Genomic DNA, 72,089 nt, shown 5'->3' on the forward strand with positions numbered 1-72,089 from the left:
CCGGAGTGTCTGGATATGCTGTTTCGAGCCACTTACTGATTTAACGGAAGACCAGAACTTCCTAGGATTTTCTGTCAAGTCGGTACATAGAATTTTACTTTCGAATTCACTGAACGCTTCACGCATAGCCCTCCTTACGCTAACTTTGACATCGTTTAGCTTCTGTTTGTCTGAGAGGTTTTGGTTGCGTTTAAACTTGCAGTGAAGCTCTCTTTGCTTTCGCAGTAGTTTCCTAAGTTTGTTGTTGTACCACGGTGGGTTTTTCCCGTCCCTCACAGTTTTATTCGGCACGTACCTGTCTAAAACGCATTTTACGATTGCCTTGAACTTTTTCCATAAACATTCAACATTTTCAGTGTCAGAACAGAAATTTTCATTTTGATCTGTTAGGTAGTCTGAAATCTGCCTTCTATTACTCTTGCTAAACAGATAAACCTTCCGCCCTTTTTTTATATTCCTATTAACTTCCATATTCAGGGATGCTGCAACGGCCTTATGATCACTGATTCCCTGTTCTGCACTTACAGAGTCGAAAAGTTCGGGTCTGTTTGTTACCAGTAGGTCCAAGATGTTATCTCCACGAGTCGGTTCTCTGTTTAATTGCTCGAGGTAATTTTCGGATAGTGCACTCAGTATAATGTCACTCGATGCTCTGTCCCTACCACCCGTCCTAAACATCTGAGTGTCCCGGTCTATATCTGGTAAATTGAAATCTCCACCTAAGACTATAACATGCTGAGAAAATTTATGTGAAATGTATTCCAAATTTTCTCTCAGTTGTTCTGCCACTAATGCTGCTGAGTCGGGGGGTCGGTAAAAGGAGCCAATTATTAACCTAGCTCGGTTGTTGAGTGTAACCTCCACCCATAATAATTCACAGGAACTATCCACTTCTACTTCACTACAGGATAAACTACTACTAACAGCGACGAACACTCCACCACCGGTTGCATGCAATCTATCCTTTCTAAACACCGTCTGTACCTTTGTAAAAATTTCGGCAGAATTTATCTCTGGCTTCAGCCAGCTTTCTGTACCTATAACGATTTCAGCTTCAGTGCTTTCTATCAGCGCTTGAAGTTCTGGTACTTTACCAACGCAGCTTCGACAGTTTACAATTACAATACCGATTGCTGCTTGGTCCCCGCATGTTCTGACTTTGCCCCGCACCCGTTGAGGCTGTTGCCCTTTCTGTACTTGCCCGAGGCCATCTAACCTAAAAAACCGCCCAGCCCACGCCACACAACCTCTGCTACCCGTGTAGCCGCTTGTTGCGTGTAGTGGACTCCTGACCTATCCAGCGGAACCCGAAACCCCACCACCCTATGGCGCAAGTCGAGGAATCTGCAGCCCACACGGTCGCAGAACCGTCTCAGCCTCTGATTCAGACCCTCCACTCGGCTCTGTACCAAAGGTCCGCAGTCAGTCCTGTCGACGATGCTGCAGATGGTGAGCTCTGCTTTCATCCCGCTAGCGAGACTGGCAGTCTTCACCAAATCAGATAGCCGCCGGAAGCCAGAGAGGATTTCCTCCGATCCATAGCGACACACATCATTGGTGCCGACATGAGCGACCACCTGCAGATGGGTGCACCCTGTACCCTTCATGGCATCCGGAAGGACCCTTTCCACATCTGGAATGACTCCTCCCGGTATGCACACGGAGTGCACTTTGGTCTTCTTCCCCTCCCTTGCTGCCATATCCCTAAGGGGCCCCATTACGCGCCTGACGTTGGAGCTTCCAACTACCAGTAAGCCCACCCTCTGCGACCGCCCGGATCTTGCAGACTGAGGGGCAACCTCTGGAACAGGACAAGCAACCATGTCAGGCCGAAGATCAGTATCAGCCTGAGACAGAGCCTGAAACCGGTTCGTCAGACAAACTGGAAAGGCCTTCCGTTCAGCCCTCCGGAATGTCTTTCACCCCCTGCCACACCTTGAGACGACCTCCCACTCTACCACAGGTGAGGGATCAGCCTCAATGCGGGCAGTATCCCGGGCAACCACAGTTGTAGCCCGATCGGGGGATGCGTGGGACGAGCTGGCCGTCCCCGACAAACCCCCATCCGGACCCTCACAGTGATGCCCAATGGCAACAGCCTCAAGCTGTGTGACCGAAGCCAACACTGCCTGAAGCTGGGAGCGAAGGGATGCCAACTCAGCCTGCATCCGAACACAGCAGTTGCAGTCCCTATCCATGCCAAAAACTGTTGTGCAATGAACGTCTGAACTAATCTACAGAGAGCGCAAACAAATCGACACAAAATTTAAACGGTTATTAAAATACGAGATTGCCTAGTAAATGCAGTAATGCTGCCACTTGTGCACTGCTGACGCACTGCTCGGCGGCGGAAGGAGACTACGCGATTTTACGCTATTCAGGTACTAAAACGCGATGCTACAACTCTCAAATACTATAATACGCCCGAAATTTATGAATTAAACAATGCAAGTACCAAATACACGCAAAGAAATTAAGAATTAACCTATGTAACAAATAAGTGAGCTAGGAGTATACGACTTGCTGCTGCAGCTGCTTATCCAACGGCGGCAGGGAGCACACTGACTGTGACCAACCGACACTGGCCGTTCAAAACAAAAACAGAAGACAGACGACTACGCGAATTTACACTATTCAGGTACTAAAACGCGATGCTACAACTCTCAAATACTATAATATGCCCGAAATTTATGAATTAAACAATGCAAGTACCAAAAACACGCAAAGAAATTAAGAATTAAACTATGTAACAAATGAGTGAGCTAGGAGTATACGACTTGCTGCTGCAGCTGCTTATCCAACGGCGGCAGGGAGCACACTGACTGTGACCAACCGACACTGGCCGTTCAAAACAAAAACAGTTGACAGACGACTACGCGAATTTACACTATTCAGGTACTAAAACGCGATGCTACAACTCTCAAATACTATAATACGCCCGAAATTTATGAATTAAACAATGCAAGTACCAAAAACACGCAAAGAAATTAAGAATTAAACTATGTAACAAATGAGTGAGCTAGGAGTATACGACTTGCTGCTGCAGCTGCTTATCCAACGGCGGCAGGGAGCACATGTATTTGACTCCGGCCTCACTGTGTTCCCGCTTCAGGCGTCTAGTAGCTAGTACTGGAGGCCCAACTGCTGCCTTACTGTATCCCTCGCACCTTCAGATTGAAGATGGGACAAAGATACTGCTTCGAAATCGCACTATTACAGGTTTTCTGCAGGTGCCTCACCATTCCACTAATGCTGCCCGTCAGCAATTCCCTCTTTATCTCACGAGTGCAACCTCTTCCATCTGTCTCGATGACACTAATGCAGTCATTCTGCTAGCCTATATCCATAATACTTTCACTAGCTATTGACTCCAGTCTCACTAGGTACCCTCTTCTAGTGGCCAATAGCTTGTACCCGAGGTACAACTGCTTGCTTTCTGTATCCCGGGCACCCTCAGATTGAGGATGAGACACAAGTATCGCTTTGCTATCGAATTATTACGTTTTCTGTAGATAGCTCACCGTTTCACTAATCTGCCCTTGAGCAGTTCCCTCTGCATCTGACAGAGGCACCATGACGCATATGCCTCGAAGACACAGTCGGAGTCATTCTGGTTCCGTGTACCTATGAAACTGGCGCTGGCATTCGGCTACTCTTTCCGCATGTAACCTCTTCTGGATGTCCAGAAGCATGCAAACAACGCACAAGTGCTGTCTTACTGTATCTCCGGCAACCTCAGTGACAATAGGACATAGATATTGTTTCGCCATTGCACTATTAAAGGTTTTCTGCAGATGCCTCACCATTTGACTAAAGCTGCCCGTCAGCAAGTCACTCTCCATGTGACGGATGCACCATGTTGCATATGTTGGATGACACAGTGCTAGCATATATCTGTGTTACTGGCACTGGCAGTTGACTCGAGTCTCACCGTTTACCGTCTTCTGGGTGTCAAATAGCTTGTAACAAAGTAAAAACTGCTGGCTTGCTGTACCTCTCGCACCATCAAATTGACGATGGGGCACAGATATTGCTTCACCATCGCACTATTAAAGGTTTTCTGTAGGTATACACGGTGTTACAAAAAGGTACGGCCAAACTTTCAGGTAACATTCCTCATTCCTCACACACAAATAAAAAAAAGATGTTATGTGGACATGTGTCCGGAAACGCTTAATTTCCATGTTAGAGCTCATTTTAGTTTCGTCAGTATGTACTGTACTTCCTCGATTCACCGCCAGTTGGCCCAATTGAAGGAAGGTAATGTTGACTTCGGTGCTTGTGTTGACATGCGACTCATTGTTCTACAGTACTAGCATCAAGCACATCAGTACGTAGCATCAACAGGCTAGTGTTCATCACGAACGTAGTTTTGCAGTCAGTGCAATGTTTGCAAATGCGGAGTTGGCAGATGCCCATTTGATGTATGGATTAGCATGGGGCAATAGCCGTGGCGCGATACGTTTGTATCGAGACAGATTTCCGGAACAAAGGTGTCCCGACAGGAAGACGTTCGAAGCAATTGATCGGCGTCTTAGGGAGCACGGAACATTCCAGCCTATGACTCGCGACTGGGGAAGACCTAGAACGACGAGGACACCTGCAATGGACGAGGCAATTCTTCGTGCAGTTGACGATAACCTTAATGTCAGCGTCAGAGAAGTTGCTGCTGTACAAGGCAGCGTTGACCACGTCACTGTATGGAGTGTGCTACCGGAGAACCAGTTGTTTCCGTACCATGCACAGCGTGTGCAGGTTCTATCAGCAGCTGATTGGCCTCCACGGGTACACTTCTGCGAATGGTTCATCCAACAATGTGTCAATCGTCATTTCAGTGCAAATGTTCTCTTTACGGATGAGGCTTCATTCCAACGTGATCAAATTGTAAATTTTCACAATCAACATGTGTAGGCTGACGAGAATCCGCACGCAATTGTGCAATCACGTCATCAACACAGATTTTCTGTGAACGTTTGGGCAGGCACTGTTGGTGATGTCTCGATTGGGCCCAATGTTCTTCCACCTACGCTCAATGGAGCACGTTATCACGATTTCATACGGGATACTCTACCTGTGCTGCTAGAACATGTGCCTTTACAAGTACGACACAACATGTGGTTCATGCACGATGGAGCTCCTGCACATTTCAGTCAAAGTGTTCGTATGCTTCTCAACAACAGATTCGGTGACCGATGGATTGGTAGAGGCGGACCAATTCCATGGCCTCCACGATCTCCTGACTTCAACCCTCTTGACTTTCATTTATGGGGGCATTTGAAAGCTCTTGTCTACGCAACCCCGGTACCAATGCTCGTATTGTGGACGGGTGTGATACAATGTGCCATTCTACAGGGCTGCATCAGCTCGCATCAGGGACTCCATGCGACGGAGGGTGGATGCATGTACCCTCGCTAACGGAGGACATTTTGAACATTTACGGTAACAAAGTGTTTGAAGTCACGCTGGTACGTTCTGTTGCTGTGTGTTTCCATTCCATGATTAATGTGATTTGAAGAGAAGTAATAAAATGAGCTCTAACATGGAAAGTAAGCGTTTCCGGACACATTTCCACATAACATTTTTTCTTTCTTTGTGTGTGAGGAATGTTTCCTGAAAGTTTGGCCGTACCTGTTTGTAACACCCTGTATAACCATCTGACTAATGCTGCCGGTCAGCAACTCCTTCTCTCTCTGACGGAAGCACACTGCTGCATATGTCTCGATGACTGTTCGAGCCATTCTGGTAGCGTGCATCTATGATTTTGGCACTGGAAAATGACTCAAACCTTACCGTGTTCCCTCTTCTGGGTGTCCAGTAGCTTGTAACTGAGGCACAACTGCTGGCTCACTGTACCCCTCACAATCTCTGAATGACGATGGGAATCATATGTTTGCTCGCCATCGCAATATCACAGGTTTACTGCAGATGCCCAACCATTTCACTAATTCTGCCCGTCAGCAGTTCCCTCTCCATTTGAAAAATACACCCCGTTGCATATGTCTCAAAGGCACTGTTGAAGTCATTCTGCTGGAGTATATCTGTGATAATGGGTCTCGCCATGTACCCACTTCTGAGTGTCCTGTAGCTTGTAACCCAGGCACAACTGCTGCCAACAGCATCCCTCGCACCATCTGATAGACAAGATAGACAGCATTTTACTGACGCTGGCGATCAGCAATTCGCTCTCCATCTGACGGTTACACACTGTACCATATGCCCTTATTATACTGTTGCAGTTTTTCTGCTAGAGAATATCTGGGATACTGGCACTGCTCAAAGGGACACAGACGTTGCTTTCCCATTGCCCTATTACAGGTTTTCTGCATATGCCTTTTTTCTTTTTTTGGTCATCAGTCTACTGACTGGTTTGATGCGGCCCGCAACGAATTCCTTTCCTGTGCTAACCTATTCATCTCAGAGTAGCATTTGCAACCTACGTCCTCAATTATTTGCTTGACGTATTCCAATCTCTATCTTCCTCTACAGTTTTTGCCCTCTACAGCTCGCTCTAGTACCATGGAAGTCATTCCCTCATGTCTTAGCAGATGTCCTATCATCCTGTCCCTTCTCCTTATCAGTGTTTTCCACATATTCCTTTCCTCTCCGATTCTGCGTAGAACCTCCTCATTCCTTACCTTATCAGTCCACCTAATTTTCAACATTCGTCTATAGCACCACATCTCAAATGCTTCGATTCTCTTCTGTTCCGGTTTTCCCACAGTCCATGTTTCACTACCATACAATGCTGTACTCCAGACGTACATCCTCAGAAATTTCTTCCTCAAATTAAGGCCGGTATTTGATATTAGTAGACTTCTCTTGGCCAGAAATGCCTTTTTTGCCATAGCGAGTCTGCTTTTGATGTCCTCCTTGCCTTACCATTTCATTAATGCTGGTCGTCAGCAATTCCCTTCATATCTGAGGGATGCACCCTTCTGCATATGCCTCAATGACAGTGTTGGAGTCAATCAGCTAGCGTATATCTATGACACTGGCGCTCCCATTCATCTACAGTCTCGCCGTGTAACCTCTTCTGGGTGTCCAATACCTTGTAACTGAGGCACAACTGCTGGCTTACTGTATCCCTCGCACACTCAGATTGAGACTGGAAAACAGAAGTTGTTCACCATTGCACTATTAGTTTGTCTGCAGATGCCTCACCATGCCGCTAAAGCTGCCTGTCATGAATCTATTCTCCATCTGATGGGATGCACCTTGTTGCATATGTCTCGATGACAATGTTAGAGTCACTCTGCTAACATATATCTCTGATACTGGAAATGGCAATTGACACCAGTCTCATCGCATACTTACGTGTGGGTCTCCAGTAGCTTGTAACAGAGGCGCAACTGCTCGATTACTGGAACCTTCACACACAGAGATTGACGATGGTACATCGATATTGCTTTGCAATGGCATCATAACACGTTTATGGCTGATGACTCACGTTTTCACATGTATGATACAGATGCTTGGCAGTTGTCTCCGGGTTCACAATGTACCATTTCTGGGTGTCCAGTAGTTTGTAACCGAGGCACGACTGTTGCCATACTGAATCCGTCACACCATCAGATTAACGATGGAACGCAGATATTGCTTCGCCATCGCACTATTACAGGTGTCCTGCAGCTGCTTCTCCATTTCAGTAATGATTCACGTCAACAAATTCCTCTGCATCTGAAGTATGCATCCTGCTGTATATGTCTCGATGACACAGTATGAGTCATTTTGCTATTATATACCTATGATACTGGCGCTGGCATTTGGCTACAGTCTCACCGTATAACCTCTTCTGGGTGTCCAGTAGTTTGTTACCGAGGCATAACTGCTGCCTTACTGTATCGTAAGAACCCACAGATTGATGATGGGACACAGATTCATTCATGGCGTCGCAGCGGGATGATCGTCGTGGGGGCGATAGGACCGGTCTGCAGCATCCAGCGTAAAGGGTTCTTTGCTCAGTCTGGTAACTCTGAAGGGGTCTTTCCGTAATCCATCTACCTACAGGGAGTGGCTTAAAAAACATGAACTCTAAAAAAAGGATTTTAATAACAGAAAAGGTAATTATCTATTCCACATACAGCATGCAGTTCGACGGTAAATACGACCCTCTTAGCTATGTAACACTCTTTGATATTCTTCGTTTTCGGTTTCGTTCTCAGGCTTTTCTTTTTTTTTTTTTCTTTGCTACGCGTTGAGGCGGCATCGTGTGCCAAATGTTTTCGACAGATATTAGTTCCGGGGTAACTGCTGGCCATCCAAAGGTATTAGAGCTAGCGCACTGATATTTTAGCTGCAAATCAATAATTAAGATGTCTGATAGTGTGATGCAAAACCTTGGCTAAAATGCCGCCCCTTTAGGATCGAAGGTGGATTCAACGAAATTTAGGTCAGTCGCTACAATTTATGCAGTCACTGTATTTTGTGGTGGATTCCTTGATTAACGTTTGGGTCCTTCCCACAGGTTGGAGAAAACCTTGCGAAAGACCGAAGGTAGCGGGGGGGGGGGGGGCGGTTATCTGCTGGAACAGTGGAAATGCCGCAACCTCGTAATTTCCTTCTGGGGCTGATTGGGGGAACGTCCTGGCTTCTAAAATAGTCGGGTGGAGCATTTCGAAGTTTAAGAAAGCGAGGTGCTGAATTTCTTCCCTTGTGGTTGACATGTCCTGGTTATCGATGTTCATTAATGTGAGAAATGGTATGGCCACGAGAAAATTAACAGCAGTTTTTGAGACAACGCACAAGGTGTGGTGTCGGGCGAATGTGAGAAAGTGAGCCAGCGCTCCGTATGAAGTCAGACGTGTGTAACGGCTATGCGAGGGTAACACCCTCGGGTAGCAATGCGACTAGCTTTGAGGGATGAAGTAGTGAAGGCAGCAGAGGATCAAGTAGGTAAAAAGACGCGGGCTAACAGAAATCCTTGGGTAACAGAAGAAATATTGAATTTAATTGATGAAAGGAGAAAATATAAAAATGCAGTAAATGAAGCAGGCAAAAAGGAATACAAACGTCTCAAAAATGAAATTGACAGGAAGTGCAAAATGGCTAAGCGGGGATGGCTAGAGGACAAATGTAAGGATGTAGAGGCTTGTCTCACTAGGGGTAAGATAGATACCGCCTACAGGAAAATTAAAGAGACCTTTGGAGAGAAGAGAACCACTTGTATGAATATCAAGAGCTCAGATGGCAACCCAGTTCTAAGCAAAGAAGGGAAAGCAGAAAGGTGGAAGGAGTATATAGAGGGCTTATACAAGGGCGATGTACTTGAGGACAATATTATGGAAATGGAAGAGGATGTAGATGAAGATGAAATGGGAGATAAGATACTGCGTGAAGAGTTTGACAGAGCACTGAAAGACCTGAGTCAAAACAAGGCCCCGGGAGTAGACAACATTCCATTAGAACTACTGATGGCCTCAGGAGAGCCAGTCATGACAAAACTCTACCATCTGGTGAGCACGATGTATGAGACAGGCGAAATACCCTCAGACTTTTTAATAAGTCACAGCTGCAAAATACTAACGCGAATTCTTTACAGACGAATGGAAAAACTGGTAGAAGCCGACCTCGGGGAAGATCAGTTTGGATTCCGTAGAAATGTTGGAACACGTGAGGCAATACTGACCTTACGACTTATCTTGGAAGAAAGATTAAGGAAAGGCAAACCTACGTTTCTAGCATTTGTAGACTTAGAGAAAGCTTTTGACAATGTTGACTGGAATACTCTCTTTCAAATTCTGAAGGTGGCAGGGGTAAAATACAGGGAACGAAAGGCTATTTACAGTTTGTACAGAAACCAGATGGCAGTTATAAGAGTCGAGAGGCATGAAAGGGAAGCAGTGGTTGGGAAGGGAGTGAGACAGGGTTGTAGCCTCTCCCCGATGTTATTCAATCTGTATATTGAGCAAGCAGTAAAGGAAACAAAAGAAAAATTCGGAGTAGGTATTAAAATTCATGGAGAAGAAGTAAAAACTTTGAGGTTCGCCGATGACATTGTAATTCTATCAGAGACAGCAAAGGACCTGGAAGAGCAGTTGAACGCAATGGACAGTGTCTTGAAAGGAGGATATAAGATGAACATCAACAAAAGCAAAACGAGGATAATGGAATGTAGTCAAATTAAGTCGGGTGATGCTGAGGGAATTAGATTAGGAAACAAGACATTTAAAGTAGTAAAGGAGTTTTGCTATTTAGGGAGTAAAATAACCGATGATGGTCGAAGTAGAGAGGATATAAAATGTAGACTGGCAATGGCAAGGAAAGCGTTTCTCAAGAAGAGAAATTTGTTAACATCGAATATAGATTTAGGTGTCAGGAAGTCGTTTCTGAAAGTATTTGTATGGAGTGTAGCCATGTATGGAAGTGAGACATGGACGATAACTAGTTTGGACAAGAAGAGAATAGAAGCTTTCGAAATGTGGTGCTACAGAAGAATGCTGAAGATAAGGTGGGTAGATCACGTAACTAATGAGGAGGTATTGAATAGGATTGGGGAGAAGAGAAGTTTGTGGCACAACTTGACTAGAAGAAGGGATCGGTTGGTAGGACATGTTCTGAGGCATCGAGGGATCACAAATTTAGCATTGGAGGGCAGCGTGGAGGGTAAAAATCGTAGAGGGAGACCAAGAGATCAATACACTAAGCAGATTCAGAAGGATGTAGGTTGCAGTAGGTACTGGGAGATGAAGAAGCTTGCACAGGATAGAGTAGCATGGAGAGCTGCATCAAACCAGTCTCAGGACTGAAGACCACAACAACAACATCAGCCCACATTGTCCTCAACGTCGCGATTGCGCCCCGTACCGGGGCGCGACGATGGAAGACTGTTTGTGTGCCCTTTCAGATAGTGGTACAGTTTTAAAATGATTAGCGTTTCTGAAATTGGGAGATGGTGATCCTTCAAGATCAGTAAAATGACTTGTCGTATAAGGAGATCCTACAAGAGCCAGTAAGTGTGATCCTGTGACGGTACTCTGCTCAGCAGGCTTGTGATTTTGCAAGACCGCTCTCAACAGGAAGAGGCACCCCGTAACAGCGTGCAGGTACTAACTAGCTGCAGGTTGCGTCTAGCTGAAGCTAGTAAACTAAATTTATTCCTCCAGAAAGTGGAAGCCTGTGCTTCTTTGTCCCTGTTCACTTTGAACAATTGCCTTAATTTAAATTTGTGTAGATTGTCGGTGTAAATTGATAGGAATCACTTGGGGCCGGCCGCCGTGGTCTCGCGGTTCTAGGCGCGCAGTCCGAAACCGCGCGACTGCTACGGTCGCAGGTTCGAATCCTGCCTCGGGCATGGATGTGTGTAATATACTTAGGTTGGTTAAGTTTAAGTAGTTCTAAGTTCTAGGGGACTGATGACTACAGCTGTTAAGTCCCATAGTGCTCAGAGCCATTTGAACCATTTGAATCACTTGGAGCCTCTGTTTTATCTGTGTTCGTTCAGCGATCCAGTGGTCGTGTCTCGGTATCTTTCTGAATGCAATGAGATAGCTTGTTGTTGTTGTTGTTTCTGTTTTGGTCTTTATTTGGAAGCCGCTAGTCTATCTTCTGCAAGCCTTTCTGTCTCCGAGTAGCTACAGCCATCTCAAACCTTTTCATTTCTTGATGTCCCCCTCTATTATCGCCTCTGCCAAACTGACAATTCTTTATACCCCAGTATTTGTCCTAACAACCAATCTCTTATTTTGGTCAAGCTGTGTCTAACTTATATAGCCCCCCATCAGAGAGTGTGCGTTTTCACTAGTTACTAGTTCTACCCATGTGATCTTTATAGTTTTTCTGTAGCACTACACTTTAAATGTTTTTGCTACCTGAAATACTTTATGGAGGTGGTGCTGTGCAGCTTTAATGTTGTTAAGAATTGCATTATGCAGTACACAGGTGTATTAGCATGTTTTATTAGAGACGATCGATTTCGGTCTAGGAACAGACCATTATCGGGTCCCAATACATTCCAGCTATGGATATAGTTAGTATTAGTATTGGAACAAGATACATATAATAACTGTTATTCCACATACAGAAATGGATAACGAAGATGTTTTTGTATCCAACGATGCCATTATCCTAGACCAAATTCTATCGTCAGTAATAAAATATACTGATACAGCTGTGTGTTGCATAATGCACTTATTAACGGTTCTGTTACCTTCTGCTCTGAACTGTTCATTGTCCACGTTTCACTTCTGGACAAGGCTACAGACAAATTCCTTGAGAAAACACTTCCTAACAGTGAAATTTACATTCTGTGTCAACAAATTCCTCTTCTTCAGGAATTATTTTGGAGCTGTAGCGTTTTAATCCTCTATGCTTCGATCATTCTACTTCTTTTTTGTGACACTGAATTCATATGACTCGCCTATACATACTAGCATAGTAATGAGCGAATCTTGATAAAACCATAGTATCGGAGAAACGAATTTTGCGGTTCCCTGGGCCTAGTGCGTGAATATTTGAACACTACAAAGGACATACGCCCTCCTTTTGCTAAGGCAGGACTATACAAAATATTTTGCACGTGCGGTCAAGCGTACACAGGAGCTACAAAAAGAAGCATTAACGCTCAGCTTAAGGAACACAACAGCTATTGTCGTCTAGGAAACTTCTACACTGAAGAGCCCAAGAAACTCGTGCACCTGCCTAATATCGTATAGGGTCCCCGCGAGCACGCGGAAGTGCTGCAACACGACGTGGCGTGGACTCGACTAATGTCTGAAGTAGTGCTGGGAGGAAACTGAAACCATGAGTCCTGCAGGGCTGTCCGTAAATCCGTAAGAATACGAGAGGTGTGGATCTCTATTGAACACGACGTTGCAAGGCATCCCCGCTACGCTCAGTAACATTTACGTCTCGGGTGTTTGGTGGCCATCGGAAGAAGAGTATTCCTGGAGCCACTCTGTAGAAACTATGGACGTGTGGAGTGTCGCATTGTCCTACTGGAATTACCCAAGACTGTCGGAATGCACAACTGACATGAATGGATACAGCGGATCAGACAGGAATGCTTACGTACGTGTCACTTCTCAGAGTCGTATCTAGACGTATCAGGGGTCCCATATCGCTCCAACTGCATACGCCCAACATTACAGAGCCTCCACCAGCTTGAACAGTCCTCTGCTGACTACAGGCTACATGGATTCATGAGGTTGTCTCCATACCCGTACATGTCCATCCTCTCGATACAATCTGAAACGAGACTCGTCCGACCAGGCAACATGTTTCCAGTCAATGTCGTTATTGAAGGGCGCAGTCATGAAAGGTACAAGAGTGGGCTTTCAGCTCCGAAAGCCCATATGGATGATGTTTCGTTGAATGGCTCGCAAGCTGACACTTGTTAATGGTCCTGCGTTGAAATCTGCAGCTATTTGTGGAATGGTTGCACTTCTATCACGTTAAATGATTCTCTTCAGTCGTCGCCGGTCATGTTCTTGCAATATCATTTTTCGGCGGCAGCGGCGTCGGAGATTTCATGTTTTACTGGATTCCTGATTCTGACGGTATTATCGTGAAATGGTCGTACGGGAAAGTCCCCGCTTTATCGCTACCTCGGAGATGCTGTCCCCCATCACCCGCGTGCCGATTATGACACCACGTTCAAACTCACTTAAATGTTGATAACCTGTCATCGCGGCACCAGTAGTCGATTTAACAGCAGTTGTCTTATATAGACGTTGCCGAACGCAACGCCGTATTCCACCTGCTTACATATCTCTATATTTAATAAGCATGACCATACGAGTTTGTTTGGCGCTTCAGTGTAAATCCTCAGTAGCAGATAATGCGCTGGGACCAAGGAACCACGAAATTCGTTTCACCGATACTGTGGTGTTGATTGATTGATGATGTCCCATACTCCGTGACGGAGCGTAGGGGAACGATGCGGGAGACCCGCACCGCCATACTAGGCAAGGGCCTAGTGGAGGTGGTTTGCCATTGCCTTCCTCCGACCGTAGAGGGGATGAATGATGATGATCAAGACGACACAACAACACCCAGTCATCTCGAGGCAGGGAAAATCCCTGCCCCCGCCGGGAATCGAACCCGGGACCCCGTGCACGGGAAGCGAGAACGCTACCGCGAGACCACAAGCAGCGGACACGTTGGTGTTATCAAGATCCAATCATTGCTATGCCAGAATGTGCAGAGAGGCCACAGAAATTCGAAAACTCAAAAACATTTTCAAAAGAAGAGAGGAGCGATTTAGATCCGACAGGTGGTGAGTCTTGCTGCTAAATAAAGGAAACGACGCCAACGTTTCCCCCACTACAAGCTCCACAGCACAAGAGGTCGTGACTGCGCGATCTTACGTACTGACGGTCCGATGACGTCACAACCCGACCGTTGCGCCGATACGTAGAAACAGTTCCGCTTACGGAGGTCGTATAAATTTCAAGTGATGTCTGTTCATTTAATAGCCAGCTGCTTCTTTTTAGCAGTCATATTTAACTGGACCATTTTCTGACGTTGACCATCGTCAACGGTATCTGCGTTACAAAGGACACATTTTTCTTATAATGTGTCACTTATAGGATACATATTAGCGCTTTATGCGTAGCGTAAAATATAACAACATACAGAAAGGCCAAATCACATAACAGCTTCTTTTAAAATTCGGTGGCTGACAGGATCACAGTTTACCTGATTACTTCTGCTGACTTAACTTTGCCCATAAGCCATTAATCTTTACCAGCTACCATCTGACGACCTGAGACGCGGGAAACAATTTTCCAGATCAACGAAACCAATATTTGCATTAATAAACTCTTAAAATTTTCCAGTGTTGAATATTTGAATGAAAGACTCACTATCAGGGGGAGATCTTACAAAGATATGTCTCTAACCTGTAGCAATATTTTGCTGGTTGTCTGGGTAATGAGTAAAGATTACGCTTGTAGTGAAGAGGACAAAGTGGCACAGGACTGCACTGTTCCAGCACTTACTTACGAATTGCCGAAGTGCAGTGTGTCTATTTATAAAAAAAACTATTAGAAATTAAAACAATAACTAGCGACAAGATGGTTCAAATGGCTCTGAGCACTATGGGACTTAACATCTGTGATCATCAGTCCCCTAGAACTTAGAACTACTTAAACCTAACTATCCTAAGGACATAACACACATCCATGCCCGAGGCAGGATTCGAACCTGCGACCGTAGCAGTCGCGCGGTTCCGGTCTGAGCGCCTAAAACCGCTAGACCACCGCGGCCGGCTAACTAGCGACAGCAAATAACATTTTTTATAACTCTTAGAAATATTTTTTTTTCGTACAATGGTGAATTCACAATGTTAATTTGTTAGGACTTAAGTTCTAACACTTAATTCAGGTACAATATATGTTTATGCTGTAATTTGTGGTTTCGCTAACATTTTTATGGTAAGAATAAAGGGATAACTCTGCTAAGAGGAAAGGTATGTCGTTTCTGCCGCACCGGATAACCCAGAATGACACGCTGATAATAGTTCTGGAATTGTGAATTCATAGCAAAACTAATTGTTTTATAATAGATCATTTATGGATATACTGTTGAAGAAACCTCAGTCTCATACAAAATTTCGTTTATATAATTTTAACTGTACTAATTGTGAAACACAGTTTCCATTTTGGGCCACTATCTCCTACGTATAATACAAAGATATATGGGGTGATTCAGCAGTCCCTAGTAATTCGTTCTACGTAACAATCACTACGCCTGTATCAGGCATGCAGATAGCCTCGTTATCAATATGGGTTCCCTCTCAGTACTTTGAGTGACTGTTAGCAAACGGAAAAACACTGGAAAAAATACAATGGAACATTGGCCATGAGTTAGCTATATGACATTTTTAGACAAATACGTGCCTTACTTCTGCTATTCTTATCCAAATGTCTCCACTCTTTCTTTTGAGTAAACAGCGGTGTAGTTATGCAGGTTTTGGATGTACCTGTAAGTTTACTGTACTTGTAGTACCTTTCGCAAAGGATTCAGAGGTTACGCACTGGAAAGTTGTAACGTCCACACTTCCCATTTTGATAAATCCCATTAATTTCATTGTTTCCGGTAGTGAAACGTACTTTATAACGCAACATTTCTGAGCTGTTTACGAAAGATTAAGTGCTATAAACGGAATAAGGTTACCTGTATGAGTACACATCTAATTATGCAAAGAAAAATTGGAGACACTTGCCTAAGTATGGCAGAAAGAAAGTATATCTTGGTGCAAAAAGTACCGTGTGAAGCATGGCCGACCGACACTTGTAGTTTGTACAGTATGATTCCGTTCGTTAACAGTCAACCAAAGCTGTGAGGAGGAACTTATGTCGATTATGTGACTCTTGGCTGTTTGGAAACCGTTCCTGATGCAAGGTGCGAGAAACGGACCTGTAGGGGCACCCCAGTTACCCTGTATATCACATACACTCCTGGAAATTGAAATAAGAACACCGTGAATTCATTGTCCCAGGAAGGGGAAACTTTATTGACACATTCCTGGGGTCAGATACATCACATGATCACACTGACAGAACCACAGGCACATAGACACAGGCAGCAGAGCATGCACAATGTCGGCACTAGTACAGTGTATATCCACCTTTCGCAGCAATGCAGGCTGCTATTCTCCCATGGAGACGATCGTAGAGATGCTGGATGTAGTCCTGTGGAACGGCTTGCCATGCCATTTCCACCTGGCGCCTCAGTTGGACCAGCGTTCGTGCTGGACGTGCAGACCGCGTGAGACGACGCTTCATCCAGTCGCAAACATGCTCAATGGGGGACAGATCCGGAGATCTTGCTGGCCAGGGTAGTTGACTTACACCTTCTAGAGCACGTTGGGTGGCACGGGATACATGCGGACGTGCATTGTCCTGTTGGAACAGCAAGTTCCCTTGCCGGTATAGGAATGGTAGAACGATGGGTTCGATGACGGTTTGGATGTACCGTGCACTATTCAGTGTCCCCTCGACGATCACCAGTGGTGTACGGCCAGTGTAGGAGATCGCTCCCCACACCATGATGCCGGGTGTTGGTCCTGTGTGCCTCGGTCGTATGCAGTCCTGATTGCGGCGCTCACCTGCACGGCGCCAAACACGCATACGACCATCATTGGCACCAAGGCAGAAGCGACTCTCATCGCTGAAGACGACACGTCTCCATTCATTCACGCCTGTCGCGACACCACTGGAGGCGGGCTGCACGATGTTGGGGCGTGAGCGGAAGACGGCCTAACGGTGTGCGGGACCGTAGCCCAGCTTCATGGAGACGGTTGCGAATGGTCCTCGCCGATACCCCCAGGAGCAACAGTGTCCCTAATTTGCTGGGAAGTGGCGGTGCGGTCCCCTACGGTACTGCGTAGGATCCTACGGTCTTGGCGTGCATCCGTGCGTCGCTGCGGTCCGGTCCCAGGTCGACGGGTACGTGCACCTTCCGCCGACCACTGGCGACAACATCGATGTACTGTGGAGACATCACGCCCCACGTGTTGAGCAATTCGGCGGTACGTCCACCCGGTCTCCCGCATGCCCACTATACGCCCTCGCTCAAAGTCCGTCAACTGCACATACGGTTCACGTCCACGCTGTCGCGGCATGCTACCAGTGTTAAAGACTGCGATGGAGCTCCGTATGCCACGGCAAACTGGCTGACACTGACGGCGGCGGTGCACAAATGCTGCGCAGCTAGCGCCATTCGACGGCCAACACCGCGGTTCCTGGTGTGTCCGCTGTGCCGTGCGTGTGATCATTGCTTGTACAGCCCTCTCGCAGTGTCCGGAGCAAGTATGGTGGGTCTGACACACCGGTGTCAATGTGTTCTTTTTTCCATTTCCAGGAGTATATATATATATATATATATATATATATATATATATATATATATATATAACATATGAAAAATATGTGTCTTTTGTAATGCAGGTATCACTGGAGACCGGCAACGCCCGAAACCCGAAACTAGTCCAGTAAAATAAAACTGCAACCAACAAGCGGCTTCTGCCAAAAACAATTCTTTATGCGAGATATCTGCTGTTGCTACGAGCTGCAGCGCATGACTTGTACAAGACGTACTTACAGTGTCTGGTGATTGCTGCAGCTTAGGAGGCGACCTAATGCCAACAAAATAAAATTCACAAAGTACGTAATAATACGTCGCTAGCATATCGACTCGACGGCCATTCGAACTTTCTGTGAGAGCACAAAAGGCGACTGTGGTACTAGTTACGAGCGACCTCGAACTAGGGTAACCGTAGTATTTAATGCCTCGCCTCCCAGACGCCACTTCCGTTCAACGGGGTCGTATAGTTGGCGATTACGGAGACATTTACGGAGCAGTTGAGGAGCGTCCAGAGCCGCAATGGGCCGCCATGCTGGAGTGCGCCCCTGTCATCAGGAGACGCCAGCGCCGTAACTGCCCTCTGTGCTGCAGGTCGTTAAGCGCTGATGAAGCCGGGATTGTTAACGTGTGTTGTGTAAACCGACGTTACAGCGGCGGCGCGGCGTCTCGGCGTTTACACGTAATTTCCCGGAAGGGCGCTCCACCCACACATATTTCCGAAATGAGTCCGTAATGACAGTGCGGGCAGACGTGAGACCGCGTGTCACAGCGCGGCCTGCCCGGCTGGCCATTATCCTACCTGCGCGCCGCTCTACGCGCATGTGCAGTAGGCCGATAAGCACCTTAGCCCACAGAGCGACGACAGAAAGACGAGGCCCGCTACAATAGCGTTTGGTCTGTCCCCAACTTGTCAGACACGACAAAATACTCAGGGGCGCCCAACGGCAAATACCTTAACTGGAAAACACAAGTACGGGTGTCATCATGCCATTAGATCAAGTAAGAAAAGGTTAAGACTAATTCGAACTGTACAGGGCCACTTTCGAGGGTGTGGTGCAAGCGGTGTAGTCAACGCCTACGTTGTTGTTGTTGTGGTCCTCAGTCCTGAGACTGGTTTGATGCAGCTCTCCATGCTACTCTATCCTGTGCAAGTTTCCTCATCTCCCAGTACTTACTGCAACCTGCATCCTTCTGAATCTGCTTAATGTATTCATCTCTTGGTCCCGCTCTACGATTTTACTCTCCACGCTGCCCTCCAATGTTAAATTTGTGATCCCTTCATGCCACAGAACATGTCCTACCCACCGGTCCCTTCTTCGTGTCAAGTTGTGCCACACACTCCTCTCCTCCACAATTCTATTCAATACCTCATCATTAGGTATCTTATCGACACATCTAATCTTCAGCATTCTTCATTAGACCACATTTCGAAATCTTCTATTCTCTTCTTGTCCAAACTATTTATCGTCCATGTTTCACTTCCATACATGGCTACAATCCACACAAATACTTTCAGAAACGACTTCCTGGCACTTAAATCTGTACTCGATGTTAACAAATTTCTCTTCTTCAGAAACGCTTTCCTTGCCATTGTCAGTCTTCATTTTATATCTCCTCTACTTCAACCATCATCAGTTATTTTGCTTCCCAAATAGCTAAACTCCTTTACTACTTTAAGTTTCTCATTTCCTAATCTAATTCCCACAGCATCATCCGACTTAATTCGACTGCATTCCATTATCCTCCTTTTTCTTTTGTTGATGTTCATCTTAGTCCGCAGCTCGTGGTCGTGCGGTAGCGTTCTCGCTTCCCACGCCCGGGTTCCCGGGTTCGATTCCCGGCGGGGTCAGGGATTTTCTCTGCCTCGTGATGACTGGGTGTTGTGTGATGTCCTTAGGTTAGTTAGGTTTAAGTAGTTCTAAGTTCTAGGGGACTGATGACCATGGATGTTAAGTCCCATAGTGCTCAGAGCCGATGTTCACCTTATATCCTCCTTTCAAGACACTGTCCATTCCGTTCAACTGCTCTTCCAAGTCCTTTGCTGTCTCTTGACAGAATTAGAATGTCATCGGCGAACCTAACAGTTTTTATTTCTTCCCCATGGATTTTAATGCCTACTTCGAATTTTTCTTTTGTTTGCTTCACAGCTTGCTCAATATACAAATTGAACAACATCGGGGAGAGGCTACAACCCTGTCCCCTGTCTCACTCCCTTCCCAACCACTCCTTCCCTTTCATGACCCTCGACTCTTATAACTGCCATCTGGTTTCTGTACAAATTGTAAATAGCCTTTCGTTCCCTCTGCTTTATCCCTGGCTTCTTTAGAATTTGAAAGAGAGTATTCCAGTCAAGATTGTCAAAAGCTTTCTCTAAGTCTTTTTTCTAAGATAAGCCGTAAGGTCAGCATTGCCTCACGTGTTCCAATATTTCTACGGAATCCAAACTGATCTTCCCCGAGGTCAGCTTCTACCAGTTTTTCCATTCGTCCTACGTATAAGATACATTTAGGAAAGGAACTAAATTCAAAGTGAATGGATATCAATGACACGATTCGCTGATGATATTGCTATCCTCAGTGAAAGTGAAGAAGAACTACATTATCTGCTGAAAGGAACGAAGAATCTAATGCCTACAGAATATGGATTGAGAATAAATCAAAGAAAAACGAAAATAATGAGAAGTAGCAGAAATGAGAACAGCGAGTAGCTTAACATCAGGACTGATAGAGACGAAGTAGATGAAGTTAAGGAACTCCACTACTTATGCAGCAAAATAACCAATGATGGATGGAGCAGGGACGACATCAAAAGCAGACCAGCAAAGGCAAAAAAGGGCATTTCTAGCCAAGAGAAGTGTACTAGTATCAAATATAGGCCTTGATTTGAGGAAGAAATTTCTTAGAATGTACGTCTGGAGCACAGCATTGTATGCTGTGAAACATGGACTGTGGGAAAACCGGGACAGAAGAGCATGGAATCATTTGAGATTTGGTGCTACAGACGAATCTTGAAAATTAGGTGGACTGACAATGTAAGGAATGAGGTGGTTCTGCGCAGAATCGGAGAGGAAAGGAATGTATGAAAAACAATTACAAGGAGAAGGGACAGGATGATTGGACATCTGTTCAGACGTCAGGCAATAACTTCCATGGTACTGGAGGGAGCTGTAGAGGGCAAAATCTGTAGAGGAAGGCAGATATTGGAATACATCCAGCAAATGATTGAGGATTTAGATTGCACGTACTACTCGGAGACGAAGAGAAACAACTCGTGGCGGGCTGCATCAAACCAGTCAGAAGACGAAAGCGAAACCAGTCACTGAATATGGCGCTACCACACTAGCAGAAATCACACAACCGTAACACAACAAAAAGGCAACAAGTCTGCAGCATAGTACCGGTACAATGGACCACTTACAGGACAAAAGATTACAATAAACCAAAAGGCGTTTCCCTAGAACCCAGCCTGACCAAACCTCGTACCATATTTGGGCATCATTTACTAAGAAATACACCAGACATGAAACACGTACTGACGAAGAGATCACGCCACATGACCACATCCAAACATAATTAGCCTTCCTTAGTATACAATACAAAAGGCGAATACGAAGACACACCTAACGATACTGATGAACTAATAAGAGACGCCACCGTCTCGCCACACTTGAATCCAATAAAGATGCACGTGTACACCTAAGACGACTGAAACAATAAGTACACATCACTGCCTAGAGTGCAGTGTAAACTAAGCCATCCAACAGGGTAGGAATCAGATAAGAAATAACCCATGGATAGTAATTATAAGCGAAACAGTTTTGAAATAACCCAACTCCTACGTAACGGCGGGACAGACAGGTAGTTTAAATTGTGGAAAGGGCCAAAAATAAGGGGCTGTCAGTTACACTCGAACATACAACTTTATTATCTGATCAAACACTACAAGATCGTCCAAAAAACATTTTTTTTAAACACACAAATTTAATCTTTGGGACTTAATTACCAGCTGAAAGCCACTTTAATTTAAAAACGGCTGAAGACCAATAACTTAAAACGCAAGCATAATCTGAAATTTAAAAGGCAAGCCTTATCTTACGACAGTTCTTTATTTAGGCTGAAGGCCCAAAGAATCTGAGATTTTCAGAGCAAACCATTTGGATTCAAAATAGGCTGAAAGCCCAACACTTAAGGCTAAACAACATTAATTAAAAAAAAAACAAGGCCTTACGTAAAACAGTTCTGAATTTGGCAAAACTGAACCAAAACAGAAATTTAAAAGGCAAAGCCTTATCTTACAACAGTTCTTTAGGTAGCCTGAAGGCCCAAAGAATCAGAGCAAGCAAGTTAAATTCAAATCGGTCGAAGGCCTAACACTTAAAACTCCATAACATTAATTATTTTTAAATACCAAAGGCCTTACGTGGAACAGTTCTTCAATTTCGGCTTAAAACAAAACAAGTCAAACACAAAATAGACTGAAGTCCCAACACTTAAAATTCAACAACATTACAACCTTTAAAATGCCAAAGGTCTTACGTGAAATAGTTCTTTAAATTAGGCTGAAGGTCTAAAGAATCTTACGCCTTAAGGGCAAAACAACGTTAATTTAAATTAAATCAGCTCGAAGCCATACAAGAACAAACAACAAAAATAAATTTAAAAAAAGACAGTACACACGCAAGGGCGCTAAGATGTTCGAGGGTCGGCCTGGAATTCAGACACTAACGCTCGCTTCGGTGAGACAGGCAGTCGGGCCAACCATTCACGATCCGATGATAACCCAACCGACTGACGGTCAACGGACGCACCGACAACATAACTTCCACTTCACCCGACCAGGACACAACAGGGAGTTCAACGGAACAACGTAGAAGATATTGGCACCCACAACCAATCATACATGGAGCTGTCAAACTACACACTGTGCTGGACAGCAACAACACGATGAGGAAACTACACTGCCTGAAATTTACTTCAACAGCCAGGGCAGGTAACCGGAACGTTAACGGCCACAAAGGAGAACATTCCGCTGGTGCACTCGAATTCAAAATAACCAAATATAGTGAAACACCACCGGAGTGTGGCCAGAATTTTCCAACTCGAAAACTACGTTGTTGCTCGTGGGAATATCGCAACAGCCGACAACGAACTCCACAATGTGAACAGTCTTGACTTGCTGGTAGATCAAATCAAAACTCACCTTTCGAGTCCAGGGTCGGTGAGTGACGGACCTCGTAACAATGGGAACAGCCCCACACACTCCGACACTGTGTAGAGACCGCCAGCGGGCCCTGGCCAACTACGTCCCGCGGAGAATTCCTCGCTGCTCCACGCTTACCGACCGACTTCCAGGCCAGGAAACGGTGAAAGGACCAGATACACGTCGGCCGATAAGAAGACCAACCAACGGTCGTGCCGCTCCAATCTCGCTCCGTCGGGCAGTTGACGAGGGTCGCCAGCGGTCGGCGAGCACTGGCTGTCCGCGCCTCACCGGCGCTCCGCCCCCGACTTCACTGCTGCTGCGTCCCGACTGCACTGCTGGTTCATCCCGAACTGTCTGCCAGACACACGACGATCCGAAATGCTATCGGTCCCTCCAGAGATGGTACGACAGTGCACTTGTCGATACGCGCTGCTGTTGCCGCTCACGGGTAAGTCAGGAAGTTAGTGACGCCCGTAAATGGAATAAGAAAATGAGGCTGCAGTACCGTAATAGAAGATGACAATGACTAAATAGCACGAACACGAGCCTTGCACGAAAACAGGAACAATCAAAAATGTGCTTGGAATTAAATTTAGATTTTAAAAAAGCGGATGGTAAGAAACAATGTGAAAAATGTAAGTCGCCAAATTTGTATCGTGTACAAATTACCTGGAAGACAAATATTTTTATTGATTTGAAATCAGCTGTTACGACACTGAGCCAAGAAGGACTTTGAGTCATTACTATATATCATGTACAGTTTAAATGTAACTCAAAACTATCGTTATTTTAATGTAATCAAAGGGTAAGAGACGAATGAAAGAAAAATAAAAATAAAAAAAATATCTAAATACGTTAGCCGCAAATAACGTGGAAGCGATCAGCTGTCCCACCCAACCCCTTCACGGTTAGGAATAAAATATTAAGAAATATGAAGAAAAATCTCCTTGCCTCAGTGGTCCAAACTCACGCTGGCCGATTAGCAACGTGTCTCTGGCTCTGGAAAAGAAGATCGTGACTGCAAATCAGATTCTGTACCAGTTTCTCGGTACTCTTTGTGTCGTTGGTACGGTACTGACCAAAACGCAGTCGACCCACAAACTAGATAACTTACAAAACACTCGTCCGAAATGTCGAACATTTATTTATTCTTACTGCCATTTCGTATACCCACCTTTATCAAGTAAAAGCAAATTTTGATTTTTCTAAGTCATTTTCCAGCCATGAGAATATAGCATACTACTCGAGTTCTCACCTACAATATAGCCATGGTATTCTCAGCCAAATGCCAGGCGCGCTGTCAATGTGGCAGGAAGTGTTCTACTGGAGAAGACACAGTGGAGCAGAGAGTGTCCTACTGGAAAACACGTCACATTTTATCAGTGGGGCAGGGTCGTGCCCTACAGGAGAGTGCGTGTTGTGGTGTCAGTGGGCAAAGAGTTCCCTGCTGGGAATTGGTGGTGCAGAGAATGTCACTGGAACGGATGTAATGTTATCAGTCGGGCAAGGAATGTCCTACTGGAGAACACAGTTGTCGCAGAGTCTTGCTGGAGAATATGTGTGAGGTGATCCGACATTTCCCTTATAACCAGTACAAATCTCACAAGAACCTTGGTCAGAACTCATAGACGGGAACAAGATGTAATTCACATCTAATTCGTCTCAGATAAAAGTGTCACATCCCAGTATGCGTCCAGTCCATCAATACAGAGTTGGTGCAGTCAGTCTGGTGCAAGCAGAAAGTTGACAACAGTATTGTTCTGTAGTGGTGAGGCATTTCCTTTAGCTAACCTTTATAGTGGAGTTTACAGGGAATAGCGTTTCCATGACTGGCATGATGTTGGGAAGGACTAAGCTGACGACTGGTAAAATTGTTGTTTATAAAACATGACCGATTTCGTGGCTTTAAGCAGCACCATCGGGTGGACCTACTTGGTAGAAAGCAAAGTACTGCGTGGATATTAAAATTAGTAAAGGAATATCTAAAATGTAATCACAACGGTGAAAGATCATAGGAATAGCCATCGCTCCTGGTCAAAATTTACCATTCAGAAAATATCGTCAAATTAAAATATTTCATAAGGAGCGGACAGTAATTTTTTTTTAAAGAAGTGGTCAGATTGGCGGTAAAGAATTGTCACTGCTAGCACGATTAGTCGTGGAAAACGAAACTTACTGTGTGGAAAGTGTCAGATGCGAGACAGCAGGGCAGCTCAGTGCTGGGCAAGGTATACAAACAACTGTAAGATGGCAAGAACTATGCCCCTTACATGAAGTCATTAAAGGTCACCGAACTCACGTTGAGTGAACAGTAGGGCTGAACAAAAATAACTGACAAGGCACAATGCATCTTGTAGAGGGTGTAGTGTGGACATATTGGAATGATTAATGTTGGGTGATGGTTTTAAAGTAATTCACGCGACATGAAAACTTTGGGGAAATGCGTCGATTTAGTGGAGGCTGGTTTATCCCAAGGAAGTATTCAGAGTTGACCAGGAAGTATTCAGAGTTGACTGTGGCCGGACTGGGGAGCAGCAAAGGAAAGCGACAAGAGGCAGCTTAGGGTGGCTTGAGCTCTGAGAAAGCCGTAACGGAGCACGGCCTCCAGCTGCATTAAGATGAGTGACAGTGAGGGGGTGGCTGACCCCATGTTGGTGTACCGGGAAGCAGACGGACAACTTGTATGCCTGTTGATAAACGTCCGTCCTCCCATTTTCAGTGAAACATGTGTGAAAGCCGCGCGAAGCTATGGTGGAGTGGTCAACAGAGGCCAAAAATGCGTGTTCGTGACTGTAGCAACTTCACGCTGAATTCACGGTCTGCAGAGTCTGAAGTAAATCAGGTGAAGAGCGACAGAGTGAAATACGCCGACCTCCAATAGGAACGTACGACCAAGGAATTTGAAGTACTCTCCTTGGAGTCCGAATTCCGGAAAAATTGGTGTTTTGTGCAGACGCTAACCTTGATGGGTGGCCTTGGAGGAGCTAAATAGCAGAAGTTGAGAGGAAGGGAAATTTTGTGGAAATTTGTTCACTTCCCAGAGCAGGCATTGGTCGGCGCTGGGAAGCGACGCATAATTAACGCGTCTTGTGCTGCAATTGGCGTAAGTGATTTTGCTGGAGGGGAAACCGAGGCGAAGAGCGGACTGGCAAAAGTCTCGGTAGAGGTCTTCCATTCCTAGCTTGCCCAGAATGTGGACGTGGCGTTCTTTACTCAGCTTGCCTGAGAGAGAGTGAGCATCTCTGGAGTTTAGGACTTAGCAAATGGAACAATTGAGCTTGGAGATAGAAAGTTTTTGTTCAGCTGTGTACTGAGCAAGATAGCTGTGAGTGAATAGACGAGTGCAGCCTTGCAGCACCACGAGGCCGGCTGACGTCTGCAAAACAATGACGCCCCACCACGCTGAATTCGGTGATATTGCACCCACTCCGGCTTGAATTAGGCCACTGATTAATTCGTTGGTTCACGTCGGCAAAGTTTTCATGAGGGTTTCATGGGCCGCGTATTGTGGAATTCTTCTCGCCTGGGTCAGTCGATAGGAATTAATTTTGATTTATCGAACTTTTTTCCACGTAAACGCAATTTATTACCACTGCTTGTTAGGAGAGTGATGTAATGTGATGATTGAAGGTCGGGAGTTATAATAAATTTGTGCTAATCGACTGCATCTGTTTTCAATCAAGTAGTTGAAATCCCAAGTCACTTTCTTAATAAATTTTATGTTCAACATTTGCATCTGGTGTTCCATAGCTGAATATAACATCAATGTGCACCCCTTTTTAATTAAAAGTGATCAATTCTGAATCAATTAATGTCAACACTGCCACCGCAGTTCAATCTGGAGTCACAAGGCCTTATTACTTTCTTTGCGTTATCTGATATTGCGGCATCTTTGCACTCTCTTTTGACCTGTTAGTCAATTAGCTGGGGTTAACACACGCCAAAACCAGATAAGTGACGGGTGGGGTGTCACACGACAAAGAGTGACTATCTGGGTGACGGAAGAGAACTATCCATGTGGACTTATGACTGTTTCCATGATTGCTTAGGGTTGGTTCTGGCGAACAGAGAAGAGTATCTGGTGCAGATTACGATCTGCCGAAGCATCGAGATTACAACACACTCCTAGTTACCTTTGAACATCTGTATTTGCCATCAAACACATTTATATGTGAGACGACTGACCAACAATCCCACTAACACATATCAGCCGGCAACAATTCCACTATTCGTCAGTCTTCTACACCATGTGCATCACTCTTCCAGGAGACAAGAACCACCTAGCATCTGGCTCTAATAACTCTCAGATCCGCTAAGTTACGTTCATAGCTCAGAAATGGGTGCAGTTACTGCCAACCGTTCTGTACTGAAACAAAGGCCACATTGCCTCCTTCTGTTATTTGCTATCTCAGTGACCGCTTGACATGCTCAACAAGAGACAAGTACTTCGAACCTACCTGTCCCTACTAACTAATGAATACTGATTGTGAGCACTAATTACTTGAGACGAGGATCGGCTATCCTTGTTCGACAGTAGCCCTGAAACTATATCAGATACTCGAATAAACGTCCTACGTCACTATCAACTGTGTCTCCGGCGCCAAACTGTTATGGCTTCTCGTAGATAGAGTTATGCTGCCCACCAATGCCTGGCTCCTCCAGATTCATCAAACGATTCCTTATACAAATATTTACAACAAATACTCATTTGTTTATACCAGGATCATCACCTAAAGGAACAGAAAAGGAAAGTGAACTGACCATGCAGACATTTATCACTAGAATAATGAGAAAATACCTAGACGAATGGGACAGGAAAAGAGAAAACAGGAGTAAGCAAGGGCTAAAGAACTGGAGAAGCATTTAGCGCAATGTGTTGAACCGGCTTCTGAAGGTAAATCAAAAGGCTAATTCAATAGAAGGAAGGCAGAAGGAGCATAATAATACGACAAGGGCTGTGGAAAAGTGTTTAACTATGTTTAAAAATCGCATTGACAACACTAAACGGAATATTGAGCTGTGGTTGTCTAAGGAAACGGATAATTTGCGAGCAGAGGATAGTTACATTATCAGGAAAAAAATACAGGAAGAGTGTGAAGAATTGAATGGCACGCCGGCCTGTGTGGCCGAGCGGTTCTAGGCGCGTCAGTCTGGAACCGCGCGACCGCTACGGTCGCAGGTCCGAATCCTGCCTCGGGTATGGATGTGTGTTATGTACTTAGGTTTAAGTAGTTCTAAGTTCTAGGGGACTGATGAGCTCAGATGTTAAGTCCCATAGTGTTCAGAGCCATTTAAACTTAAAAAAAAAAAGCTGAATGGTTCGGTCCCATCCCCAACAGGTGAGGTTCTGGAGGTACAGCTGCTACTACAATTAAAGCCAAAACAAGAAAATGTTAGAAAATATTGACTATAAACAGTATCAAAAAGTAGAGCTGTTAGGGGAAAATTATGGCGGCCTTCTAGGATCAGTCATAGGTGACCTGGGTGTAAGCAGTAGTTGGGAGCGTATCAACAACTTTGTGCTACTTCTGAGAGTTACTGAATATGAAGACATCCGACGTAGTGGAAGGGAAGGTGCTGAAAGATTGATCGGATGAGGGTCGTCAAGGATCAGTAAAGTGCGCTTAGTGGAGCTGCACTTACAGTAGGAGAGATTTTGGCATGAGCCATTCGACTACAATCATTACACGTCATAGTGGGAAGTACCATGTGTTCTGCGAGAACTGTAATACGTTCAACCCAAAAGCTTGGCTTGAACGGGTCAACAATTTAAATCCACCGTCATGGACGTTGTTGCATAACCTTAAATATATTTCTAGTTTAGTCGAGGGAGAAGCTGATGTGAAAATGCGGCTGCTACGCTAAGATGTACGACATGTCGCGAGGTGTTTTTGGCCATCTACTGCTCCAGACAGAAACAGGCAAGAGTAAAGAATGAAGTTATTGTGGGAGGTGATTCTGTTTCCAAAGATTACCCAGGCATTGCCAGCATATCCTTATCGGACTCCGCAGTGATGTAAAAGATGAATTTAAGGATCTACAGCAAGAAACAGAATTTGTGCATCTGGAGATTGCTGAGTGAGTCACCCAATGGATCAGGGACGTAATTTTACTGGAGCACAGCATGAGAGGAGAGATAACTGAACATTTCACAATGGTGGATGACAATTTAGGTATCATCAGCAGCACATGGAGGATGGAGGAATACAGATGAACAAAGAAGGAACAGTCACAATGACCAAATAATTTTTTTGGATGACCCACATGCAGAATGCATGCAGCACATTTTTCTTATATAATGTAGAAGGGATGGGTGACGTTGTTTGAATATTTGTTGAGAATTAGGTCAAATGGTTCAAATGGCTCCGAGCACTATGAGATTTACCTTCTGAGGTCATCAGCCCCTAGAACTTAGAACTACTTAAACCTAACTAACCTAAGGACATCACACACATCCATGCCCGAGGCAGGATTCGAACTTGCGACCGTAGCGGTCGCGAGGTTCCAGACTGTAGCGCCTAGAACCAATCGGCAACTCCGGCCGGCGAGAATTAGGCAGCAAGCGTTTAGTCGAGGGAGCTGCAAGACGAAGTGATAAGCGGACTAGTAGTTAAGCGTTTGAATGAGTATCTCACCCAAAGATATATATGTATACATATACAGGGTAGTCCATTGATCGTGACCGGGCCAAACATCTCACGAAATAAGCGTCAAACGAAAAAAACTACAAAGAACGAAAGTTGTCTAGCTTGAAGGGGAAACCAGATGCAGATATGGTTGGCCGCTAGATGGCGCCCCCATAGGTCAAACGGATATCAACTGCGTTTTTCTAAAATAGGAACCCCCATTTTTTTTTTACATATTCTGTAGAACGTACAGAAATATGAATGTTTTAGTTGGACCACTTTTTTCGCTTTGGGATAGATGGCGCTGTAATAGACACAAACATATGGCTCACAATTTTAGAAGAACAGTTGGTAATAGGTAGGTTTTTTAAATTAAAATACAGAACTTAGGTACGTTTGAACATTTTATTTCGATTGTTCCAATGTGATACATGTACCTTTGTGAACTTATCACTTCTGAGAACGCATTCTGTTACAGCGTGATTATCTGTAAATCCCACATTAATGCAATAAATGCTCAGAATGATGTCCGTCAACCTCAATGCATTTGGCAAAACGTGTAACGACATTCCTCTCAACAGCGAATAGTTCGCCTTCCGTCATCTTCGCACATGCATTGAGAATGCGCTGACGCATGTTGTCAGGCGTAGTCCACGGTGGATCACGATGGCAAATATCCTTCAACTTTTCCCACAGAAAGAAATCCGGGGACGTCAGATCCGGTGAACGTAGGGGCCATGGCATGGTGCTTCGAGGACCAATCCACCTGTCATGAATTATGCTATTCAGTATCGCTTCAACCGCACGCAAGCTATATGCCGGACATCCATCATGTTGGAAGTACATCGCCATTCTGTCATGCAGCGAAACATCTTGTAGTAACATCGGTAGAACATTACGTAGGAGATCAGCATACATTGCACCATTTAGATTGCCATCGATAAAATGGGGGCCAATTATCTTTCCTCCCATAATGCTTCACCATACATCAACCCGTCAAGGTCGCTGATGTTCCACTTGTCGCAGCCACCGTGGATTTTCCGTTGTCCAATAATGCATATTATCTCGATTTACGCCACTGCTGTTGACGAATGACGCTACGTCGCTAAATAGAACGCGTGCAAAATATCTGTCACCGTTCCTTAATTTCTCTTGTTCCCAGTGGCAGAACTGTACACGACGTTCAAAGTCGTCGCCATGCAATTCCTCGTGCATAGAAATATGGTACGGGTGCAATCGATGTTGATGTAGCATTCTCAACACCGACTTTTTTGAGATTCCCGATTCTCCCGCAATTTGTCGGATTAGCCGCGACAGCAGCTAAAACACCTACTTGGGCATCATCATTTGTTGCAGGTCGTGGTTGACGTTTCGTATGTGGCTAAACACTTCCTGTTTCCTTAAATAACGTAACTATCCGGCGAATGGTCCGGACACTTTGGATGACGTCGTCCAGGGTATCGAACAGCATACATAGCGCGCGCACGTTGGGCATTTTGATCACAATAGCCATACATCAACACGATATCGACCTCTTCCGCAATTGGTAAACGGTCCATTTTAAAACGTGCAATGTATCACGAAGCATATACCGTCGGTACTGGCGGAATGTTACGTGATACCACGTACTTACACGTTTGTGATTATTACAGTGCCATCTATCACAAAGCGAAAAAAGTGATCCAACTAAGACATTCATAGCCGGCCGGAGTGGCAATGCGGTTCTAGGCGCTACAGTTTGGAACCGCGTGACCGCTACGCTCGCAGGTTCGAATCCTGCCTCGGGCATGGATGTGTGTGATGTCGTTAGGTTAGTTAGGTTTAAGTAGTTCTAAGTTCTAGGGGACTGATGGCCACAGCAGTTAAGTCCCATAGTGCTCAGAGCAAATATATGCTGCAAATTAGAGAAAAAATTAAGACATTCATATTTCTTTACGTACTACCGAATATGTAATAAAAAATGGGGGTTCCTTTTTAAAAAAACGCAGTTGATATCCGTTTGACCTATGACAGCGCCATCTAGCGGGCCAACCATAGCTCCATCTGGTTTCCCCCTTCAAGCTAGGCGAGTTTCGTTCTTTGTAGTTTTTTCGTTTCATTCTTAATTCGTGAGATACGAGTATTTGGCCTCGTCACTATCAATGGACCATCCTGTATATACATACACTTGTTTTTCTTTCTCTTGTTCCATCTAATTAGAAAGTGGAAGCATCTACAGGGGATGGGGTGCAGGACAGAGAGAGTGAACTGAAAGCCAATAAATATTGAAGAAGCACACACACCGTAGACAACTATACAAATGACCATGAGGGAACGTAAGGAAAACAATAATAACCGATAACCGATCCTGCCCATTTGAAACAGTCAAGGGAAAAAGGTGGCGTCCCATCAATTTACACGCTACAAAAGTAAGACATAATAAGACTGATTAAAACTTTACGTTGTGTTGTTTTGTTTTGAAAGACGTTCACATGAACTAGGTAGTTACATCAGAGTAACAATGGCGACATGCAGTGCATGGTACCCCTGATAGTATGAGAATTACGAAATAATGAACGGAAAGAAAACACATAAAGAAGATGTGAAAGTAAGGGGACAATCGTGTAGAATAGAAAGGCCAAACATGGAAATGAAGGGTAGCTCACAATGAATGATGGCATCTTCTCTTCTCTTTTGGAAGAGGCAATGATTAACTGGAATGTAAATGAAGAAATAGAGGTTCCATGAATATAAAGCATGAACTGGAGGATGTATGTGTATAGAGAATAGGCTGCCTGATGGTATGTTCTACTAACCAAAAATAATGGCACTGGCCACTAAACGAATACAACTAAATCATGCTCAATTATAAGTGGACTAATAAGTTGTAACTCAATGAATTTTGTAGAAACAAACAAGTCACTCTCGAAAAATTTAATTGATAGGAAAAAAGCAAACAGAGATGCCTACATGGATGTTGGACTGCGTCATACTCCTCGTACTGGGGCTGCATAGCTTGCAGAGAGCAGGACACTTCAGCCGCTACTGTGGAGGCAGAGGAGCAGTTAGGCTCACACCCTGCAGAGAGAAGACCACTTAGCAAGCTCCATACTGTGGGGAGAGAGAGTGGAACACTTAGCCTCCGTACCTGCACAGACAAAGACACTTAAACTGCAGAGCCTTGAGAGATTAGAACATTTACGCTGCATACACTGTAGAGAGCAGAACACTTAACCTGCATATGCAGCAGGTAGCGAAAACTAAAGTTTCATTCTCTGGACAGAGAAGAATTCTTAGGTTGCATAACCTACAGAGAGAAGAACACTTAATCGGCATACTACGGACGGAGAAGAAAGGTTGCCTACTATCGAGAGAGCAGAACGCTTAAAATGCTCACTCGGGAGAAAGGAAAACACTTAGGTTGTAAACTTTACAGCGAACACAACACTTATATTTCATAACCTGGTGAGAGAGAAACAACTAGGCTTCATACTCTACGGAGAGCAGAACCCTTAACCTGCATATTCTGGAGAGAGAGGAACAGTTAGGCTGCGAGCTGTACAGGGAGTGCATACACTGCAGAGGGAGAAACAATTAGGCTACATACTCTCCATTTACGCTGAGGATTGTTGGCAGAGAGGAACACTTAACCATTACACTCACACTGTCTAATTGAGGAGACTTAGGATGATGCTCTCCAAAGAGTTGAAAAGCTGGATACTCTGCAGAGGTAGGCGCATTTAGGCTGCCCTATGCTGTCTACAGTGGAGAGTGAGGAACACTTAATCTGGAGACTATGGTAGGAGAGTAAACTTTGGCTGCATACTCTGCAGAGTGCGGATAATTTAAACTGGATATTCTGGAGAGAATGCTGGAACTGAAGCTGCGTGTACTGCTGAGGTCCAAAGACTCGAGGTGGATGCTCTGGAGGGAGAGGAACACTTAGATTCCATACTATGGAGAGAGCAGAAAAATTGAGCCGCATACTGTAGAGAGAGAGAGGGCATTTAAGCTGTATACTCTGTAGAGAGAGGAACGATTGGGAAGGCGTATTCTGCAGAGAGCAGAAAACTGAAACTGCCTACTCTTGGGAGAGGAACACTTAGACTGCATACTCTGCAGAAGGCAGAACTCTTAACATATACACTCCGGAGAAAGAAGAACACTTAATCTGCATACACTGAAAAGAGAGGAGTACTTAGACTGCATAGTCGGCACGGAGCAAATCACTTCAGGTGCATACTCCAGAGATAGAGGAATACTTCTACATACCATGCATAGAGTAGAACACTTAAGCTGCATACTGTGGAGAGAAGGGACAGTTAGGTTGCATGCTCTGCAGAGACCTGAACATTTAGGTTGCAAATTCTGGAGAGAGCAGAACACTTAAACTGCATACTCTGGTAAAATTGAATTTTGTAGGCTGCATACTCCGCAGAAAGCAGAACCCTTGCGCAGCATTCTGTTCAGGAAGAGGAAAATTTACGTTATATGTTCTGGAGAGATTATACTGAAGAGCTTCAGTGCCTTTACAATAATCGGTGTGGCTGTAGCCTGGATGACGGTGTGATATTGTCTTGAACCGTCAACCAAAACGGCTTTTCTGTGCTTCTACAGTGAACTGCTGAAAGCAAGGGCAAACTACAGCCGTGCTTCTTCCCGACGCCGTGCAGCTCAACTGTGTGGTTAATAATGATGGCATTCTCTTGAGTAAAATATTCCTGAAGTAAAATAATCTCCCATATGGACCCCTGGGCGTGTACTACTCAGGAGGCTGTGTTCATCTGGGAAAACAAACCTGCCGTTGTACGGACTGGGGCATGGGGATTAGATCCATTAATCACGCAGTAGTTTTAGCAAATTTATAAAGGGAAATGATTACGTTGAACTTGGACACAGTAGAAATTACTGAAGTTCGGTGGAAGCAGAAATAGGACTTCTAGACAGACGAATACAGAGTTATAAATACAATATCAAATAGGGGCAATGTAGAAGAAGCTTTAATAATGATAAGAAAGAAGGACTGCGGGTAGCTATTATGAACATCATAGTAAAAGCGTTGTCATAGCCAAGGTAAACAGAAAGCCAAGAATCACGACAGTAGTGCAAGTATATATGCCAACTACCTCCGCAGATGATGGAGAGATTGAAGAATTATATGAGGAATAAAAGAAATTATTCACGTAGTTAAGGGCAACGAAAATTTAATTGTGATGGGGGACAGGAATTTGCCAGCAGGAAGAGAAAGAGGAGGACAAATGGCAGGTTAAAATCGACTGGGAGAAAGGAAAAATGGTTCAAATGGCTCTGAGCACTATGGGACTTAACTTCTGAGGTCATCAGTCCCCTAGAACTTAGAACTACTTAAACCTAAGTAACCTAAGAATATCACACACATCCATGCCCGAGGCAGGATTTGAACCTGCGACCGTAGCGGTCGCGCGGCTCCAAACCCTAGAACCGCTCGGCCACCTCGGCCGACTGGGAGAAAGGAATGAAAGAGGTGGCTGATTGGTAGAACTGTGTACAGAGCATAATTTAATCATCGCAAACACTTTAAGAGTCATGAAAGAAAGTCTTACATATGAAAGAGACCTGGAGACACCTGTATGTTCCGGAGTGATTATATAACGGTAAGACGGGGATTTCGGAATCATATTTTAAACTGTAAGACATTTCCAGGAACAGATGTGAACCATGATCACATTGTATTGGTTATGAACTGTAGACTGAAGCTGAAGAAATTGCAGAAATATAGGAATTAAGGAGATGGGGACCTGGATAAGTTGAAAGCACCAGAGGTTGTTGAAAGTTTCACAGGGAACATTAGACAACGAATGACTAGAACAGGGGAAAGTAACACAGATATGAGACAACGAAAGCAGCAGAGGATCAAATAGGTAAAAAGACCAGACCTAATAGAAATTCTTGGATAACGCAGCAGATATTTAATTTAATTGATGAAAGGGGAATTTTAAAAAAATGCAGCAAATGAAGCAGGTGAAAGGGAATACCAACATCTAAAATATGAAATTGAGAAGAAGTGCCAAATGCCTAAGCAGTAATGGCTAGAGGAGAAACGGTAAGATTTAGAAGCGTATTTCACTAGGGGAGAGATAGATACCGGCTACAGAAAAATTAAAGAGGCCATCGGGGAAAAGAGAAGCAGCTGTATGAATGTCAAGAACCAGTCCCAAGCAAATATGGGAAAGCAGAAAAGTTTAAGGAGTATATAGACGGTCTACATAAGGGGCATATTGTAGACAGGGAAGATTACGTAGATGAAGATGAGATGGGAGATATGATATGGTGAGAGAAATTTGCAGAGCACTGAAAGTCATAATTCGAAACAAAGCCACGGGAGTAGATTGCATTCCGTCGGAATTACTGATACCCTTGGGAGAGCCGGCAATGACAAAATTATTCCATCTGGTAAGCAAGATGTATGAGAGAGGCGAAATACACTCAGACTTCAAGAAGAACGCAGTAATTCCAATTCTGAAGAAAGCAGGAGCTGTCAGGTGTGAAAATTACCAAACTATCACTTTAGTAAGTCATAGTTGCAAAATACTAACACGAATTCTTTATAGAAGAATGAAAAGCTGGTAGAAGCCGACCTCAGTAAAGATCCATTTGGACTGCAGAGAAATATAACATACAAAGCGATACTGACACTACGACTTACCTTATAGGATAGGTTAAAGAACGGCAATCATACGTTTATTGCATTTGTAGGCCTAAAAACAACTTTTGACAACGTTGACTGGATGACCCTCTTTGAAATTCTGAAAGTAGAAGGGGTAAAATAGAGGGAGCGAAAGGCTATTTACAACTTGTACAAAATCAAGATGGGAGCTATAAGGTTCCGGTGTTACTCTGCTGCTGCCGGCCGCGGTGGCCGAGCGGTTCTAGGCGCAGTAGGCTCTCAGCCGTGGTACCGTGCGGACGGGCTCGGCGCGCCGGCCAGTGCTCCGCAGGTGTTGTTGTTTACCCGCTAGCGTGCGGTCGCGTCGTTGTATTGCCTTGTAGTACCGGTACCGACCCGCCAGGGCGTTCTCATATCGACAAGCTACAATCACACTAACGTTCAACGCATCGTACACGAGACCGAAGGCCCATGAAATTGAACGGTTTCTTCGAGACATCGTGCACATAGAACCGCAAGAACTGATAGGCATTCATTTGTCTGTTGTATCCAGCACAGTGTACCTCAAACTGATTGACGAAGCGGCCTTCGACAGACTACTCCAACGATCTGCTTAACGGCTTTCGCTTCTGTCATACAGACGGTAATGTGAGCGTGGTAGGAGTTGACCATGCTGATCTGGGGGTGCGTGCCATGAGCGTCTTTGAACTACCGTTCGAAGTTCCTGCCAACCTTGTCGCTGATGCGCTGCGGCCATACGGCACTGTTCTGAGCCACACAGAGGAGAAGTGTAACACATTCGAAACGTACCCTGTCCTTAACGGGGTACGACAAGTGCGCATAGAACTTAAGAAGCACGTTCCATCATATGTTTTCGTTGGTGGCTGCCGCGCAATTGTTATATATGATGGCCAACCGAGGACCTGCTCGGGCTGCGGCCAGGAGGTCCATGTTGGATCTGAGTGTCTGCAGCGACGCCTCGTTCAGGTCCCCCGCAATGAACTTCACCAACGATCCACGATGACCTCTCTCCCGCTAACGTATGTGGAGGCAGCGCGACATGATGTGACGAATGCTCAAAATCTGCTACCTCCTCAAGCCGCTGCGAGCTCAGATGGAGAGTCGGCGCCGTCGACGACGCCACAGCCAAACGATGCAGAGGTTCTTACAGCCTCTGCCCACCGCAGCGTCGTGGGCACCCAGCCGCCGTCACTGTCAGGATCGGACTCAAGGATTCTTGGTGACCGAGACCGTGTCGAGCCCCGCCCTCCAGTGGATGTCGAATCTCGGACCCGCAAGCAAAAATCACCCAAGCGACACAAGAAGAGGCGATTGTCAGTTGAAGAACGGGGCAGGGATGTGAAGCCGGCGGAAGACATCGACTTCGTTGACCCGTCCACAGTTGCAACGGACTCCAGTGGCATCATTCCCCAGAAAGCGCCTGAAGACAAGGACCACTCCCCTACATCTGGTGGCCCAGAAAACGAGGCGCATTGCGTCAACTCCCAACATGTGGGCTCCTGTGACCTGGGACTCATACGCTCTTCAAACCATCCAAGTGCCAATGATATGTACCAAGAGGCTGACTGGTTTAAGAATCTGGATAACCGCACAAGGTTCTACAAAGCAGGGTGCCAGTTTATACAAGTTGGGGCCTTAGATCGACCCCCTGAGCAAGGTTTCGGGTGGAAACCTTATCACCAGCCCACACCTTAAACTCACTTCGACCCTGATTGTAACAGCGTGTGTGCCTCTGATGTGCGACACTAGTACTTCGTTGCGCTCATCTCCATTCTCCAGAATTAGGCCAGGTGCCACTTTATTAGAGAGCAGGTCATTAACTAACCACAAGCTGGCCAAGGATGAGTTGAGACGGTGATCAAACATCAGGGAACTTGGAAAAGGAGTGTGTGTGTTTAAGGGCTTCATATGAGGCGGAATTAAAAGCCAAATTTAACGTATGGTTCTGCAAAACCCCATTAGTGGCATGAATGAGAATGAAAAGTAATAGAGGCTGCGTTCAGATTGTGGTTTACTCTCATTTCAAATGAAGGTTGAAGATAATGTGGTACATACGTGAAGTGAGCTATCGTGTTGCCGAAGTAGAATCTTTTAAGCTGTTGTAAAAGGAAGGCAGGAGCATTATCACTGACAATTGTACGCGGAAGGGCAGATATCGAAAGTATCCCCGACAAATGACAAATAGTTAACCCAGCGGTCACCCCACTACTGGTTATTAACTAGACAAACCAGGAGAAGGCATCAGTCATGATCAAATGTACCAGTTTCTATTATGACTATGTGGCAGAGGACTGGCATGATCGACAAAGAGCTTTTCCATGGAAAAGTGCTGTCTTGAAGATTGTAAAAATCCCATACGGGTACCAAATTTGGGTTCAGCAATTTTACATTTATGCCACTCCAATATGAAACTATACATATCTTTGTACTGGGTAGGACAAGTAAGAAATTCCCTAACCTTGCTGAGAGTCCGACTGATTCCTAAATGCCCTCCAACCACAGACTTATGTAAGTAATGGAAAACGGCGGGAACTAAATCTCCCAGAACACAGACCTTGGCCTGATTATGCCACTTGACATGATAAAACAGTATTTCCTTCTGCACGTTAGATCCAGTCAGTGATTTTCCATTTAATTTATCTTACTTAATTTTACACAGAGCAGGTTCTTGGTCTTGTTTGTGCTCCACGTTATTAAATAACTGTGGGACCTCTGGTTACACCCCAGAAACCCAACTTGTTTCCCCTATTTCCTGTTCCTCGCTGTGGTAACTACAGTCGTGCTCAAACATTCGACTCAGTGCACCATCCATGGTGTTCTCGGTTCCGCTAGTATGCTAAATTAATTTTGGAAGGCTTCACAGTAAAAGCAGCTGCTGAAAGGAATTCAAAGTTTCCTTCAGATCTTGAAACCGTTCGAAAGCGGCATCACAATCGAACATGTCATTTAAGTAATGAATAACTGATTTAAATTTTAGATCTCCCTGAACATAATCCAAAAGTCTGGAGAGAAAAAAAGCTCCGGTTGATAAGCCAAATGTTACGTGGTTAAATTCCAATAAATTCCAATATGTACAAACCGCTCTCACCTGCCAGAATCTTCGACCAGTGAGATCTCGTGGTAGCCCTTATTAAGTTCGGGAATAACTGCTAAAAGTAGCACCAGAAAACCAATGGTACAAAATCTAAAGACAACCTTCTACAAACAACCACCAGTCGATATCTAGATTCCTGGCCCTTCAGAAGTAAAAAGATGGGAGAAGCTTAAGGAGAGGTAGAAGGTTCAGTAACCCTATTGCACACCATGTGCTCCTCCAGGTGGTGACGACTTTTAATAGGTCTGACGCACCGCGACATCGACGTCAAGGTGGATCCTACATTGTATCCTACTGATAACACCTAATTTGGCGGTTGGGACATTCGGGAAATCGCTCAGAGCCACCAAGATGACCTATCATAAATTTACAACCATACACAGTAACGGCGTCGGTCCCTGTGACCGGAATACATTGCCACACTTCGAATTTTTTTTCGTGGTAAAACTAAAAAGGAAACTTCCTATCCATATAACACAAAACCAATCACAGCCCAAAATAATCTAAACGCAAAGCTGCAAAGCTGCTTGACTACAGCGTATTGAACGATCCAACAGTATTAACAGTATTCGCCAAACAGCGACCAATCAGAGGCAAAGCCTGCTAATTGGCAGTACGGTTGTAGACCAAGAGCTTAGAAATGCTGCAATTGCGAATATTTCAATCGCTGTCAACCAATGAAAGGCTACTGCCTACATCAGTTAAGGCACACATGGGTTCATGTTTCACTCCAATACCAACAAGGGGTAAAAATGAATTGACAGAAGCTCTAATGCGGTTACAGCGTTTGATAGAAGATTTAAATTTCAATGAGACCGCACGCTTCTGGCGTCAGCTGGCTGGACGCGCGTTTCGCCGCGCAGGGCAGCAAAATGTCCAGGATCACCAACCTTGCATTCCAATTATTCTTTCCTCCCTGCCTAACGGTGGGTTGTTCTACAGAAAGCCGTCGCCCCGACCTCGCTTAGTATCGGCAAACCGTGTACAATCAATCTTAAGCACTAACCGGTCTAGTTCCGCGAAAGTCACCGGCTTATTACAAAATATCAGCCGCTCGACCAACGGGCCTACTCCTTCCAGAATATTTTCGATGGCCTTCACACTCACATCAAGCTCTATAGCCATAATCGTGATACTTGTCCCTTCTATATACTTCTATTCGTGCAAGGTTTCACTCTGTCCATGAACGTCAATATAATACCTGTTGGTCAATTCATTTTTGATGTGGGGAGACATTCTATTCCTAACCATGTTCTTCTTCAAATCCAGCAGTGTCTGTGCAAGATCAGAGCTTAACTGCTCTTTGCCCAGAGGACATAATACCTGAAGAAAAACTCAGTGTGTTATGCCTAGGACTTCAACCTGCATCTCTAAATGAACTAAAAGCTACATCGAAGCGCGAAAGAAACTGGTATACGCATGCGTATTCATATACAGGTGTATGTAAACAAGTAGCACACGGTGCTGCGGTTGGGAACGCCTATATACGACGACAAGTCTCTGGCGTAGTTGTTAGATCGGTTACTGCTGCTACAATGGCGCGTTATCAACAGTTAAGTGAGTTTGAACGTTGTGTTATAGTCGGCGCACGAGGTATGGGACATACTACCATGGAGGTACGATGAAGTGCGGATTTTCCCGTACGACCATTTGACGAGTCTACCTTAAATATCAGGAATCCGGTAAAACACCAAATTTACGTCATCGCTGCGGCTGGAAAAAGATCCTGCAAGAACGGGACCAACGATGACTGAAGAGAATCGTTGAACGTTACAGAAGGGCAGTCCCTCCGCAAATTTCTGCAGATTTTAGTGCTGGGCCATCAACAAGTGTCAGCGTGCGAACCATTTAACGAAACACCATCGACATTTGCTTTCAGAGCCGAAGGCCCACTCGCGTATTCTTGATGACTGTACAACACAAAGCTTTACGTCACGCCTGGACCCGTTAACAGCGACATTCGGTTGCTGATGATTGGAAACATGTTGCCTGTCTCGTTTCAAACCGTATCGAGTGGATGGACGTGTACCTCATGAATCCATGGACCTTGCATGTCAGCAGGGGACTGTTCAAGGTGTGGAGGCTCTGTAATGGTGTGAGAAGTGTGCAGTTGGAGTGATATGGGATTCCTGATACGTATACATACGACTGTTGACAGGTGACACGTACGTAAAGATCGTGTCTGATCACATGCTTCCATTCATATCCATTGTGTATTCCGTCAGGCTTGGACAATTCCAGCAGGACAATGTAGCACACCACACGTGCGGAATTGCTACAGAGTGGCTGCAGGAACACCCTTCTGAATTTAAACACTTCCGCTGGCGACCAAACTCTCCAGACAAGAAGAGTATTGAGCATATCTGGAATGCCTTGCAACGTGCTGTTCAGAAGAGGTCTCCACCCCGTCGTACTCTTACGGATTTATGGACAGACCTGGATGACTCATTGTGTCAGTTCCCTCCAGCACTACTTCAGACATTAATGCAGTCCATGGCACATCGTGCTGCGGCATTTCTGCGTCTAGCTGGGACCCTACGCTATATTATTCAGGTGTACCAGTTTCTATGCTCAATACTGTTCAGTGTACAATACTTTCATGACCTTTGTAACTCTTCAGTGTGTACGAGCACTCTTCAGTGTGCTGTTCAGAAGAGGTCTCCACCCCGTCGTACTCTTACGGATTTATGGACAGACCTGGATGACTCATTGTGTCAGTTCCCTCCAGCACTACTTCAGACATTAATGCAGTCCATGGCACATCGTGCTGCGACATTTCTGCGTCTAGCTGGGACCCTACGCTATATTATTCAGGTGTACCAGTTTCTATGCTCAATACTGTTCAGTGTACAATACTTTCATGACCTTTGTAACTCTTCAGTGTGTACGATACTCAAGTCCAGGAGTAACCAGAGACTGCGATTGGGCAATTTAGCAAAAGGTTCTGATACTGCTTACTCTTTGTGAATTCCTTTATAATCACTTTTTTCAGCAGCTGGGTTAGGTTGTTGAACCATAATAACTCCTTCCTGCGACCCCAAGTAATTAAAATTCAGTTGTAACTCTGTGGCCTAAGTGAGGAGCTTCCCGAGAGAGAGTCTGTGTTCCTTACTGATTTCTAGTTGTTTGAGATCACGAAGTCAATAAGACAAATGTTTAATACGGGCCTGAATGCTATAACTCTAGGTACGTGAAGGTCTCCTATCTTGCTAAGTTTCGATACTATTATGCATACCAGAAAGAGATGCAGCACAATAGGATAAGGTTGGACTTACCTCCCCAATGCACTCCGGAGTCGACTGTAAAGGACTGTCCGACACACTGCATAACCTCGCAGCAAGCCCCACCACCGACCCAGAGTTGGCTGCCGTATTATTTTTAGTTGATAGAGTAGCTGCTCCTTCTCAAAAGAATTTACTTCCGAACAGCCTTGGTATGGGTCCAATTCCAGATTACAGTAGCAGTTGGCAACAAACGTAAATATATGTACTTGGCAATAACACGCTAGTAAAACTATGAATAACGCTGAACGACCGGAGAACAAAGAGCCATGCTCTGAATTACCATTGGAATGGCCGTTGAAGGAGACGTCACAAGGTCAGCACACAAGGCTGTGGAGTGAGATCCCAATAAACTTTAGATTCAAGAAAACATGTGCGCCTCGTGCTTGCAAACGATCTGTTAATAACAATTTCTCCCTTCAAAACAATGTAAAAGAAATGTGATGCTCTAGAAAAATCCACACCTGACGCTTACTAAACCATCTGTCAATAACTATTTATCTTTTCAACATAATTTGAATAATATATGTGATTTTAGAAGAATGAGCGCCTTACACCTACCAAGCTATGTTAATAACCTTCCAGTTAAGTACTGTAATTAAGAAACATGCGTCGCTACAATCACTAAGACTTTAACTAATAGCGATTTTGGTTACAAGATACTTAACATGAAAATGCGTCACTGGGCTGATCAAATGACTCATTAAATATCAACAGATCAGTAAGCTGCGAACGTAAATGTTAACAGCCGTTAGAATAAAGTAAGTAAGGTACATACAGTAAGGTGGTTATTGTTTCACAGCCCCGGCAGACCGACCTGGAATGGCTCCGTCCTTTCTGACACCGCCTCCTCAGTCTGTGGGTAGCTGGGAGACCGGCTCCAGACTCGTGGGTGACCAGGCAAGCGGGAGCCTTCCCTGAGCTCTGGGGAGATGACGCAGGCTCACGGAAATGATTGAACTAAAATTCGAAACAAACAAAGTGTTAAATACGAGGATGAACAATTAAAAGTGAGGAACGAACTTGTTCCACTTAAGGGAAGTGACAGTGACATTCCTACATTGGTTCGCACAGACAGTGTCTATGGCTTTGAATGTAACCTACAAGAGGCTGGGAACTCAACCACAAGTCAGGCAATTAATATTGTTCTCAGAACATCAATATCGGCCATCAAACTAAATGTGGAAAACTAGGCTTATAAGGGTACAGTGATCTGTCTTAACATTCACTGCTGGATAACGTTTTGACCGTCACATGTCACACCTCAGCAACTTCAAAACTGCACAAGTCATTGTCGTTTACATGCCAACATGCAAGTAACAGACGAAATGTGGTACGGCGTTCCATTCCTCAGCCAACTGCACGTGGACACACTACAATACCTCTTCCCAGCGCATCCCTCGGAACTCAAGTCGGGGAAAGGGGGAGGCCAGTAATTCGCCGATTATCCTCTTGCGCCAAGAGCTCGTCCACCAGCACAGTTCGGTGCTGCCGTGCATTGTCATCCATGAAATTGAAGTGAGTGGCGAATGCAACCCTGAAAAACTGTCCATTGGGAAGGAGTGCAGTGTCGCGACGACTTTGAGCAGTGAATGTGCGCCACCAAGACGGTAATGTTAGACAAAGCTGGACGTATGCTCGTATGAAGAGATGTGCACTCAGGAACACTGTCGAACGTGATCGGTTCAGCTGTTCTGGTTTTACGGCTTGGGGAAGCGTGAGCGTGCTGACAGCCAACTCTCTGAGTACTGTACACTCACCAATCAACGTTATTCTGACGTACTTCTTCGCCATGTTCGTCGTCTCAGGGATGAATTCGGTCATAACTTCGTATTTCTGGATGACAATGTGCCACCGCATGGAACAGCGCCGGTTAAGGAGCTTTTAGAGCTACAGGATATTCGGCGAATGAACTGGCTTTCCCCTTTCCTGCTACCGGAATCACATCGAACACGTGTGTGATTTGTCGGAGAGGCGTACTGCAGCATTTCCACATGCATCGTCCAAGTCGTTGTCACCCGCGCTGGCTGAGGAATGGAGCGCCGTACCTCGGGAACTTATCGCCCTGCACCAGCAACGTAGTCAAAAATCAGATTCCGCTCTGCGAACTGTCTGAAAACAGCCTCTGCAGCTTGCGATGCACTTTCACTTGGGCCAGGATGATGTGAAGTAGTGATTCGTGAGGGACCAACGTGGCGCAGATCGCATGTTGCGGCTGTGGCCACGTTCCTAGTGGTACCATGCCAGGGTTTGCGATCTGCTGACTGTCTGGAATTACTCTCTCCAGAGACACAGAGCACGACTCTTTTGTATCCTGCGACCCAATAGTGGCACCTTACGAGCCTTCTGTTTGCCAGTTAGAACCGCTATCTCTACAGTACTCTTAGCACAGAAATGTCTACCTGATAACTCCTGAGTCGCCTCCTCCCATTCTTGCCACCCTCCCTTCGTCTCACCGTTTGTTTGTCCTCGTTGGAAGACTACAAATCGTAAACAGGTATTTTGTCCTCGTTGGAAGACTAAAAATCGTAAATAGGTATTTTGTCCTCGTTGGAAGACTAAAAATCGTAAATAGGTATTTTGTCTTCGTTGGAAGACTAAAAATCGTAAACAGGTATTTTGTCCTCGTTGGAAGACTAAAAATCGTAAATAGGTATTTTGTCCTCGTTGGAAGACTAAAAATCGTAAATAGGTATTTTGTCCTTGTTGGAAGACTAAAAATCGTAAATAGGTATTCTTCAATACGCCACTACCCAACAAAAATCGTAGATTTTTAGAGTAGATACACCAAACAGGTGATTCTAATAGATAATCTTTATTTACGACAGACTGTTTCGACTCAATCGTCATTTTCAAGTGTGAGTCTGGATTGATGTGACGTCCATATTGCGTCCTTAGTGGAATCTTCAGAAACATATAACGTCGTAAGAGTGTAACTGTCAAGCTGCTGTCACGTCGTAATTAACATTTTATTTCAACATCTTGACAGCATTTATGATCTTATTAAAGAAGTGACAGTTAGAAAACAGTCCACTAACGACGAAACATGGACGTCACGTCAATCTAGACGTACTTGAAAATGGCGATGAAGCCGAAACAGTCCGTCATAAATAAAGATTACTTAATATAAACAGGTACTTGGTGTATATACTCTAACAGTCACGTTGTTATCAGACATATATTACGCTGCTGGCCCTTAAGAAGAAAAGAAAAGAATCGTAGAATCAATGGAGGCTCAACGAGGGAAAAAAACTGCCGATGCAGTTATTGTTATTGTGTGACTGAACCAACTACTCTACATGTGAACGTGCGACCTCAGTAAAATGTTTTTACATGTGAACGTATGACTTCAGTAAAATGCCCTGAATATGTGACGGCTTTTATGGACAACTGTGACCCAAGAAGTAATCTACAACGCTAACTGACCGAGGTTTCATAAACATATTCAAGAGTAGGGAATGCTTACGTTGCGGAACGGGAATAAATGGAGGCCTGGATGAATAATCGAATGAATTTAAGGTCACAATTACTTTTCGAATTTCCGAGAACACGTAACTTATCTTACTTGCTGCTGGCAAAAGTATTGTGAGGATGTGAGCCACAGTCTGGTAGCTTGTCATTTATCCGCACAAGGTCATAAATTATCATAATTCTGTGGAGCATAATTTGATAAATTGCAAATACTTTCGGAGCCTGTAACACCGAAAATGTAGATAAAATACCTTCTGCACCACCCAAAATTTTCGACGTTTATTTTCCGTTGGTAACTTGTACTGTACTTTTAATTCTGAAGCTGTAAGCTGTTTTAAAGAAACGATACTTAATAAGTAATCGTCGTAATAGTGTATTTATTTCTAATTGTATATAATTGACTGTGGTTGTAATGAAAATATTGTAAATTGCTGGCTAGTAGCCGAGGGAACTTTATTTTATGTATCGATAGCAATGACGAAATGGTAGTAGCTGAGCCATTATTTATCTTTGCGTACGGAGATTTTATTAAAGAAGTGACAGTTACAAAACAGTCCACTAACGACACAAAATAATAATAACTTGCAATAGTTAAAACTTGCAGGGAACCCGTGTTGTCATTGTCCTCAGACATTATTACCGAGCAAACCCGAGTGTCGTAAGAAAAAGAAAATTGATTAACTATTTACCGCCCGTTTTATGTGTCTGCTAATGACCAGTTTCAGTCTAAATTTTCTGCATCCGTAATTGTTCATTCTCGTATTGCATAACAGAGGCTACTTAAAGTAAAGATACTGCGCAAATTTTGAGTGCTCAATTTCATTTATTCTGTATTTGTCTTAGAGAGTGACTTCTGTCAGCTTGGTATGAATTTTATTGTTATTTTAAAAGTAAAATCAATTGCTCGTTTGCTTAAAGTAAATTCAATTCAATCTTTCAATAATCAAAAGTAAGTTTCTTGTCTTTTTATAAATTTTGCATTACATTGCACTGAGGTTATTGAAAGTCATATTTTGCATAAGAAAGTTTTGGCTAAGCTAGTAATTTATTTAACCAGTAACGCCATTTAATTTCACTTTCAAAATTTAGTATTTCAGAATAAGTAACTGCAAACTCATTGATTTCTGCTTAATTTCATTTATGCGAAGTGTTGTGTTGTGGAAAAGCGTGACAACATTCTGTTGCCACGCCAGTGACTCTCTGCTAAAATTTCTTTGCCTTTGTCAAGATTCTGGAGATTCATTGCCCTAGCCAGCTGACGACCGTTTAATTATCCTCTTTTTAGCTAATCAGTATCTGCTTTGTGTTATCAGCTATTTTTGTAGTAAATATTACATGGTACCCTACCACCCCCTCCCCACCCCACTATATTCCACCATTTAAATATTTAGCTTAAGTTTAGAATAAGCATTATTTTCTTTCGGTAACGATGACCTTACCCGCTTTAAAATTTCATTAGGCATATGCGAAAAGGCTTCTGATTGCAACTTGGCTTCACATTGATTAATATTTCTACTTAACGTAGTTTTCTCAATAACGTTCGTGCTCAAATTAAGTACAGAGTAGAGACTGAATAAACAAACAGCATCAAAGCTTTTATAATAGATATCATTAAGTGAATAGTAGCCGGCCTTGGTGGCCATGCGGTTAAAGGCGCTACAGTCTGGAACCGCGCGGCCGCTACGGTCGCAGGTTCGAATCCTGCCTCGGGCATGGATGTGTGTGATGTCCTTAGGTTAGTTAGGTTTAAGTAGTTCTAAGTTCTAGGGGACTGATGACCTTAGAAGTTAAGTCCCATAGTGCTCAGAGCCATTTGAACCATTTTTTTGAATAGTGAGGGAAAATAAATAGTAGATTTTAAGACTCAGTTCAAAATAAATAACACAAGGAAGATTACTTGTCCTATGATGAACCACATTGTATGCACGGAGCGTCGCGTCGTTTTGAACGAAACAAACGAAAATTATAGAGACATAAGCAAATCGACAGACAAACCGATACAGTACGACGTGCACGAACCACGATCAAGGTCTTTGAACGTGCAAGATAAGTTTGTACACAAGTGGAGAAGTCGTTCCAAAGACGCTGGAAGCAAAACATTACACTCAGCTGCAAGATGAAGCCGCCACCTCTCCATGATTCTCGTAGCTCGTCGCATGACAACGGCCGTCAGAAAGTAACCTTAAAGCATACACCCAGCACCCATAAGGAAACTGCCACGCCAGTCGTTCGTAGCAAAAGGCGGAAGCATCAAAAGTCGACAGCAAAATTAGAACGCTCTGTCCTCCATTCACCTAGGCTGGCAAGCAGGCTACGCGGCCCATGTTTGGTCCGTGTACACTCCCTCCAGAGTACGCAATGGCGATCGTGCCTTCACTCGACTTGTTGAACGCAGTAAAACATTTAGAACGTGAATTCTGAATCGCAAGTCTGTTGCAAGAATATTCTGCACCAGGTTAGTTCTTAGAAGCGATGACGGCGACATTACTGAATCGCTGCAATTGCCCGTCCGTTCTGTCAGTGTAGGGAAGGCAGTCGCGTTTAAAATACAGCAGGACACGATTCGCGGTACGTCCCCAGTGGCTGCCAGCTTGACTGACACGGCCCTAATTGCTCGGCACGCCCTGTGCGGCTGTAGCTGTCCGTCAACTGCAGCGCTTCCCGAATGTGAGGTAGCCCAACGTCCAAAAGAAACCGTCACTAAAGGCAGAGAATTGGAACCATTAAATATCTACTTGTTGACCTCCATTTTAGTGATTCGTTTGCTTTCATGTGTTGATTACACAGGAGTCTCGGTACTGCAGACTTTTGACAAAAGCCTAAAGCTTCTTGTTCAACTTTATCAGTTAACGGCCCCCTTATAGCCGAGCATGGCCTAGCACATTAAAAATGTTTCTGTTCGAATTTAATCGAATAATGATAATAATTGTAATACTATTAATAACCACTTTATTCTTATTTTGTATTTATTTATTCAGGCTGATTGGATTAGACTACATCTGTCTTAAATTGGACCAGGTCTTTACACTTAAAACATTTCTTACATTCTGGTTGCTTAGGAACGGACAATAATTTTGGTAGGATAAACAGTAATAAAATGGTGTTATGAAATTACAAAAGTATTTTATTGTATGTTATGAGAATGTGTAAACATTACTGAATAAGAACTATTGACTATTAACTGCTGCTCCAAATAATACTAATACTACTACTAATAATAATAACAGTGACACTGCCGGTCCCAAGCCCGGGGCCTCATCTCGCAAGTGATGAGGAAGGAGGAGGGGGAGGAGTAACACCTCGTAAAAAAAAAAAAAAACCTGGGTCCATCTGGCTCCGGATGGTAGCACCCTGTGAGGGCCCCTGCATAGGGTTACATGCGAAGCCCCAAAATCCAGACACGTCTGCGTGGCAGCCACCGGTACTCTGGTCAGCGTCTGTTGGCTCTGTGAGCTCGGCTGTAAGATAATCTTCTGGAACTCAAAACTCCAGTCGAAATTATGTGAGATCCTTCGTGATTTCACCACCAATACCTCAACACAAACCAATAATCATGACAGAACAATGGGAAAGAATCCACTACCCTGGGCCCCAGTCAGTAAGACTGGGTAATAGACCTGATCATCGGATTCCAGGGGATCAGGCATGTCATGAAGAGAAGAATCGGAGCCTCTCAAAAACCCTCAAGATGAAGAAAGTATTTTACATGGGAACACTCAACACCAACACACTACTGAGGCCAGGTAAACTGAAACAATTAACAAACGCCATGGATAAATACAACATCAAAGTTATGACAATACAGGAAACACGATTTGCAGATGAGAACCACTTTGATTTTGAAAATTACAGAATATATAAGGGAAACCAGCCATAACCATCCCAGGAAGAAATCTCAAACTCTTCGGAACTGGTTTTGTAGTACACAAATCGATACTGGACTCCGTAATAGATTTCACCTCAAAATCAGAAAAAATGTCGACACTCACGATAAGATCTGGAAACAAAGCCTATACATTAATCAATGGACATGCCCCCACAAACAATTATAACAAGAAGAACCCAGAGATGATTGAGGAATTCTGGGAAGATCTGGAAGAAACTACCAGCAAAATCCCCAAGAATCACATAAAAGTGTTACTAGGAGACTTCAATGCCCAGTTAGGCAAGGAAAGAAAATTCCGAGACACGACAGGGAAACACACGGCCCACATGAGAACAAACAAAAATAGAGAGAACTTGATAAACTTCTGCAGAAATTTTGATCTGAAAAATCATGTCAACGCAATTCCAGAAACCACACAGAAAACTTGTAACTTGGAAATCCCCCAACCATGCTCTAGGAGAATTTCAGATAGACCACGTAGCAATATCCACAAAAAACACCAGAGAAATAATGAACGTAAGAACAAGGAAAGGAGTTTTTGAATCTGATCATCACCTTCTCCAAATTAAAGTAAAATTTATACCCAATAGACAAATCAAGAAAACTAACAGATCTTTCAGAACAGATCCAGAGTACCTACAAATAAACAAGAAAGAAATAATAGAAGAAATTATGAAAATCAACAGCAACAACTGGACAGAACTGTCAGAAAAAATAAAAGAACTGATAAAATTGGGGCAGCCACCGAGAAAAACGAAACACCGATGGTGGAACATGACATGCGACAGGGCCATAGAAGACAGAATACAAGCCTGGAAAAAATTCAACAGCCATAAAACATAAGAAAAACGGGAAGACTTCAACAGGATACAGAAAAACACTTCAAAAATAATCCGAAGAGCAAAAAGAGGTTACGAAAACAGCAGGTTGAAGGAGATAGAAGAAGACTTCACCAGAAACAACACACGAAATTTTTACAGAGTATTCCGAGAAAATATGACAGGATATCAGCCACCAAGCTTATGCTTCAAAAGACAAGATGGAACACTGGAGACAAATCCGAAGAAAAACTGTGAAATATTAGCCAGATACTTTGACACGTTACTTAACTGTGATAAACCAAAACAGAGATTACAGTTTACAAAATCAGAACTCAACCGGGACTCCGAATCCCCAACATATGAAGAAATCGTGAAAATAATAAAATCCTTGAAAAATAATAGAGCACCAGGAGAAGATGGACTGATTGCAGAAATCTGGAAATTAGACCATGAAAACATTACACCCAAAATTCATAGTATAATCAAAAACATCTGGGAAACAGAAAAGATACCAGAAGAATGGAAGTCAGCCCTAATACACCCCCTCCATAAGAAAGGAGACAAAACAGATCCTAATAACTGTAGAGGAATTTCGTTACTGCCGGTGGCATACAAAATTCTATCAAAAGCTCTGTTAAATCGCCTAGAACCTCAGATAGATCCACAGATCGGAGAATACCAAGGAGGGTTCAGGAAGGGAAGATCATGCAGTGAGCAGATCTGGTGTCTGAGAACATTATTAACAACGAGAAAGTCCAGAAACACCACAGTAACATTTGTTGATTTCAAGAAGGCTTACGATTCCATAGATAGAGAAACACTTTTTAATACACTAGAAGAAATGAAGGTAGACAATAAGACCAGAAAACTAATTCAGGAAACATTAACAAATACAAAGTCAAAAGTGAAGTTCATGGGCGAGATCTCAGAATCTTTCGAAATCAAGACGGGAGTGAGACAGGGAGATGGCCTGTCACCCATTTTATTTAACGCTGTTTTAGAGAAAATAATCAGGACGTGGGACAAAGGAGTCAATGGGGTAAAGATGGGGAGAGAGAAAAATAGAACCGTCAACATAAAATGTCTGGCCTTTGCCGACGATATAGCCATCATTACAAATGACAGAAAAGAAGCCAGAGAAGCCCTAGAGATATTGCATGAAATCGCAGCCAGAACAGGACTACAAATATCATACGAAAAAAACCAGTACATGGACACAAAATCTACAGACAGAAGCCCATTGATAACAAAGTACGGAAAGATAACACAAGTAGAAAGTTTCAAATACCTGGGAGAGATTATACAGAAAACAGGGCTGAATTCAACAGCCAATGAAGAAAGGGTTACAAAACTACAAAAAGCATACAGACTTACATGGAACCATTACAATAAAAGAAATATTTCTGTCAATGCCAAATTAAGACATTACAAAACAGTAGTCTTACCTGAGGCCTTGTATGCCTCAGAAACAACAGTAATCAGAGGAAGAACTAAAATCAAGGAAATGGAAAAGCAAGAGAGGAAAATTCTGAGAAAGATCTATGGTCCAGTTCAGAGACAGGGGATCTGGATAAAGAGACCAACAAAGGAATTGTACAAACAGGCAGAGACAATTACAGACAATATCAGAAAAAGAAGGGCAAAATTCTATGGGCACATTCATAGGATGAATGAAAATAGGCTGACCAAGAAGATTTTTAACATAGTGATGACGAATAAGACGAAAACTAACTGGGTAAAGGAAACCATGGAAGACCTCAAAAATCTAAACATCTCCACAGAAGAAATATCAAACAGAGGAAAATACAGAGAAAAAATCAACAAACAGAAATTCGAAGAAACACCAAAAGAGAAGAAACCAGGAAAGAAGTGGACAGAAGAGAGGAAGAAGAAACACAGTGATTTTATGAAAGGTTTTTGGGAAGAGAAAAGAAAGAGACAGAAAAAAGTGCCATGAATTTGAAATGTACCAATTTATGTACCATATTGTCATTGTGAATATTGATTGTGTTTTAACGCTCTCCTTAATGGGGAATTAACGATAGTAATAATAATAACAGTGACAGTAGCAGACGCAAAATTTGTTTATAGCTGGTCAAAAATTGATATTTCGGAGATAGCGTGTTCCGAGGGAAGAATTTTAGATGGTATGTACCAGTTACAAGCTTTCGAAAATAAAGAAGATCTGGAATAAGATTTTCACTCTGCAGCGGAGGGTGCGCTGATATGAAACTTCCTGGCAGATCAAAACTGTGTGCCGCACCGAGACTCGAACTCGGGACCCTTGCCTTTCACTTGCAAGTGCTCTACCAACTGAGCTACCCAAGCACTCCCCGTCATCACAGCTTTACTTCTGCCAGTGCCTCGTCTCCTACCTTCCAAATTTTGCAGAAGCTCTCCTGCGAACCTTGCAGAACTAGCACTCCTAAAAGAAAGTATATTGCGGAGACAAGGCTTAGCCACAGCCTAAGGGACGTTTCCACAGTGAGATTTTCACTCTGCAGCGGAGTGTGCCTGGCATATCGAAACTGTGTGCCGGACCGAGACTCGAATTCTGGACCTTTGCCTTTCGCGAGCTCGAGTCTCGGTCCGACACACAGTTTTCATCTGCCAGGAAGTTCTAAGAAGGTCTTGTTCCAAAGAAGAATACGTAGTTGTTAACTAGGGCAAATGGGAACAAAGCCGAACATTATTTTTGCTTTAGTAGATGCATCGTTAGCTATCTTTTGAATAATAGCAGTAGCGAAAGTACGAGCTGCAAGAGTTCACCGGGGTTACGGGCTACACTTTATGAGTAGCTGCTATGCTCAGAATATCCCTCTAGACATGGAAATCAACCCACTACGTTTCAGATGTGTCGTAGTAATGTAAGAGCAAGAAAACGGAAGTGAAGGATGGCAATGACGTGCGAACCGTAGGTGTGGGTCTTGTTTGAAATTAATAAATAGCTACTGGAATGAAACAGGAATTCAGAAACATTATGATAATTTAGTCGCATATAACATTCGTCAAAAGTATATGTCTCATTCTCTCTCTGGGAAGCAATGAAGGCTGCACCTTAGTTTATGAAGTAATTACATAATCGTTTGGGTGAGCGTTATGGCTGGTAAAGGAATTGAAATTGCTGTTGTAACAAAGCTTCACACAGAATCTAATTGAATTTATTCGTGGCGATATTTTGATCATGATTATTTCCTCGATTTGATGATTGTGATAAATAAGCATGCTAGAGAACGTGACAACAAAGTCATCGCCAAGAGTACAGGGACATAGCACAACCACTTAAAACCGTGAGGTCAAAACGCGGGGATTCCCTCGCGAGTGTTTCCTGCTTGCCACACTGCTGGGTAAATTTACACGAGTTAAGCGGAGCCGAGATGAGAAGAGGTGCAGCGAGTGTTGTACTGCCAAGTGGCGAACCACCAGTTCCTGCCCTATTGGAGTTCCTCTCGAAAAGAGACTCCTGCTTCAATGTTCTCTGCAGAAGACTCCGTCCCCAATATCTCTAAAAACTTGCGCTCCCTCAAGATGCCGCCAAAGACTGTCTCAATGAATGTCTCCACCTCTGCCAACGGGAAATCTCCTCTCAAATATGGTGCGCTCATTATACAAAATAGTCTAATTCTGTTTTGGAAATTGTGAGTGCCAACGAATCGTAAGTAACTATTCTCATAGTTTGCGAGCTCCGACCAATCGTAACACAGTCTTTCTTTACCACCTATACTCCAGATGCACTGTGTATATAATAGCGGCCCCAGTGAGGAGTCGGCAAGTTACAAAGATGGCCCTAACGGTGGCGTTTTGTTCTTCCCACGTTCATCTACATCTACATCTACGTTTATACTCCGCAAGCCACCCAACGGTGTGTGGCGGAGGGCACTTTACGTGCCACTGTCATTACCTCCCTTTCCTGTTACAGTCGCGCATGGTTCGCGGGAAGAACGACTGCCGGAAAGCCTCCGTGCGCGCTCGAATCTCTCCAATTTTACATTCGTGATCTCATCGGGAGGTATAAGTAGGGGAAAGCAATATATTCCATACCTCGTCCAGAAACGCACCCTCCCGAAACCTGGACAGCAAGCTACACCGCGATGCAAAGCGCCTCTCTGAGTCTGCCACTTGAGTTTGCTAAACATCTCCGTAACGCTATCACGCTTACCAAATAACCCTGCCGAAACGCGCCGCCCTTCTTTGGATCTTCTCTATCTCCTCTGTCAACCCGACCTGGTATGGATCCCACACTGATGAGCAATACTCAAGTATAGGTCAAACGAGTGTTTTGTAAGCCACCTCCTTTGTTGATGGATTACATTTTCTAAGGACTCTCTCAATGAATCTCAACCTGGTACCCGCCATACCAACACTTAATTTTATATGATCTTTCCACTTGAAATCGTTCCGCACGCATACTCCCACACATTTTACAGAAGTAACTGCTACCAGTGTTTGTTCGGCTATCATATAATCATACAATAAAAGATCCTTCTTTCTATGTATTCCCAATACATTACATTTGTCGATGTTAAGGGTCAGTTGCCACCGCTGCAGATCTTCCTGCATTTCGCTGCAACTTCTCTATATACTACAGCATCATCCGCGAAAAGCCGCATGGAACTTCCGACACTATCTACTAGGTCATTGATACATATTGTCAAAAGCAATGGTCCCATAACACTCCCCTGTGGCACGCCAGAGGTTACTTTAACGTCTGTAGACGTCTGTCCATTCAGAACAAACCGTTCAATCCAGCCACACAGCTGGTCTGATATTATGTAGGCTCTTACTTTGTTTATCAGGCGCCAGAGCATAACTGTATCGAACGCCTTCCGGAAGTCAAGGAAAATGGCATCTTTCGGGGAGCCTGTATCTAATATTTTCTGGGTCCTATGAACAAATAAAGCGAGTTGGGTCTCACACGATCGCTCTTTCCGGAATCCATGTTGATTCCTACAGAGTAGATTCTCGGTTTCCAGAAATGACATGATACGCGAGCAAAAATCATGTTCTAAAATTCTACAACAGATTGATGTCAGAGATATAGGTTTGCGCATCTGCTCGACCACCCTTCTTGAAGACTGGGACTACCTATGCTCTTTTCTAATCATTTCGAACCTTCCGTTCCTTTAGAGACTTGAGGTACACGGCTGTTAGAAGGGGGGCAAGTTCTTTCGCGTACTCTGTGTTACGAAGCGATCCTGTGTTGGCTAGGCACACGGAGTCGCACGATTTTTCCACCTGCCGACTGGACACCTCCATCTATTATACAGATAGTCAATAGCAATTTGAAGAGTGTCTACAGAAAATATTGTCGCGTTTGGAAGTGTGGGAGGGCAACTGGCGGACCACACCAGCCCAGGCGCCGCCATTTCGAGAGAACGCTGTTCCCGTCAAGAAGGGAATCCTCCGGCCCACCTGAAGGACAGTGGCGGAACGGACCACGGTCCTCGCCTGCACAGTGGCTTGTGGGCAGCAGGTTACCCGGCAGTTAACCTGGACTTCAGTCCTGTCCTGATGGCGCACCCTGCCCACTGCTCCGCTGTCCTAATATCCCCTACTGCAAGATGTAGGACTGGCTAGTGTTGTAACCGCGACCAGAACTGTCGCGACGAGAACGAAGCGCGGCGGGGCCAAACGGAGAGCGGCCCGCGAACAATCGAACTGGAAAGGACGGACACGAAACAACGACGGACGATCGAGCGAGACCTTACGACGACAACACGCAAGAAGCAACGGGGTGACACAGACAACCAAACGAATCCGAGACGTCCACTAGTAACGAAAACAGAGAACGCTAAACACGCTGTCTGTTGATGATGCGATATGTCAAGAGATGCACGCAAAAATTACACCAACTGGCTGAGCTTTTTATTTTATTTTATTGAATTTCGATTCCCCCAGAAGGGGGTGGGCTGGCAGCAGCTTAGTACGCTGCTCTGCAACCGACAAACTTTTTAAAACGTAAGAAGAAGAGAAGAAACAATAAAAGCAGGCGATAAAACGGTGACTTAAATTGTAAAACAGCAGAAAATTGTGGAAAGTTAAAACATAAAGCATAGGGTTGGCAATGCTAATAAAATACACAGGAATCAGACAAGTAACATAGTAGACAGACAATTAAAAAACATGGCGACAGTCTGGTTTCTGTTCACAAGAGATATAAAAATCACACCCAGCGACAGTATGATGTCCGTTCACAACACTTCCGAAAAGACACACAACACCGAACACCCACTGTAAACACTGCACGAAAATGTAGGCACAAAGATGACACACCCTAGCTGAGGGCACATAGGGGGGGGGGGGACGACCTGGACAGATGAGGGGGAAAACAAGGAGGGGGGGCAACCAAAGGAGGGAGAGGACTCATAAGGGGGGGAGGGGCAGGGCAGACGCGAGAGGGAATGGGACAAGGCAGAGGAGGGAAATGCAAAAGGACTCGGGGGAGAGAAGGGAGGGCAGAGAGAGGGTAGGTGGGGAAAAAAGAGGATGTAAGGGGGGAGAGAGGGAGCCCAGGAAAAGGACAGAGGAAAGGAGGGGGAGTGAGGATCAGAGTTGACAGGAGGGATAAATGGAGGGAGAGAGGGCATTATCCGGGAGGGGGAGTTGATGGAAGCCACCTTGGGAAATGAGATGGTGTAGAGATGGAGGGTATGGGGGGCAGAACAGTGAAGACGTGGCAGGGGGCGGGGATGGGAGAGGAGAGGAGCAACCAGGGGGTGAGGGGGATCAAGGCGGCGGGAGGAGATGAGTATGCGGATATGTTCGAGGAGTAGGAGCAGATGGGGGAAAGGAAGGAGGTCATAGAGGATCCGCGTGGGGGACGGGAGGCTTATACGGAAGGCGAGGCAGAGTGCATGACGCTCACTTCACTTCGCACATGGCTGAGGGATGGACCCTCTTCAGTGAACGAAGTTCTAGCGCTTTATGCGCTTCTCCTTCTTAAATGGTGTGGTGGTAAAAAGGGGTTACATGGTGGGTGTTTTTTGGTCTTGACTTTTGTGCTGTGAGTGCATGACGCTCAAGGATCTGGAGCGACTTATAGAATATGGGGGCTGGCTGAGCGACACGCTATTGGCCGCCGCGACCACGTGCTCCACTGTGGCGCCCTCACATTCAACGTGGGCCGGGAGGCACGCGCCGCCAAGGCTCACGGCGCGATGGCGCAGAGACCTCTAGGAGTCATGGACGTCCATGCCGTCTGGCGCGGATTCAAATTCCGCGGCGCGCGGTACCAGACGTAGCCTCACCAATCATTACACGCCCCTTCAGAATTAGTCGCTTCATCGTGTATACGTGATATTCTCAAGTACAAAATGTGCCTGTCATGTTACTGATTCAATAAATGGCGACCATTAGGATGAAGTGCGAGGGTGGTCACAGCCTGACACGTTTCGTCACCTTCCTATTATGTTAAAAAATGTGATGAGCTTGTCGTAATTAGACTGGTCACAGTACGGTAAACTCAAGAAACTTTTTGAACCCCCACGCTCCTCTCATTCTTTACCACAAAAGAGAGAAGTGAAAGGGAAGACGGGTCTTGCCATTTCAGCTTAGTTTTCTTTGTTGCTATCGGGCCTTACATACGTCAGTCAAGCCATCACCCACAAAGATTCAACAATTGTAGCAAATTTTACTTCACATACAATCAAAAGCAACGCACCAACACAGCCACAATCATACATTGCCATAGTATTGGTTCAATAACAGTCCCATACTGTCAGCCACATTTCAGTGAGACAACAAATTCTCACCACAGTGAAGATAGATGTACATTCTTTGAAAACTAAGTGATGGCTCATCTACTCCAACGCCCAGTTCTTCCAAAAATTTATACATAAATACACAAATATGTATTCCATAATAAATCACGAACCTAACTTGAAATCAAAATCTTTACACAGTCATACACGTCATAAACCCCCCTTCCCCACCCCATGAACCATGGACCTTGCCGTTGGCTGGGAGGCTTGCGTGCCTCAGCGATACAGATAGCCATACCGTAGGTGCAACCACAGTGGAGGGAAATCTGTTGAGAGGCCAGACAAACGTGTGGTTCCTGAAGAGGGGCAGCAGCCTTTTCAGTAGTTGCAGGGGCAACTGTCTGGATGATTGACTGATCTGGCCTTGTAACACTAACCAAAACGGCTTTGCTGTGCTCGTACTGCGAAAGGGTGAAAGCAAGGTGAAACTGCAGCCGTAATTTTTCCCGAGGGCATGCAGCTTTAGTGTATGGTTAAATGATTTTGCCGTCCTCTTGGGTAAAATATTCCGGACGTAAAATAGTCCTCCATTCGGATATCCGGCGGGGACTACTCAGGAGGACATTGTAATCAGGAGAAAGAAAACTGGCGTTCTATGGATCGGAGGGTGGAATGTCAGATACCTTAATCGGGCAGATATGTTAAATAATTTAAAATGGGAAATGGATAGGTTAAAGTTAGACAGAGTGGGAATTAGTGAAGTTCGGTGGCAGGAGGAACAAGACCTCTGGTCAGGTGAATACAGGGTTATAAATACAAAATCAAATAGAGGTAACGCAGGAGTAGCTTTAATAATGAATAGGAAAATAGGAATGCGGGTAAGCTACTACAAACAGCATAGTGAACGCATTATTGTGACCAAGACAGATACGAAAGTATTTGTATGGAGTCTAGCCATGTATGGAAGCGAAACGTGAACGATAAATAGTCTAGACAAGAAGAGAATAGAAGCTTTCGAAATGTGATGCTACAGAGAAATGCTAAATATTAGATGGGTAGATCACATAACTAATGAGGAGGTATTGAATAGAATTGGGGATAAGAGGAGTTTGTGGCACAACTTGACTAGAAGAAGGGGTCGGTTGGTAGGGCATATTCTGGGGCATCAAGGGATCACCAATTTAGTATTTACATTTTTGTTTGCTTCTTAGGTCGGAAAACAGTTCGTTAAGGATAGTTTGATTTGTACTTACGGTGATTTTTCGGCTCATTTCTCGCTTACATCGGGAAATGCCGTCTGCCAGCACATCGTTGTTTTCTGTGTTAGACACTGATAATTTTGGTCTAATTTTTAGATGATCGGCAGCATTATGCATTTCTTATGTTTTTCACAACACACTTTTATGCACATCAATGTTTTCTGTTCGTCTTTGTACTTCAAGTATGTTTTGTTGTTTGTGTTTCGTAGTGTTGCCAACATAATCTTTCCACTACTTTGTGTTTGACTTACAACTTTTTTTATTAATTATATTATTGTATGTTTGTAATTCTATTTAATCTTGATTATGTGTATTTATTAAATGTGTAAGAGTAGAGAAGGAATACTGATGGAGGCATTTTTTAAGGGGAGGGGAAAACCATAATGAGTGGACAAGTATATAACAGTGTGATGGAGGGTGAGTTAGAGGAGAAGGTGAGGAGCGAGATGTTAAATGAAACTGTGAGGGGGCAGGGGGGGGGGTGGTTGTGGGAGAGTGGGAGGAGGTGAAGGATGGAAGAGGCGCTTTTCTTTTTCATGTAATTTCATCAGTTATTCTATATAGAGTAGGGTTATCTGATCATTGAGCAACTGTTTTTTTTTTGTGTTAATACCTTTTCTTATGTGGAAATTTTCTTGTAATTGCTAATTTTTATGATACTGAAATCGTTTTCAATATTGCGTGGGTTTTGGTGTTCTTCTTTTAGATGATCCGCGAATGTTGAATGATTTGTACCGTATTTAAATGCTCTGATGTGTTCTTTATATCTTGTGTCGAATGTCCTGCCAGTCATTTCAATGTATATCTTCTCACAATCTCTGCAGCCGAGCTGATAGATACCACATTCTTGGTATCTGTCTGGTTTTGATTTTAGTTTTTGGATGTGCTTTTGTATGGAGTTTTTTGTTTTTTAAGCAATGTTTATGCGCTGTTTCTTTAATTGGTTACATATTTTATGAGTTAATTTGATATGGTAGGTCATTGTATGCCATTTTTTTGTAGTGCAAGTTGTAAAAGTTAGTGTGGTTTGGATAGTTTTTCATTATTTATCTCTATATTTTTGTGTAATTTGTCTACCATTGCTTCTTCGTGTACATTTTTAGTGCTGTTTGTTTCTTAATGGCTAACTCTTTCTGGTAATGTAAGTATTTAGGGGTATCCTGTCCAACCTATTTGGCATGTATCTGACTGCTGCTTCTTTGTGGTTCTGTGGGTGGTTTGAAGTTGCATTTAAGGTAATGTCAGTTGTTGTGGGGTATCTGTACATGTCAAATGTGTATTTATTATTGTCTTTTCCTATAGTTATGTCTAAAAAGTTAAGCGTGTTTTCTGTTTTTGTGTATAGTGTTTATGTCTTTTTGTAGTTGCTGTATTCTGTCTACTGGTACAGATACATGGACGACATAATATGCATGGTTGATGAACCTAAAAACAGGGACTATCCCCGTCCGCGTCTGCTGCGCTTAAATACTTTTGTTACGGCGTCAGGTGCCCACAACGCAACGAGGTGGCATCTAACTTCGCGATGGGCAGTGGTCACAGTGATTTGGCACATCAGTGTGCACTCCACGTGGCTGTCATTTTAATAGTGACCTCGTCGAGGCGTTGGCAAGCTGCAAAGCTGGTTTTATCGTTGGAGTTTTATTCTTCTCACGATATGAAGCCATCTTGCCAAGGCTAGAAACCCGCCCACTATGTGGGTGATCAGCAGCAGTTTGAGACTCTCTCTAGAAAATTTTGTGGCTTCTCGGAAGTAGGGCGGTCGGTTGGCGGACCACTCTAGCCCTGGAACCGGCAGTTCGTAGGAACGTTGATCCCCTCAAGCAGAGAAATCGCCGGCCACATGGATAAATGTGAAGACACGACCCACGGTCTTCTCCCATACAGGGGTTTGTGACTGATTCTCTTTACGCTGACTTGGCCTCCGGTCCTGTCTTAACGACATCCCCTGACCATTAATTAGCCAGCCGGTGTGGCTGTGCGATTCTAGGCGCTTCAGTCTGGAACCAAGTGACCGCTACGGTCGCAGGTTCGAATCCTGCCTCAGGCATGGACGTGTGTGATGTCCTTAGGTTAGTTAGGTTTAAGTAGTTCGACGTTCTAGGTGACTGATGACCACAGATATTAAGTCCCATAGTGCTCACAGCCATTTGAACCATTTTTTGACCATTAATTACAACAGTAGTGTAGAGAAGCAGCCTACTCACGCCTTATAAAATTCACATCAGTCTTTCCGTTGTGTGCCAGCCAGTCCGCTATAACTAGCTCTGACGTCATAAATGTTGCGCAATACTTTAAAAATCAGGTGAATAACCTGAAACGTTTCTAGCATGTCTGGAGTAATACTAAATCAACATGTGTTGAATATCAGTTCAATAACTTCAACCATTTTCGAAATATGGATTTTTTTTTTTGTAAAAATCATTGGCGCAACAGAAAAGAGCTGGAAACTTAAAAATTTATATTTAGATTCCTTTTGCATAATAATTTAGTAGAAACAGTATTCTGGATCTCACAAATTAAAGTTTTAGTTGAAATTAATGATTTTCTGGTTTTTATCTTAAAAATTAAGGAAGCAAGATAGATTAAGTAGGCGAATAAATTAAGCTAGGATGTTTAAATTTAAGTAGAAGGGAGATCCGCTATAATCATAAAGATGTGAGAAGTTTCAACTGAATAACTATAAAACTATAGCGATAGCGTATTTCCAAAGGGCAAGTTCAGAGCTCATCTACTGCGTGTAGTGTAATTAAATTAATTCTCTCGCCCAAAATATATGACTTAGCCACATCAGACTTTTATTATGAGTACTTACTTGTGTGCTGATTGCACAATTAAATTGAAAGCTTCATCGGCCGTCAGCAAAGGAAGCAATGATTTATTCGATAACTTAAAGTGGTGCATTACTAGCCCAGCGGCTAGTCGAGAGAGCAGATTTGATCAGGCGTTCCCTTAGCAGTCCGCAACGCGGCTTTATATGTAAGAACGCTGCGCGAGAAGAGGAAGGCCCCAGTTCTCTCCAGACGCTGATTAGCGCACCACCTGTGTCGGGAGTCGCGTCGCGTCGGTATCGTTGATATAAACAGCCTCGGGTGCAGTAATAAGTTACTCGGGATACACGTAACCATGAAATCGTTTTCGAGTGAAGTGTTAATTTTGGGATGACGTTAATGAACTATCTTTAGTTTGCGTACGTCGTATTTTCACGTGCCGCCGCAGGACAGACAACCTACCATTATTAGCGTGGCGTTTGATGAACATTATCATCAAATTATGGCGAACATTCACTTAATCATTTAATTTGAACAGTTATAGTTGCATCAGCGCATTAGACTCTGAACTGCTCTGGTAGTTGGATTGTGTGGATTCTTTTTGGTCTGTGACTTTCAGAAGATAGTGAACATTTTAGAGAGAATGGTTTTGATTATGAATCCCAGACAATCTCCTAATTCCTCAGAGCTATAAGCTGTAGCTATAAATGTATTTCTCAGATGAAGTGGGCACTAGGAATTCTAATTACAGGCTTCACGTTTTGCTAATCACTTTCTGGTTGCCAATATTGTAGTTAGAGAGCCAGTGTTGAGAACGGCAAACAACAGCATTAAATAAATAATAGGAACATTAACAATTATTCCACCTGCCGCCCCACAGTAGGTAATAAGGTAATCTGTGACGTTCAGCCAGTGATTGGGTCTTGTATCCTGATAGCAGTGTTGTAATTCCTGGTGTGACGGGACACTAGTGCGCAGGGCTCAGTTGCGGCAGAGGGTCCTGCTTAAGAGCAAGCCAGTGGTAGTTCAGTAAAACAATGTTAGTCAGTCACTTTATTGTAACTCACGTGGCTACATTGATATACTGCAGTAGGTACAAGATGTGTGGTGTCGACTGTCACAGAACTGGTATGCCGTGCCCTGGGAAGCTTACACGCACTGGCCAGCTAGCAGCACGCGACCCAGCGAGGCGTTCCGTGGCTGCTTGCAGGTGGTGCTAACTGCACGGAAGGTGGCCGGAATATTTGCAGAAGATGCGAGTCTCCTGGTAGGAAACCGCGACCGTGCGAGTGTCAGCGCAAGGAGAGAGGTGCCAGGCTGCGTGCACCAGTGTAGAAGGGGGGAGGTGGCTGTAGCGTCCCACTCGTAACCTGCTGCCCCCTGGGAAGGACTCGACCTATAGCTCAAGTGGGCCCGAAAATGGCCCACATCAGATAGGCACCGAGTAAAACGAGGAGGCCTCGGTGCCAGCAGGTGATGCGGCAGGAGCGGCTGTCTGGGCCCCTGGTGTCTGCTCGCTGAGCCGTTTTGTGACGGGTCCTGCTGTGGCGACTCTTCGCAGGACGTTGTCAGGTTGTGAATATCTCTGCTGGAAAGTGTAGGTTATTTACACAGGATAGCGGCTGACGCGTTGTGCCGATATACTGCTTCCAGTCACGTTCCCGACAACATAGCTGTGGCCCGTCAGTGGAGAAAGTACTTGGCCCATCACGTAAGGTCCCTGCCCTGCTTCTGCGCTTGCAGGATTTAATTTTTTAATTAATTTATTAATGTATTGCATATTAAAGGCCTAATAGATGGTACATCTTAGAGTTTTCATTTATCATATTTTCGTCTACAGCATTTGACAAAAAAAAGACGTTTTTAAAATAATAATAATTTAAGCTTGAAATATAAACAAAATTTTGTTGTTTTAGGAAGAATGTAAAAAGATGATAATATACAGGTGATATATTTTAGTGTTGATTGCGTCTGACGCTGACTACCTCGGAATGCTTTCTTCGAGCTGTTAGCTTCAACTCACAGCAAAATGTTCGGTTATTAACCTCCACTCACAACAAAAAGTTCGGTTAGTAGTGGAGAAATAGTATTGCTAACCCTATGGGTTAACATTAGATGCTGATCAGTGTACAACATTTGGTACTGCCATGGCTAGATCGCTAGCACCTTACAGTTACTTACTGTTACAGCTCGTCTTCCTCCTCCTCCTCCTCCTCCTATTACTCTTCAGTGTCACTGTTTTTGCTGTCACTGTGAGTGTCGCTATCCACCTGTGTAGATTGTTGTTACACTGGATGTATTACACTTCTGTTACGTCGTGTCGGCGGGTAGTCTTCACTTGTTATTTTTTAAATTCTGTGTGTGAACGCATTTAGTTGTTGCCCCTGTTACTCGTCTGTTATTGCTGTGTATACACGTATGTCTGTTTTTGTATAAGTGGATTTTATGTCTGTTGTTCGCTTATTGCCCCCAGAAGAAGACAGTGTGTTCTGGGGAACTTTCTTTCCTGCATGTACATGTAGGTACCTGTCAGACTGACGCGTTTCGGGTATGTGGGATAAGATCCGTGTCCTGGTACGAAATGTATAATACCGCCGCTGGCATCTATAGATTTCATTGTCAACCGCTCCCGTATGTTAGGGAGTAAGTCGTTCACTTTGCTTCATAAATTCACCTTGTCATGTATCCGAAAGCCAACTTTTAAGGTGACGTGTCGTCTGTATCGGAGCACCAGTTATTGTGTGCACCTTATCTAGTCTCCCCATCCTTAACCAGTACCTTGCAGTTCTGCATTTGCTCGTGATATCTATGGGGCATATTCAGAGTGCCACACGTAGTGAATACAATGAGATGGTGCCGAAGGCTCCAGATAGCCTAAGTGAGACACTTCTCTGCCTTTTGCGTTGTTGGTGTCCATGTTCAATCTGTGTGCCCAGATGCTAGCCGTGAAGCTGAGTACTGATCTGAAGAGCGCATAGTGGGCTGTCCGTATGACGTAGAGGTATTCTGTACTGTTTTGAATTGCCTCGTCAGTTTATGTAGTATTTCTTCTGCTTTGTCTGTTGCTAGCCTTATGTGTGCTTGGAAAATGAATTTATCCTCCACATATACTCCAAGATAGAGCGTAACATGTATGTATACGCCAAGGCACCAAGGCAGTGCATAAACAGCGCAGCCCCACGCAGACACCGTGTTCTCGCAGGCCGCCCAAATTTACTGCAAAGGCTGTGTCGTGTCACCGCCAGACACCAACTTGCTAGGTGGTAGTCTTTAAATCTGCCGCGGTCCGTTAGTATACGTCGGACCCGCGTGTCGCCACTATCAGTGAATTGCAGACCGAGCGCCTCCACACGGCAGGTCTAGTCTAGAGAGATTCCCTAGCACTCGCCCCAGTTGTACAGTCGACTTTGCTAGCGATGGTTCACTGCCTACATACGCTCTCATTTGCAGAGACGATAGTTTAGCATAGCCTTTAGCTACGTCATTTGCTACGACCTAGCAAGGCGCCATATTCAGTACTTAGAATGAATTCTGCACAGACAATATTGTGACTCATGTACCGTCAAGAGCGATGTTGATCGTTAATGGATTAAAGTTAAGTATCAAACTAATTAGTCCGCTTTCTGAATTCTAATTCCTTGTCATGTTCCAGACATGTTCCATGTGAGTATAGTCCTTCCCTCCTCGCCGGCCGCGGTGGTGTAGCGCTTCTGGCGCTGCAGTCCGGAACCGCGGGACTGCTACGGTCGCAGGTTCGAATCCTGTCTCGGGCATGGGTGTGTGTGATGTCCTTAGGTTAGTTAGGTTTAAGTAGTTCTAAGTTCTAGGGGACTTATGACTTCAGATGTTGAGTCCCATAGTGCTCAGAGCCATTTAAACCATTTCCTTCCCTCCTCACGCCAGCCTGCGTGAGCTAAAACGCGTGCATTTCGGCCTCCACTAGTAACACAGTGTTGGCTCTTTTTCCTACACAACAGACTGCACTACTATGCTTCCAAAGTAAAGTAAAGAATAGAGGTGGCACTACAGCAGTAAGAGTGCAGCATTTTGTTTGCGGCAGTACTAGGAGGTGTACGGTGGAGAGCTCAGTGCTCTAGCCCATTTTACTTCTGCGAAAGATCTCCAGCACACAATCTGCTTGCAGGCTGGAGGAACCGGGACGAGGAAGATTCCCCGCCCTTGGCTGCGATTGAACCTGCGAATTCCAGAGCAGGAGTCTAGTGGTCTACCCGCTAGACCACAATGGTCACAATAACAATACTAACAACGATTACGATGGAAATATTGACAATGCAGTATACTAATGTAATCATGAGTACCCGTCCAGTTTGAAGTACTGTGACATAGTGAGGTCTAAGAAACGGAAATGCAGTTTGTCTCTGTCAGTTGGGAATTGAGGATGTGCGTAAATTGTAGTGGAAACGGAGGGCAGTCAGTCACAATGAGATAAAGACTGTGTTCGAAATCAAGAGCAACTATTATTGTAGATTTCATTCTGTAATTATTTTTTTAATAAATGGTTCAAATGGCTCTGAGCACTATGCGACTTAACTTCTGAGGTCATTAGTCGCACACATCCATGCCCGAAGCAGGATTCGAACCTGCGACCGTAGCGGTCGCTCGGCTCCAGACTGTAGCGCCTAAAACCGCACGGCCACTCCGCCGACAATTATTTTTATTTTTATTTGGTTGGGAGGGGAGTTGCTTTGGGTGCTTTGATATTGTTAAACAGATCATTGGAAAGTTGGGTCTCTGCTATCGTAAACGATTAGGAGAAAGTGACTCTGTGAAACAGTGGGAGAGAAATGATTTTGTTCTGATGGGGACTGGTATACGTGCTGCGTTGTGCTGCTGTACTCGTAATTAGGCTGTGTTGTGCGGTACTGGGACTTGCAGCTGGGACAATCCAAACATTAATTTGAATTTCTTTCGAAGATCGTCACTGTGTTCCATCGAAGAATAAGAATATTATTTGAACATAAAATTATTGTTATCATCACGACGTTCAAAGAGTTGTGATTTGATGCAATAAGCTGGCAATGAAATGAATCATTATAGGTGCAGCAGAACATGCTCTGAAAATGAATGACTGAGATATTTGATCGCCTTAACTATCCGGACTATTAAGCAGGGCCGCTCCGGATTAGCCGAGCGGTAGCCGGCACGGTAACTCGGCGTGTTCGGTCAGAGGGTTAGCTGCCCTCTGTAATAAAAAAACTGAGTTAATGGATCAACGACGAATTGAAACGGGTGTCTTGCGACGTCCGCACCGAGCAGATACAACGAACGAAAACGAACAAAATGAGACAAAAAAAGCGGTCTAAGGCGCTGCAGTCATGGGCTGTGCGGCTGGTCCCGGAAGAGGTTCGAGTCCTCCCTCGGGCATGGGAGTGTGTGTTTGTCCTTAGGATAATTTAGGTTAAGTAGTGTGTAAGCTTAGGGACTGATGACCTTCGCAGTTAAGTCCCATAAGATTTCACACACATTTGAACATTTTTTACTAAGCAGGGATCAAATATATAAACTCATCAGTTTTGACTGCCACAGTGACTAGCTCGGAGCCTATACTTCTTTCGTCCTTAATCTGTTAGATGCGCACTGCTTCCAGATCAACAAGTCAAGAATTCGTTTCCTGCCATTTGAAACTGCCCCCCCCCCCCCCCCCTGCCTTCCTGCTGAGGTTGTACAGACTGAACAGTCCCCATTTCTTCTAATTTCTTACATTTATTGTTACAAACGGCAGAGAGTTTGAACAATTAAAACACCCAGCACTGCTCGCCTGAAATTGACGAACGTCTGCCTCGAAGGAGTATTGCGGGGAATGTGAACAGACAGACAACTGTTGAGCAACTAACGGCCCAGATGAACCGAGGGGCTACAAACAGAGTACCTTCGACGACCGTTCAGCGAAAGTTGCTGCGTACGAGCCTCCGCTGTAGGAGCCTGCTGTATGCACCCACGCTGACGGACGCTGGAATCTGCACGCCAGTAGCGCAACTGGACATTCACAGAGCGGCGATGGGCAGTCTTTTGAGATGAATCACGTTTCGTGGTCCACCCGACAGATGGCATTAGCGTCTACTGCGTGAAACGTCTGAAAGGAAACAACTAGTAACAATCGTCGGAGCATTGTGGTCCGGGGAATGTTTTCGTGGCATTCCCTGGGTAATGGCGTCATTCCGGAAGACACCGTGGATCAACACAAGTACATAGGGACAGAGAGAGGGAAGGAGGAGATAGGCTAATAAAAGAGCAGGTACAATGCGGGATACTCAGCTAGTAATCTGTAAACACTCAGAGTGGCCGATCTCTGCTCAGTCGTCATCTGCCTCCCACGCACGTACACCATATTTAAAAATATTACTAATACTCAAAAAAAGTAATACAAGTTTCTACAGTAGCTTACTTTCTTCGTCACAGTTCAGGTTATCTCTATATAAAATTTCATGAAAATGGGTTTGTCGGTTTAGCTGTGGCAAGATACCAGCTTCGCATTTATTATATTAGGGAGGAAGCACGGCTAAAGCATAGATGTAGAAGTGTTATATGACGGCAACTGGCAGCGGTGGCCACCAGCTGGTCGGCGGTAGCCCCCAGACGAGACGCGGTCCCCGTATGAGTTATTGAACGTGAACCGGGGCAGGCTGATGCAATATGTATAAGCCGCGCATGCGCCGACCTCGTAATACCTGTTGCGGGTGACGCGCATAATTAATTAAATTTACACCGTCGCTGCCTTGGCGTAGGAGCTGCAGGAACGGAAGGCAAGGCAAGGCGGCCGGACGCGATATGGAAGTGCTAGGCCCAATAACGCGTGGCCGAGCAGCGAGCTCACTGTACCAGCTAGCTAACCGCCTAATGGGCCGTCTGGAGCCAAAGCCAGTGGTAGAGACCCCGGCCTCAAGTCTGCTACACTCCGTACAGTGTCGGCTTTCGGAAATGAACTGCACTGCTCAAGGAATGTGGTGAGGAGGCAGTAAATGGTATGCCTGCAAAACCATGTTTGAAGGCAGTCACCGCACCACGGTTTGAAAAAGGGTCCACCGTTAAACATTTCTCAATAACATTTCGTTATTTGACAATGGGATTGAAGATACTTACCTGAACTGAACGGGATCGTGTCAATAAAATCAGTGAAATAATAGTATAAAATAGAGAGTATATGCCTTTCGGGTCGGCTTATTTATTTATTTATCGTATGGCTTTACCAGTGCAAGTGCGGTATTCACATCGTAAATTTACATAACGTAACATATAAATACAAATACACATATACACACATACATAATAATATAAACAGAACAAACACCAGTCACTATTAAATCTGAGCAAAGTTGAAATATAATCACAGCTATAATTCGTCCAAAAAGTTATGTCCAAATGTGACAGCCATTTAATGGCAGCAGGGCTGGCCTGCACGAAGTCTCTCCAGTCACCACAGAACCTTCGCAGTGGGCAATCTCGCACTAGACGTCGTAATGTTTGTTCATCAGTTTCACAGTCACATATTGGGTTATCATTGGCGCCCCATTTGTACAGCATGGATTTAGTTCTCGCGTGTCCAGTTCTCACACGGTTAAGCTTGCACCAGATTTTACGTGGAAACTGCATTCCTGGGAGTTGTTGGCTGGGGTCCTCTATATCGTGTCGGTTAATGTCACTATTGTTCCACTTGGTTTTCCAGGATTTGTGGCAGTCATAGGTATTCCAATATTGGCGCTCTTGATTTAGGGCGATAGCGACAGCGGTCATCTAGTACTTGGTGTATCGGTAGTACTCTTGCCTTATCTGCATGATTTATTTTTTGCCATTCCTGAATTGTTGCCTGTTGTCTACGGACTTCAGGCGGAGTGATGTTTGAGAGTAGATGAAGCCATTCTAGAGGTGTTGACTTTAGTGTCCCTGTTATTGTCCTCATGGCTTCGTTGATCTGGGCGTCAATCTTCTTCACATGGGCACTCCTACTCCACACAGGGGCACAGTACTCTGCCACGGAATAGAAGTGTGATAATGCTGCAACACGTAGTGTATTTGCATCCGGTCCGCATGTGGTACCTGCTAATCTCTGGATGGTGTTATTTCGGGTTTTCAATTTCTGGCTAGTTAGTTGCAGGTGTTTCTTGAAGGTAAGTGACCTGTCAAGAGTTATGCCTAAATATTTGGGAAATTTGTTATGTTTAATTCGTTTTCCGCAGAAAGTAATATTTAGTTCTCTGTCTGCTAGTCTGCTATTTAAATGGAAGGCGCAGGTCTCTGTTTTTATTTGGATTTGGGCACAGTCTCCATTTTTTGTAGTACTGGTTTAGTACTTCTAGGTCACCATCTTCTAGCCATTTGCTTTGAGTAGCTATAGCCACGTCATCAGCGTAGCAAAAGTTATTGACTCAGTGTCTGTCATGTCACTGATGTAAACATTAAAAAGCAGTGGAGCCAATACAGATCCTTGGGGGAGTCCGTTTTTTATTCTTTTTCACTTGCTGCTTTGTGACCCCAGGTTTACTTTCAAATATCGGACTTCCAGCATTTTTTCCAACAGGTTTTTCAATTTCAGGCATGGAATCATGTTGCCAATTTCAGGATAAGACCATCTATCCATACCGTATCATAAGCTGCACTGAGGGCGACAAAGACTGCTGATGCTTTCAATCCTTTTCGGAATCCCGATTCTGTGTATGATGTGAAGGCTAATACTTGTTCGCAGCAACTCCGTTTCTGTGTTATGACAACGATTGCACTGTTTTCCGCCACATTCCTCCCCCACCTACTTTATATGTCCTCCACGGCTAGTGCTGCCACTTCCCATCTGTGGATGGTTATTGCACCTTGATGTCGAACATGGGCGGTTGAAACATTAACACGAGTCGGCTGTTGTAAGTGCAGTGACTTCGTTCGCTATTGTTACCTATTTAAATGTTGGCCGGCCGCGGTGGTCTAGCGGTTCTGGCGCTGCAGTCCGGAATCGCGGGACTGCTGCGGTCGCAGGTTCGAATCCTGCCTCGGGCATGGGTGTGTGTGATGTCCTTAGGTTAGTTAGGTTTAAGTAGTTCTAAGTTCTAGAGGACTTATGACCTAAGATGTTGAGTCCCATAGTGCTCAGAGCCTTTTGAACCATTTGATTTTTATTTAAATGTTGTATTTCGTAAACAAGTTGGATTTGGTAAAATGCGCTAACCGTGGTGTCGGTCATTCCACCTAGGCAATGTTACTACACAATACTGGAATAGTGCCTGCTACAAAGGAATTTGTGGGACCCCACAAGGTTCTATAACGGGACCCATCCTATCCTCCCTGTACACAAATGACATTCCGCAGTAAATAGATGGCCAATTATACTATACACAGACGATATTCCGCAGTAAACAGATGGCCAGTTATCCCATACACAGTCATATTCCGCAACAAACAGGTGACCAGTTTTCCCTCTTAGCTGGTAATAGAGCTCCATGCAGGATCGGATGTATCCTGACTCACACGACATGTATAGTTCGGGATCAGTTAGAAGAAATTCACCAGTGGACCCTCTTCTG

Source organism: Schistocerca cancellata, chromosome 3, assembly GCF_023864275.1.
Source record: "Schistocerca cancellata isolate TAMUIC-IGC-003103 chromosome 3, iqSchCanc2.1, whole genome shotgun sequence".
NCBI classification, from domain to species: domain Eukaryota; kingdom Metazoa; phylum Arthropoda; class Insecta; order Orthoptera; family Acrididae; genus Schistocerca; species Schistocerca cancellata.